The following is a 67,599-nucleotide window of genomic DNA, read 5'->3' on the forward strand; positions in this document are numbered from 1 at the left end:
AAGGTCACTCTAGCTCACAAAATGGAAGAGAATGGGGATTAGGGTTAGCACCGATGTTCTTAGGGTTTAGAGGCTGATGGGAGGTCAGCCTCAAGGCTCACAAGGAGATTATATAGGGTGCAAACCCTAAAATTAGGTTTTGTCTTAAGAGCACCTACTCGTCGAGTCGGACTTCCAACTCGTCAAGTAGGGTGTAAATCTCGTGTCTATGAGATGACTTCTAATCGACGAATTGGACTCCCAACTCGTCGAGTCCACCACCACAACCCTAGATCTTACATAAATTAAGTAATACCTGGAACAGGTGTTACAACAGTAGGGCTACGGCTGGGTAGTCCTGATATTTGATCACTTGGGAACCTGGTGGTTGGAACGGGTGCAAGACTAGTAATCTCAAGGATCGGCTAAGGATATCTATTTATTGGTCAGGTAAGGGATGTCGGAAGTTATGGTGCATTATGGATCTCGAGGTAGTTGCGGGGTATCGACTCGTTTCAAAAAGGATTTCGAATCGGGGTTCGTGCATGTGCAGTATAAGATTTTGTTTTAGTGAGATGAGATTTGGGAGCATAAGGATGCCAAGGGAATCAAATGCAAGATACCAAGGTAATGAATAGGTTTGGTTTGATGGTACCTTAAGCCATCATGATGTGTCTCGGGCTAGTTCCATCAGTAATAGGACCATGACATGTTGGAATCAGGAAACGACAGGATGAAGGAGAATGGGAATGACGAAAGACTATCGTATTCGGGTAGCGTACCCTATTGTATTAGATTTAATGGCGACAGTTTGTTGGGTTATGATGATTGGATGTGTCAGAAGGATTTACGGAGTCGTGAGTGGCGGTATGGCCGAGACAATTGTTATTAGACGAGGTCTCTTTCGGAGGTCGCGTGGGGAGAATGTGAGGTTGTTAGTCGATTCAGCAACCGGACGGGAGACTAATATTCTGAGCATAGGGGAATGGTATTTGGTTATGGAAGGTGAATCCAGTCAATTGATAACGCCAAATCGATTAGGATTAGAAAAATTCGGGTGCGGTTGAGTCCCGTTGTCTTAGTGGACGGTCATGGAATGCACGGGGTGACAACGGTGTCACTCGAGATGTTGGGTGTCGGTATTCATTGGGCTCAGAAAGGTTTTCCGATATTGGTAAGAGTTGGATACTAAAGCTTCATCATGGTTGAAGTGCTCTTAGGGATTCACTCTAACGGAGAGGCACCCGATACAGGAAGCAAGGCGAAATGTCAGGTATAGCGAGTCAGTCATGATTTGGCCCTGATAGGGCTAGGGGTGCATCATGAAAGACTGCGGAGGAAGCATTACCCAAACTTTTACGACAACATACTTCGAGGACAAAGTCTAGTTCAAGTGCGAGAGACTTGTAACACCTGTTCCAGGAATTTTTAATGGATGCAAGTTTTTCGGGTTTTGGTGCATGGACTCGGCAAATTGGGAGCCCCAACTCGACGAGTAGAGTTATTTAAAGGATCGCAGGATTTTGACCCAACTCAACGAGTTGGAAGGCCCCGACCCGACGAGTAGGTGTTGTAGAGGAAACCCTAAATTTTAGGGACTGGTACCCTATTTAAGGACTTATGTCTCATTTTCAGCCTCTCTTATTCCCCCCTTTGTCCAGAGAAACCCTAGTTCGTGCCCTTCCTCTCATTGAGTGTTTGGAGAGTGATTATTGGTGCTCTTTTGGAAGGAACTTGAAGCTTAAAGAGGTTGTATTGAGTAGAAAGCAGTAGATCCAGGATTTCCTCCAGTGTTGCAACTACTTTGAGGTATAAAGTCGAAACCTTGGCTTTTCATTGCTTAGATTTCCTTCTATGGAAGTTTATGGCCATTATTAGCATAGTTTGGGATCATTCTTGGATTTGAGCTTGTTATGAGTATATTGCTTTAGATCTGGATATCTCAAGACCTTTGGGGACTTAAAGTTGCCAACTTTATCAAGTCTTGGCCCCCTTCATGCTCTAAGTCCCTTGTCAAGCTTTTATTAAGTGTTTCTAGCCTTGGATGCTTTGCATACACGTAAAGTTTGCAACTTTACGGGATATCTACACCATAAGTGGTTGGATCTGTGATTTGAAGCTTTAGATTCCACTATAAAGGACTGAACACAAGAAGGACTGAAGGGACTCGACGATTTGCTTCGCCAACTTAACAAGTCGGAAAGGGTTGTCCTATTTGCGGTATCGTGAGGGTTTGCGGTTAAGGGTTTTCGGTTAGAGATTTTGGTTTAGATTTTTCGGGCATAGGACACAAAGGAGCTCGACGGGTTACTCTAATGACTCGACGAGTTGGCTGGTTATCCAGGAAACTCGACGAGTTGTTGTAAGCACTCGACGAGTTGAGGTTAACATGGACTATTGACCTTGACTTTGACCAGGGTTGACCCGAATGATGTTTATAGTTTTTTGGTATTGTGGCAACTTAATCACATGATGATTATAGGCAGTTGAGTTGGAGCAGTGTGTCGGGACTTACCGGGTCTTACCTTGTTAGTCCAGCAGCTAGAGTTATCTACGGGACTTCAGCAGTGTGAAGTGAGTCTTCTCACCATACCAATGGTTCTAAGGCACTAAGGCCGGCCCATTTTATGTTATGTGGTACACTAGCTATAGTAGGGATATGTAGTATGATATTTAGCTTTATGCTAAGGGGTATGCTAGTGATTATATGATTTGTGGTATGCTAGTTGTCTTTGTGATACTTGCATGGAAGACCATGTGGGGTAGCCCATGGCATAATGGTATAAGACCTTGGGGGAGCCCACGACATCCTTATAGATTTATGTACGTATTATGTGTAGATACTTCTGTGATACATGATATGCTATTTGATTATATCTGATATTGGCAGGGAAGACCCCAGGGGGGAGCCTGTGACATTGGATGTAAGACCATGTAACAACCCAATTTTCACGACCAAAAATTTCATTTTTGATTAAGTGATTTGCACAACATTTGTATCAAAATATCAATCGATCATATCATTTAATAAAAGCATGTCTCGTATCTGAAAACCGAATCGTAAAAACATAATAATGTCATAGTACAAATCCGAGAATAACTCATAATGCGGAAAATAAAGAGTGTGTGTATGATGTGCCGCTACCGCGCCAACTCCTTCCCCTTCGCTGAAGAGGTACCTGGAACCAAAACTGTAAACTGTAAGCACAAAGCTTAGTGAGTTCCCCCATCGTACCACATACTGCAATCACATAGCATACATACTGTCGGGCAATTCTGGGGTGCCCGACCTACCCAATACGACCATTCTGGGGTGCCGTCCTACCCATACGGCCATTCTGGGGTGCCATCCTACCCATGCCAAGCCATTCTGGGGTGCTGACCTACCCGTCGGTCCTAACAACCGACCCTCAGGGACTATTCCACCCCTTACTGCTACTATCACATATACCATAACATACACATACTATCAGACATTTCTGGGGTGTCCGAACTACCCTTCAGTCCTAACAACCGAACTTGGGGACTATTCCCCTTCTACTACCGCTATCACATATAACGTATCATGTCAGTATATAAACATATTAGCACATATTATCAGACATATTTGGGGTGTCTGACCTACCCTTCGGTCCTAACAACCGAACTCTACTACTATCACATATAACATATCATGCCAACATATAACATATCAGGTAGTAGCAAACCTAGATGATATCACAAAGACAATCATCTAATCATACAACTCCTACTGGTGGGCCAGCATTGTGGTTGTAGACCCACCGCTACTGGAAGGTAACTCACCTCGTAGAAGTTGCTGATCTGCGCGGGAATCCTCTGACTGCTGCCGCTGCTGCTCCAGAAATCCTCCGGTTATAATTCCCACAAAACACTTAGTCATACACTGCTAACTGTTTTAGGGTAAAATAACCATTTTACCCCTGGCCAAATCAAAGTCAAAGTTAACTTCTAGTTGACCTGACTCGCTGAGTTGGCTCGCCAACTCGCCAAATCCCTATCCTTCCATTTGTCCTTATACCCGTCTCTACTCATCGAGTTAGGCAATGACTTGACGAGTTTTCCTTCTAAAAGAACATCGACTGAATCCTCATCCGACTCGCCGAGTTGTATGAACAACTCATCGAGTTCATCTTCAACTGATACACAAGTCTTGTCCTTGACTCGTCGAGTTGTATGAACAACTTTTCGAGTTCATTTATATCCTTAAGAAGTTTTCCTTTGACTCGCCGAGTCTGCTCATGCACTCGCCGAGTCCCAGAACTTCCATAACAATGGTTTAGTCCAGAATGTTGGGTTACTCCCCGGGACCCCCCTAAAACCTTTCCACACTCAAATGGGTCCTTATGACCCTCAACTAATATGGGACAGAAACCTTGGACTCGCCGAGTCCAAGAATGGACTCGTCGAGCTGGTTACATCCTCTCACTAAATCTTCGATTTCTGATGTACAACCCTTGATCAAATGATAGATCTATGCTTCTACAATCGATCTAGCACGTAAAGTTACAACCTTTACGTGCTTGCATGGGACTTTGAGCTCAAAAGGTCCTAAAACAATCTCTTACAATGCATGGGGCCTTCTTTGAGTGCAAGATTCACTCCTTTCTGCCTCGTAACCCCTCTAAGGGCCTAGAACTGAAACATCAACCCCTAACCATGCTTGCAATCATGGTTGGTGACCAAAATGGCTTAGAAAAGCCCTAAAACTCTACAAAATGGGATCTATCAAAAGAACAATCAAGGTATAGACTTTATACCTTCTGAAGACTACAAATGATGCTCAAAACCGGATCCTTCTAGCCTCATCTTGATCCTTCAAGCTTTTCCTTCCTTCATTGGGTCACAAAAGCACCAAAATCACTTCAAATGCCTTAGATTGTTTCAATTTACGGCTAGGGTTTGCTATGGGGGTCTTCTGGGAACAAATGAGATGAAGGAGGCGGAGTTAAGGTGTGTAAATAGGGTGCAAACCCTTGGGTTAGGGTTTTTGTCCAGATAGGGCCTACTCGCCGAGTCTGGGACCCGACTCGTCGAGTTCACTGCTTAAACCCCGCATCTCATCTCGCTTTTACTCGGCGAGTTGGTCCTTCAACTCCCCGAGTCCAAGGCCAAAATGCAAAAATATTAATAAAAGAATACGTACCAAGAACCAGGTGCTACAGACCATGTGGCGTAGCCTATGGCACGAAGGTGTAAGACCCTGGGGGGAGCGCATGACATCCTTATAGGTTTATGTATACACGACTTATGTGATATAGGTAGCTTTTATAGCTAATAAGATATGTGATATGTGGGTTGTTTGTGTGGTATGCTCTGGGAAACTCACTAAGCTTCATGCTTACAAGTTTGTTTATGGTTTCAGGTATCATCGTTTTGGAAAGGAAGGGCACAGATTAATCGTAGTGCACACACCTATGAATTCCGCAACGAAGGATTTTGGGATGAACTCTGATAACTGTTTTACATAATGCTGAATTGAAATGTGGGATAAATGGTACGAATGTTTTAGCTAAACTAAAAATGAAATTTTTACCATTGATTTTTGAGTCGTTACAAGTTGGTATCAGAGCTTTGGTTTGAGGGATTCGGGGATACCTTCGAGTGTGTCTGAACTCAAACCGAGGATCTGTAAAGTTTTCAAAATTTTCAAAAGAAAATGTTTTCAAGGAAAATATTTTCTAAGACTAGAAAGGGTGTGGTGCATGCAATCAACCGATCTCAAGTAAGTTTCCCTAGAATACCCACATTTGTTATCTATTATGATTTAATTATGAATCTGTGAATTGCATGCTAGTTAGGCTAAGGAGATGCATGTATATGTTGTATGAGCTAGTAAACTTGCATGCTAGTGCTAAGTAGTCAGCAATAGGTTGGCCTGATATGTGGTTCTTGTAGCCATGAGGATATTGGATGTCTTGGTGGAATGAGAATGATAATTGGTATTTGTAACTGCAATGTGTATGTTATGCAAATTGTATAGGGTTAGGATCTTATAGCCTTAGAATAGCTGATTTGACCTTATTTCCTATGCTATTAGGGTAGAGTCTATTATTCGACAGTCTATTAGATCATGTTATGTGTATAATTTGCATGTATAAGGCAGCCGACGGTGGGGATGGATGGATGTGGACAGCTTGGGTTGTGGTATGTGGGCCGACACTGCCCCCTGCATCAACACTGCCCCCTCTGCATCAACACCGCCCCTAATCCAGAAATTGAAGCATCACAATAAACCACAAAATCATCGACACCCTCCGGCAGGGTCAAAATCGGTGCCTCACACAGCCGTTGTCTAAGAGTCTCAAAAGTTGTCTGCTTCTCAGGCCCCCAGCAAAATGTAACCATCTTCTTTGTCATTCGAGTCAAAGAAACAACTATCTTGGAGAAATCATGGATGAATCTTCGATAATAACCCACCAAACCAAGATAACTCCAAATCTTAGATGGAGACCTCAGAACCTCCCACTGCATCATGGCCTTAACCTTAATCAGATCGACCAGAATATCATCCTGGGTGACAAGGTGCCCCAGAAACTACACCTCCCGTAACCAGAACTGACACTCGGAGAATTTTGCGAAAAGTCTCTCCCTCCTCAATGACTCCATCACTTACCTCAAGTGCTCCCCTCGTACTGGCTTTTCAACTAGTACGCTAAGCGTACCAAGTGGTACGCCCCGCGTACTACTTCAGGGACTAAAATGCACAATTACAAAAATAAAAGGACCATAAGGTACATACCAGATAAGTGTTACATGCTATCATCATCACCAAACCACACACAATCTTGTTGCACCTTAATCCAACAACCAATTTTACCAAGGCAACAACCACTACGATTCTCAACCTTCCCCGGACACCCGACCACCACCTCGGTCACGTCCAAAGTCCTCCATACCTTTTGATTGTTTACAACACACGTAACATGGCATCCTTTTGGACACGTTCATTACCATCTCGACTTTTTTCTGGATTGACGACCTCTTCCTTGGCCACATCCAAAGCCACCCGATTTGAACTCTAACGCCACAATGTTCACACCGTGTTGTTTGTCCATTCCTTTATTGTCTTGACAACCATACCTTTTCCGATCAATCATATTCCGAGAGATTCTTCCATCGAACACCCTCGGTTTAACCTTCTCGCATATTTCGTGTACATCCATAATCAACTTGACTTTGATTCCCACACCGGATAATTCGTTGGAGTCAAAACCGGAACTTGATACGTCATCGAACCTCCTTATTTAACCATCGACATCCTATTCTCTCCTTTGAACACCCCGATCTATTTAATCAAGCTTGTTACGATAGCAATTTTCCACCGAACAACAAGACAAGGTCACAACCACCGTTATCGTCTTCCGCCACCCGCTAATGAACCAAATCAAAGCCACCCTCTTTAACGTCTTCTTGTCCGTTAATTCCGCACCTCCGGTTAGTCTCTCTCAACATTAGAACAATCCCAATCAAGAAAAATCAGGGTTGGTGTTGAGATGCTTCACCTCATGCCAAAAAATAATCCACACTCTCTTAAACTGAACTCGGTTCCCACTGTGTCTGTCCTGTGGCAAAAGGCTATAGTTTTCTTGAAACCGACTCTCAAACTGGCTGCCCTAGGCTCTGATACCAAGTGTAAGTGTACCACCTGATACTACCTTGATGCCCAAGGTATGAACTGAATAAAGAAGAAGAAAATAACAACAATGAGGAATTACTTGGTAAACTTTATTTCTGGAAAAAGTTAACATAAACATCCTAAACATTAACCTTATTTATACTAATAAAACTACACTCCTACTCTAACATAAAAATTGCATAAAATGAATGTTTCCTAAAATACCCCTAAAACTAAAATTATCCCAGATTTCCTCTTGTAATAAACGATTAATCCAACAGAATGCCGTAGAAATAGTACATGTGGTATCGTCGTATTAAAAGGGTTGAACAAAATAAATGTTTTTACCAAATCGAAGGATATATTTTTACATTTTTTTGCGGACATAACCAATTTTTGTAAACTAAAATGTCAGACACAATGAATGCTTTGTGTAAAAATTTCTACATGTCAAAAAGTTTAAAAAACATCTATTGAATTTAATAGCTTTTATATTGTATATAAGTGTTCGGTAAAATATCTGAAAGCTTTTAAATATGTAAAATTGACATAAATTGATATCTTTGTAAAATAAAATACTAGAAATATAATATAAAAAAATGGTATTTAAGTCAATTTGAAAAATAAAATACAAAATAGTTTTTTGTTAAATGTTATTTGAAGTAGCTTTTGGATTTAAAACTTTGTGTTTAATCTAAAAAACTAAAAGCTAACAAAATCGAAAAAAAAAACACTTTTCATCATGAGTTTATTCTAATAAAACAACAATGTAACATCTCAAAATAATGACATAAATTTTTTGTTTTTAGATTAATAAATCATTAATACTAACACTTCCATAAAACCTAGTTAATCGAGATTTATCAAAACATCATCAAATCAGAGTAAATCATAGAATGCGGAAACATATGGTGTGTGCTCTACAATCGTCCCAAGCTCTTCCAATAGATAACTGAACTACCTGAAACATAAACCGAAAACCTTAACCACAAAGATTAGTGAGTTTCCCAAGATATCGCATACCACACATATATAAATAAACACATAATAGGCCCCGCCGTGTCGTTGAGCCCCGCCCGACATCAGACCCCGTCTGACATTGGGCCCCGTCCGGCATCGATCCCCGCTCGATAAATAGATCGAGCCCCACCCGACATCCTATATCATATAGAATATATCAAGTAAACATATACCCATGCGATAATCACAATGATACATAGCATACAAAATAGTCATCGGGCCCTGGTAAGCATATAGGCACATAACATATACAAGTTTCAAACTTACAACTAGCATTCTAACATAGCATAATCATGGGTTGGCGTTGGTGCTTTCGACCCGCTAAGCCTAGTGAGGAAACTCACATCGTACTGTCGAATCCCATAGAAAGAATCTTTGGTTGCTAGCCCGCAAGAATCCTCGCGTTATCAATCACAAGTTAACCATCCATCAATAATCGGATCTGACTCACACTAAGTGTCTCAACTAGGGTAAAAGACCTTTTTACCATCTTCATAACTTGGCCCAAAACCAAGGCCCAAAATATCCTACGGTCAACCCTAGTCAAACTTCTGGTCAAAGTCAAATTCAACAATCCATGTTGACTAAACATGTCGTGTTGACTTGCCAACACGTCATGCTTCGCTATTACCCAAACAGCTGGTAAAAATCCCATCCAATACACTGTGTTGACTTGCAAACAAGTCGTGTTTTCCTGAATTCCAACGGCTTAATACATTAAGCTACTTTCTCCAATTCCAAGAGCTCCAAAGCTCAAATCTAGACCAAAATGAGACTTAGAAGGGTAAAGTTTCTATCTTTACCCATAGGGACTACCAAAAAGGGTCCAAAACCCAACCATAAGGCTTTATAGTGTAAAAGACATCTCACTGTTTCTATAAATAGATTCAATATAATAATAATATTTTTTTAAGACGTCCAAACTATTAAGCTAACAGTACAACTAACCATCAATAAAATAATATTATAATATAAATGTTATAAATAATAATGCAATGGGTACAAGTATTTGATCCACTATCAATACTTTTGAATTAGTATCCCTTGCTTTTAGGAATTGACTGTATCCTCTCTTTTCAGCAATTAAATTGCACTTTCAGCAATTGAATCGGTCAAAAGAAGATACACTTTATATAAATTTCATCCCTTCTGCCACCCGATTATCCGTCTTCTCCCTCCCCCCCCCCCCCCCTCCATAATCGCCAACGCCACGGTCAATCAACCATCTCTCACACAACCACCATTTCCTGTCACTGCCAAGACCTATACATGTTTGATAACATGAAATTTACCTAAAAGAATCCACATTGATCTCTTTATCACCCAATCAATTATTTTTTCAATTAAACATGTGTTATGCTGCTTTTTAGTTATAAGATAATTGATTGTGTTATTATTTTTGTCGTTGTGATGAAAATTTTGGAGCTCTGGAGAAGTCGGAGGGATGATTTATAGATTCAAGTGAGTCTGATATGTGTTTTAAAGCAAAGTAGGTTCACGAGTTCTGATTTCTTTTTCTTTTTTTGTTGTAGGTTACTAGGTAAAAGTTGAGTATTTTTTGAATGTTATTAGCAAAGCCCCTTTTTGTGTCGTATCACCTCGACCATTCCCGTCGTCTTCCTACTTGCTATATTGTCTGTTCCTATTAGGGCAGAACATGAAACGGGGAAGTAAAGAAATATCGAGAGATCGAGGATGAGGGGAGGAGGCGTAGAAGCAACGATAGAGTTTTGGTGCTTGATTTAGGTTTGTTAAGCAGCATCTATGATTTCTTCACTTACTCTAAATTATTCATTCCATATCTAAATTCTTTATATGTAGGTCCATCTCCTGTTTACAAGTCCGAGTGTCCGAAATCAGGGTAGATTTCTTTGTAGTATGCAAAGCAGGTGTTAAATGTTAGCAAATATCTAATTCCAAGTTGAAGTTTTGGAAAATGAGCAGACACAGCCGAGGTTTCTGATTCCATGTAGGTATTGTAAAACATTTCGGTTCAAATTAAAGTTATTCTGTAAACACTCGCTGATTTTGCTATTTTTAACCATTTTGTTGTTTGATTTTTGAATCCCACTACGGTTTAGAGACCTAAAAATTCACTCGCTCTTCTACATTTTCAGTTACAACTGAGTTTGAACTCCTTTTCTAGGTTTTATTTAGATTTTTAAGCGACCATCCTTTGTTATGTTCTTTATTACATGAATGTTTTAATTTTGAAGGGTTTATTTGCATAGAGAAATAGAATATGAATATTGATGTTCGAAGCAGATGGTTATCTTTGCTTATAATGTAGTCAAGCTAGGAAATAGCAGCCAAAAATGAGATTTATGGTCGAGTCTTTAAAGGTCATCCTTCAATTTGGGTCAAAGTGAAACAGATCATAGTAGTGAATGGAAGTTGTTGATGGGCAAAATTGGCAGAAGCAAGTATGGAAGCGGGCTTTTGACATACATTTTTCCTAATTTTCTCGTGTTCTGTGCTTGGATTTAACCCTCTTTCTTATGTTTGGTTATTATTGTCAAGAAAATATACATGAACTTGAGGGTGTACTCTGGATAGTGTTTTTGCTACTCATGAAAGTGTATTTTTGACATACATTTTTTCTAATATTCCTATGTTTTGTTTATACATATGGTTGGATATCACAAATTAGTTATTTGATGTTTTCATCCCTTTGGAAGTAAAATATCAATATTTGTTAAGTTGTATGATTATTGTTGTAGTTTTCTTATTTCCATCGTTAATGATTAATACACTTGAAATCTTGAATCTTGATAGGCTACATGTAAGAATCTAATTATATCTTCAGATATGCATGTTTTTGTGTCCATTTTTTTATTGAGTTATTCACTTCCTTTTTTTATCTTTGATGTTATTTGCATGCGTTTTAAAGTATGTATGATTTTTCTTCAATTAGATTTGATCCAAATAATAAACATGAAACCTTAATGTATGAAATATGGACTAAAACTGAAATAAAAAACAATCATTTTTAACCTAAACAATATAAAATGACATACGACACACGAGAATTTGTAATTACTTTTACAATATAAATAAATAATAAATGGAGAACTTAATTAAAGTAAAAATTAAATAAATATATGGGTTATCAGTATTACATTGTGGTTTATATGCAAATTAAATATAGTTTGAACACTATATAAGAATACAAAGTTGTTCTATGTGCATCGCTTCCCAGTAGAGATGAATCTATAAATGATATTTAATACATTGTGTGGTTATTTTAAGATGATATGTTTCCAAATATAAATTAATCGTTGAAACAAAAATAATTGTCGAAAAAAAACTATTTAACGAAAGAAACTAATTGTCGAATGAAACTATTTGTTGTCGCCGCTTTGCGCGAGTAAACGGCTAGTGTGTGTATGTATATATATATATATATATATATATATATATATATATATATATATATATATATATATATATATATATATATAATTTCAATTCGTATGTATTATCAAATTCCAAAATATATATAATATTAAATTTTAATAATTAGTTAAAGAGTAATTCACATTTCACCAAACCACGAAATATATTCCATGCATAGATTCTGATATTTGTTTAATCAAAATTAACAAAAATTTGATCTACATATTTAATACATGACCTTTACGCAAAGCAAAAAAATACAATATTATAAGTACATGACCTTTGCCACATATTTACTTTATTAAATTTATTTTCGGGTAATACCCGAATTATCCAAACCCGACCAACTACTTGAATTACCCAAACCCAAATTTAACTCCGGTCGGATAACATATATTTTTTTACATGAAAACCCGATTACCCGAAACCCAAAAAAATTATTTGATCAACACTCCTACTTTATGACCGGTTGGTGTAGGTTTTAGCTAGTCATAAGGATGTAATGTGAACAATCCAGATAAATTCAATGGTAATATAGACAAAAAAAACATAAGGGACCAAAGGTGAACAAAACCAAAAGTATGTTGCTCTTATAAGTCATTAACTCTTTATACAATAGTTTTTTTTTTTTTTTTTGGGAAAGAGGCCACAGTCCCGACAACAATAGTTTATTTACAACACTAGAGAAATGGTTTGGTCTTTTGGGGATCGATCTCACTGTTTGATGCGCATGTGTAGTATTAGGTGGTTAGTCAGATAAATGTTGACCAAGCCAATGATGCTTAAATGAAACTATGGTGAGTAATCGGTTCGAATCGGATTGAACCCAATTTACAACTGGAACCAATTTAGACCCATAGTGAAAACTGATAATCAAATAGGTTAGACTACAACAATTTTGGTGTCAGTCCCAGTTTTTGGTTAAATACTCTCTTGGAATCAACATATGTGCTTATGCATTTAGTACAACTAGTTAATGATTTGAGCCAAAATGATTAGAATAATACAAAATCAACCAACAAAACTAAACCCAATATATAAAGAAATAAGGTGTTTATATAGTCTAAAATGAAGTACAAACAGTAAACTCAACGTTGAAATAACATAAATTCAGCTTTGATATCATATGTTTTGGGACCTGTAACGCAATCAACATGTAATCAAATAAAATGTTGATTTTGTCTAAAATGAAGTACACACAACAAACTATGTGTTGAAAAACATCATGGCATTATGACTTCAAACAAAGAAGTTATGACAGTTTAAAGAAGATGAAAGATTGAGTATGATCGATCTCAAACAAAAACACCTCTCATACGGGATATTAGAAATACGTTTTTATGTTAATATAAAAGGTCGGAGTTCATAGGTCATAGCTTATAAGGATGTAATGTCAACAGTCCAAACAAGTTCACAAAGATGTAATGTGAACTATCCAAACAAGTTTATTAGTAATATGTAGACAAAAAAAAACTTAAGAGACTAAATGTGAACAAAACCTAAACTATGACCTTCAAGTCACAATCTCAATCCTCACTGGATACGAACTTAAGATAAGTTCTTTTATTACTACAATGGAACGATATGTCATATTCTAATGACCTATCATCGTATGTTGCAATGCTTAGACTAATGTCTCTTAGAGTCTTCCAGAACAGACTATACTTTCCTTCATGTTCTAATCGCATCTTAAAGGTAGCATTTCTAGCTACAAGCAACTATCGCGATACCTCTACCGATCGCTTTGATTATCTTTTATTTCAATCTTTCGGCTTAAGTCAGATGCTACATCAAACTTGGTTCTCTGAACCACGTAACATACTCATCGTGGTCGGACTCAATTCGATATGACCACTCGGGTCGGAATAACAACAATCTTCTTAGTCATTACCGAAACAATGGTAACGACATACTTGAATAAAATGAAATCAATTACTAGCTTCTTGGTAACCTTATGACTTTCCTTGATCCAAGCGTGAGTCCTGTGCTTCCGGTAGTATAGGCCTCTACTACCATTCACACCTACTCATACTCGTCCTAAGTATTGTTTCGCAGTTTTCCAAGTTATTATCACAAAAACAATTTTAACACATACAAATGTGTCCAAACAATCATAGAATTTTCCTTAGACTCTACTAGTACTTCTTCCATGCGTATCTTCAATCATCAATTCCACTTCAACTCGGTTGGTGATGGAAATGTTAGACGATGGGATACTTCATGGATTAAACAAAAAATCTTTCTTTCTACTAATGAAAGTGTACTTCGCCTGTACTAGACATGTTATTTATTAGACGCATTCTAAAGGCAAGATATCACTCTTATGATATCTTCTGATAGGTACTATTCAATATCGTAAGCCTTCTCATTTCCTCTATTTACTCAATTCACTACGAGTCTTCACCATGATGTTCTGCACACCAGAGCAGTCGTTTGGTGTATTGAGACGAGAATAAAGATGGAGGAGGTTTTAGATGCATATTCCTCCTTATTACTTAAAAAAATTACATGCCAGTTCTAATATCATAATTAAACGTTCATAAATCTGAACACATAAAATTTCCAGATCCGGTCGGCAACAGTTAGATCCGATCAAACGATAGCATAAAGCATCACAAATTATTAAGCACATAAAAACATGTTAGGCATCTTCCCTAAATAAGCTACTGCTTGTGTCTATTCAGTTGTACTACCTAAAATATATTAGACACACTCCTCACGATCATCGCTTAGCATTCTAAGTTTAAGTCTAGAAATAAATCTATATTCCTAGTTTGCTTAAACTAAGGCGCTAATACCAACTGTGGCATCCCCATCTTCACGACCAAAAAAGATCGATTTTGTTTATGCTTTATAAAAATCAGAGTACCTCTTTTAATAAAAATGTTGCGAAATTTGTTCCCAGTAAAACATGATAAATACGTTATCAAAGCATTTCCGAAGAAAAGTATTTTTATTCATTTTAAAACATTTGGGATGTCATCGTCAATACAGAAACATAAGCATAAATAGAACTTACATTCATTATCACTAGTGATTTATATCTCCTTAATCTCTCAGTGTAATGTGACTTCATATCAACACATGTGATATAAATAAACTGAGTCGGTCAGGTTGGGAAACCTGGTAAGTACATAGGGTTTTCAACCCACAATAATATAATTATTATGTTTAAACATCTAACAATCAACCCAATTACACATCCCCATTATCTTATTTACTCTTAAGGATTTACCCTAACAATCAGCTATTCCTCGTTCATTTATTCCTAAGGATCATCCTAAGGAATCGGCATGAAGTCCATCGTTGTCACGGTTTACACAATAGGCACTAAGTATGTATAGTTGCCATGGATTAGGCACCAAGTCTGCATGGTCACCAGGGTTTAGGCATCAAGTCTGCATGATCGCCAAGGTTTAGGCACTAAGTCTGCATAGTCACCAGGGTTTAGGCATCAAGTCTGCCTGATCGCCAAGATTTAGGCACTAAGTCTGCATAGTCACCAGGGTTTAGGCATCAAGTCTGCATGATCGCCAAGGTTTAGAGTACACTGGGTGAACACATCGTTCACAACACGTACAGGTTGCGAGCCTGCTAGTGTTAGGGGTGGGAATCGGTTCAGTTTTGTGGTTTTTCGGTTTCCTCGAATCGGTTTACTCGGTTTGAAAATTTTTTTGGTCCAATTCGAAAACCGAACAAAATTGAATTCAATTTCTCTTGATCAAACTGAAAACCGAATTCTAATTTGGTTTGGTTTGGTTTGAAAACCGAGGAAACCAAATGTAAACTTAAAAAAATTTCAAACATAAATTAAAATGTTTTTAAAATGGAAACCTGAAGTTGCAATCAGAAATATCTAAAGTTTCATTACAAAATGATCCAAAGAGTAAATGAATTAAAATGATTTTTACTTTATTATTTATACTTTTATTTAATATAAAATATAAAATATATTTTTAATTAATTTATTTATGAAATTCAGTTTTTTCGGTTCGGTTTGGTTTAAACATCATGAGACCGAAAATCGAACCAAAAACCAAATTCACAATTCGATTTGGTCTTGAACCAAATCGAAAACCAAATTCGAATATAGTTCGGTTTGAAATCGATTTCGGTTCGATTTGGTTTTTGGGTTTTTTGGATCCGGACCAAATAATTCCCACCCCTAGCTAGTGTTCCACTGGACTGTCTAGAATAGTCTGTGGTTGTCATCCATACTCTGCTAGATGAGGGGGACAGCATTCGGGAACAAGGCTTCTCTATCGTCCACCTCTCACCCTTACATCATGGTTTGTATCACCTCTCAACTCATCATCCAACTCATATTTCATCTACCCATGTTTTACCCAACATATTATGTAGATATAAAAACATATACAGTTTCAATCATATAAAACTTGTATAAAATCGTTCATCCAACATAGATAGCAATTATACAGATAATATGCACACATAACACGTAGTTCATATACAATACTTCATATCTATGTGTAAGATGAAATGAACCATGCACTCACTTGATAAGGTGGTGATTCGGTACTCGGACAGCGCTTTGTTTACTTTAAAATAATTTCCTTCGACGAAACCTAGTATTATTACCACTAGATTTTAGTCTAATATTTACCGTGACTAATTATTAGTCTTATTATTATTATATAAGCGTTTAAAAAACACTTTCCAATCACTATGTACAGACATGGTTCAGACATAAAACACCGGAGGGCATGACCATTTTGGCATACAACACTTCTGAAATCCAACAACCATATGCGGCCCTTTAAACCAGACTCCCCGTACCGCGAGCAGTTAAAAAGATATTATAACGACACTTATATAATAATAGCTCAAATATTTATTATAAGTTCATAATAACAATACTAATTTTAAATATAAGTTATATTAAAATAGTGTAAACATAACTTACTTACAAGGGAGTTTTAGCTAGGAGTCGGACCATACAGGGGCAGAACTTCGTCGCAGAATCTTTCTAAGAAAGATTCGTGCAGTGCTTCAGCGCTCACCTTAGTATACTAAAACTACAGAAAGAGAAGTCGAATCACGAGGGACCAAAATGCTCGGGGGATAAGAAGAGAAAGACCCTTGAATCAAGAGAATGGTGCAAGAAATTTGAGAGCCCAAACCTCTTATTTATAGTAATTGAATTTACAAAAACTATCTTCCATAATTACTTAATGACCTTATAGTTATATAAACGACTAAACACTCATTCATAATACTACTTTAAATAGATTTAACGATAATTGTACTAAACTAATGTCGAAAGTACTCAACACTAGTCTTATAATAACCGCATCGTCGATACCTTTCTAATGATATATACATTTGTATATATATGTGTAAGTATATATAATTTATACTTTATTTTAATGCATAAATATGCTATTATAATTTGTAACTCGTTCATACGAACGCCATTTTTGACGTTCTTTATATCCACACGTTGGTATTTACGAGCACTACAACTTTCATTTAGACGCCGCCAGCTAATTCTCATTCTATCTCAGATTTACAAAACTGTATCGAATTTATCGCGCTCAAAGAGTAGAGACCAAGTTTCGTATATATGTTTAACATACGAGCTCTACTCTCGACATTCTTTATATCCGCGCATAGGTAAAAACAAGATCTAAAACTTTCATTTAGACTCCATCGGCTAATTCTCGACCGAACTTAAATTTACAGTATGAGGAGATTATACTGTTAAATGTCCACGTAAAATTCATAACTTCTACATATTGACTCCGTTTTCGTCTGTCTTTTTATCGTTGATTTCGTATTAATGAGATCTTCAAATCTCATTTAGATTGTGTAGGCCAAAAATCGCTCGAACTAAAATTTGAGTTACGGACCGTGCACTGCTATGCCCAATGTATACGAAGTCAGATTTGGGCGTTCTTTTTATGGATGCTCTTAGTTTTACATATTCTACGAATTTTTTAGAATTACTAAGACTAAAAAGTCCTCTATCGTAAATTCACTATTTACGTCTCCCGGTGTCGTGCCGGTTTTGCCGAAAAACTTCGATGGGTCATAACTTCTTCGTTATAACTTGGATTTCGGCGTTCTTTATATGTACTGAACCCTTGTAACATATACTACAACTTAGTTAAGATTAATCCTTCTAAATAATCTTCCATCAAAAACTCATTTTTGATGCTTATTATTTCTAAATTGACTAGCCCGGATCTGCGGGCGTTACATGATGGTGACGGTAGGTTAGTGATTGTGGTAGTGGTGTTGGATGGGTGGATGTGTGTGTGTGTTTGTGGGGGTGGGTGGGTGTGGGTGTGAGTTTGTGGTTCTGTGTGTGTGTATTTGCGGGGGTGTGGGTGGGCGTGGGTGTGTGTTTGTGGGGGTGTAGGTGGGGGTTTGTGGGGGTGTGTATGTGTATGTGTTTGTGGGGGTGGTGTGTGTGTGTGTGTGTTTGTGGGGGGTGTATGTTTGTGTTTGTGGGTGTGTATGTGTGTGTATGTGTGTGTTTGTGGGTGGATGTGGGTGTGTGTGCGTGCTTATGGGGGTTTGTGTGTGTGTATGTGTGTTTGTCGGGGTTTGTGTGTCTGTATGTGTGTGGGTGGGGGGGCTTGAGAGTGAGTGTGGGTAGGTAGGGTTGTGGTGGGTTGGAGGTGTTAAGGTCATGTTAGGTAGAGGTGGATAGGATGTTTTAGAAAAAAATTAGAATTAAAAAAATGTGGAAAACAAAAATTATCAGTTTTCCAAAAAAATTGAACTTATTTGTAATTTTAGAAAACGGAAAATTTTCATTTTCTATGAAAAATTTAGAAAAATAGACGAACTAAACGCGTTTTAAAAATTCTCATTTTTCTCTGAAATTTTTTTCCGGAAACGGCTCATTTTTCCGCAATTAAACGCACCCTTAAAACCCTCGATAATTAGAAATGCTAGTCGCCGTTCCAATAATAATAATAATAATAATAATAATAATAATAATAATAACTAGAAAGGTGACCACCGCTACGCGGGGGTCAGAAGGAGTGGATGCTGTTTTCAAAATGATGTGTATATAAATTTATTTGTTTAAGTTTGTATTGTTATGTTTTTTCAGCAGATAAATATATGAAGAGAGGAGTTAACATGACATTAGATTAGAAAACAGTAAGAACTTATGGTTACATTCCATTGGATTACAAAAAAGTACTACTCATTACATGGCATTTGATTACAAAATAGTAGGAGTGATATTGGATGCTCGCTATGACATATGATTTTCGTAGATCATGGTGTTGGGTGGGAAAACTACTATTTTGCCAAATAAACACCACTTAAATCTTTATCAATATACCACCCGAGACTTGGCAACTTTCCTGAAGATGAAACGTCCATGCGCATTATCATTGTTGGAGTGTTTTCAGATGAAGAAGATTCATCTTGTGTGCCTCCTAAAGGTTGTGGAAGTTTCAGAGTTTTGGCCCATGTAGTTAACCCAGGAGAAGACAACTTTGATGGTGAATCTTGTGCATAATCATTTGTAGGTTCGACTGCTAAGCAAAAGTATGAATTCTTTATTTTGCAATTTTGAATAATTCTTCTACTGTTCTGTAACTAACTCATCGATTTCCCTTAATACCCTCCATGGTAAATGTCTTTCCTGTCTCTGTTTCACCATAGTATCCATCGAAAAGTAAAGCCACCAATGGTGAAGCATTGTCTGTCTGATGATGAATCAAAATTTTTAAAAAAAAAATAGTATTTATAGAAAGTTAGAAACTTTATATGTTTGTTTAAGAAAAAGAAAAAGTTTGCACACCTTTTATATCCTCGAATTGATTATGAAGCTTTCTTCCCTTGATTTGTTCTTTGTTGTATTTGACTTTAAGATGCTCACACTGTGCAACTAAAAGTAATGATAGAAAATGTTAAAACTTACAATAGGGTGAAAATTTAACCATGAATTTACTAATTTACCCACCCATTGCATGAACTGCAGAAACCATGTTATTGAGATCAAGAAGGAACTGAGTCAGCACAATGATGTGCTTGAAGAGAGAGCTGAGAGTGGTATGGTTTCAATACCTACTTCCTTGACCGCAGCCACCCAAACTTTCTTGTCATGTTCATATCTACCTGATATGCCCCTCAATTCTTCAGATTGTTTCTCCATTTTTTGGTTTAAAAATAAACATAATTAAGAATTTGTAACATCTATAGCAAAATTAATATTGATATCTGCAAATGAAAACAGGATAACAAAACGATAACCCTAATTACATAAGGAAAAAAGTCACAAACATGCATACACAAAAACTCATTTAAAACTATAGCGCTGTTTTGTTTGCATTAAGTAGAAAAAACAATAATAATAGAGAGACTAATGTGACATCCCCAAAATCACGGCCAGAAAAGACCGATTTTCATTTATGCTTTTTAAAATAATTTCAGAGTAAATCCTTTTGATTTGAAAGAGTTGCGGAATTTGTTCCCAAAAACAAAACATGATAAAACAATGTTTACCAAAGCATTTCATAAAAGAAATGTATTTTCATTATATAATCAAAACTCGGGGTGTCATGTTCCGATACAGAACAATAAGCATAAACGATAACATTACAAGTCATTCAACACATATATACATATGCAGACTTGTAAACAAAACAACTTGATGGTTCATCCATCTTACGCCCTTGCGCCACTTCCTGTAATACAAATAAAACTGAGTGGGTCAGGCTTGGGAGCCTGGTGAGCATATAGGGTTTTCAACCCACAATAAATAAATTATATTTAATTTCACCAACCAATCACTATCTCGATTACCCATTCCCGTTATCCTCACTTTACGTCCCTAAAACAACATCTATCTCAAGGGACCTAATCTAGGATTTTCATCGGGACGGACATTACTGCTAAGGGTTTCCTCAACAATAGACAACCATGAGGGGGATAGAGTACACCGGTGAACACATCGTTCACAACACCTACAGGTTATGAACCTGCTAGCGTTCCACGAGACTATCTAGAAGGAGTCTGTGGTCGTTATCCATACTCCGCTGAATAATTAGGTCAACAACAACAACATTGAGGCCTCTCATCTGTTTATTACACACCAACTATCTACCCATGTTCTACCCAACATATTAGTAGATAAAAATATATATTTATATACATAGTTTAAAACCTGTATAGCATTTTCATCCAATACATACTTCACATAACAGATGAGGCACACCCACATAACACGTATTTCATAGAAAACAAATCAGATCTATGAAATTGAAGAGAGTGAATATACATTCACGCACAAAACAACAAAATTATACACATAACACGTATTTCGTATAAAATACTTCATAATTATGCGTTAGAAGAAAGTAACTACATACTCACACATATAAACAACAATATACTTAGTACACTCAAATCATACTTGAATTATTATTGTGTTTATGAAAGGTAGTATACACTCACTTGATCAGAAGATGATCGGACAGCACTACGGCTTGCAGAAGTAGTAATCCTCAGCAGATCTGGAAGATCTCTACAAAAGTCGAACTTCTCGCGGGGAGAGCTTCGGCTCGGAAACCGCACTTCTCGGGATCTCGGGACTTGATTTGGGACTCAGGGATATTACCGGGGCTTCGGGGTACTTCTGGCACGCAAATCGATGTAAAACGGGGGAGAGAAGAGAGAAAATAGCAACCCTAAACGGCTGGCCCTTCAAATCTATTTATAGGGCAAATTTGGCCCTTGCCACGTCGTGGCAACCTTTTTCCACGTCGTGGGCTTGGTCGTCACTGCATGCGTCATCCTAAGTTGCATATGGGGGCCTCCCAGAGGTGTCAGGACACTTGGCACGTCGTGGCACTGCTTGCCACGTCGTGGTCTCTGACAGTTTAGGGGTTTCGCGCCCCGGACTTTAGAAATTCATAACTTTCGCATACGAACTCCGTTTTCGACGTTCTTTATATCGTCGCGAAGGTGAGATTATTCTCTACAACTCTCGTTTAGACTCCATTGGCTAATTTTGAATTTATTTTTAATATATTATAAGTATATTACTTATATATTATTTTTAGTAGGCCGGGACAGGAAAACTCCGTTCGAAATTCATAACTCCTTCATCTGAACTCCGATTCCGTTCGTCTTTCCGTCGTTGCACTACTATCTATGAGATCTTCAATTCTCATTTAGATCAATAAGGATAGATATATATCTACCTTAAATTCACTATTTACGTCGCGTTGGGTCGTGTCGGTTCTGTCGCGAAATTTCGACAGATCATAACTTCTTCGTTATAACTTGGATTTCAGCATTCTTTATATATTCGGAAACCTCGTTTCAACTACTACAACATTATCCATAAATATAGGATTTATCTAACATTTCATTTTGAAGCTTATTTTTATTCTTAATTAAATTAAGACACACGATTTAGCTCATAACACATAATACTCAAATAATACACTTCCATTATTTCAAAATGGGTTACAAAGGTTAACCTAGACTATTATACCAACATTAATGACAAGCCCAGAAACACAGGCGTTACAATTCTCTCCACCTTAGAATGATTCCGTCCCTGGAATCACACATCAACAAACAAATGCGGATAGCGACCCATCATGTCACTCTCCATCTCCCAGGTGAGATTCGGCCCATTCGTGTGTTTCCATCGGACAAGCACTAACTCGACCATCTTGCGTCGCAACTTCTTAGTCTTTCGGTCAACAATTGTCTCTGGTTCTTCAATCAACCTTTTGTTCTCATCGATTCTCAACTCCGAAAGTGGAATCATGTCGGGAACTTCTCCCGTGAACATCCTCAAATAACACACATGGAAAGTGTTATGAATTCCATTCAGTTCTTCTGGTAGTTCGAGCTTGTAAGCTTGGTTCCCAATTCTCTGAAGAACTTTAAACGGTCCAATAAACCTTGGACTTATCTTTCCCCCTTTTCCAAATCTTATAAGTCCCTTCCACGGCGAGACTTTAAGCAAAACCGAATCTCCAACTTCGAAAGTCATCGGTCTTCGCTTGTTGTCAGCATAGCTCTTTTGACGATCCTGAGCTGCTAACATTCTTTCCCTAATTATTTTCAACTTTTCAGCAGTTTGATGAACCATCTACGGTCCCATAAACTGCTTTTCCCCAGCCTCAAGCCAACAAGACGGCGTACAGCACTTTTTCCATACAAAGCTTGGTAAGGTGCCATCTTAATGCTCGAGTGAAAACTATTGTTATAGGAAAATTCTACCAATGGTAAATGTTCATCCCAATTACCTAGGAATTCCAAGGTACATGCTCTCAACATATCTTCAAGTGTTTGTATCGTTTTTTCACTCTGACCATCAGTCTGCGGATGGTAAGTTGTACTTAAACATAACTTGGTACCCATTTCCTCTTGTAGACTTTTCCAAAATCTTGAGGTGAAACGACTATCACGATCCGACACAATTGTTAGCGGAACACCGTGAAGTCTCACAATTTCCTTCACATAAGAATTCGCAAGCTTTTCCATAGACCATTTCTCCCTGGATGCTATGAAATACGCACTCTTAGTGAATCGATCGACGACCATCCAAATCATGTCGTGGCCATTCTTTGTTCTGGGCAGTTTAGTGACAAAATCCATAGCAATGTCTTCTCACTTACCCATAGGCACAGGAAATGCTTCTAAACTCCCATACGGTTTCTGGTGTTGTGTCTTGACTCTCGCACAAGTCACACACTCAGCCACATACTTCGCAACATCAAGCTTCATCGTCGGCCACCAGTAGTAGGGTTCCAGGTCCCTATACATTTTAGTGCTACCGGGATGAATAGAGTACATGGTCTTGTGAGCTTCTTCCATCAGAAGATCTCCGACTCCTCCTATCTTAGGTATCCAAATCCGATCTTGGAACACCTTCAGTCCATGACTGTTTACACCGAACACCAACATTTTGCCCAAACGTTCCTCCTTTCGGTTATTCTTCTCAGAAGCTTCCTCTTGAGCTTTCTTTATACTTTCCACAATGGTCGAGACAACTTCAATTCTCAACACTCTTGGCCTTTTTCTTTCAAGATTGACTTTCCGACTGAGAGCATCAGCAACAACATTTGCTTTACCAAGGTGGTAAAGTATCTCACAGTCATAGTCCTTAAGCAATTCTAGCCAGCGTCGTTGCCTCATATTTAACTCTTTCTGATTGAAGAGATATTGGAGACTCTTATGATCAGTGAAAAGTTTGCACTTCGTGCCATAGAGGTAATGCCTCCATATCTTCAGAGCGAAAACTACCGCTACCAACTCCAAATCATGAGTCGGGTAGTTCTTTTCATGCTCTTTCAGTTGTCGAGACGCATATGCTATCACCTTTTCTCTTTGGGTCAAAACACAACCCAATCCAACCCCAGACGCATCGCTATAAACAGCGAAGTCTTCAACTCCATCGGGTAGAGAAAGTATCGGTGCCTCGCATAGTTTCTTCTTTAGCTTCTCGAATGCTTCTTTATGCTTCTCACTCCAAGCATAAGTAGCTCCTTTGTGGGTCAAAGTTGTCAACGGAGTAGCGATCGAAGAAAAACCTTGGATAAACCTTCAGTAATATCCAACTAATCCCAAAAAGCTTCGAATCTCCGTGGGACTTTTCGGTTGTTCGCACTTCATCACAGCTTCGATCTTCGCTGGATCAACCATTATCCCTTCTTGGTTGACCACGTGACCCAAAAATTGGACTTCACGAATCCAAAAATCACATTTGGATAACTTAGCATACAGTTTCTCCTTCTTCAAGACTTCTAACACTTCTCGCAAGTGTCTGCCATGCTCCTCCTGGCTTTTCGAGTAAATCAGAATGTCATCTATGAACACTATCATAGATTTATCAAGGAACGGATTAAAAACCCTATTCATTAAATCCATGAATGCTTCCGGAGCATTGGTTAGTCCAAACGACATAACCAAGAACTCGTAGTGTCCATATCTAGTTCTGAAGGCAGTCTTCTCTATATCCTGCTCTCTTACTTTCAGCTGATGATATCCTGACCTTAGGTCGATCTTCGAGAAATAGCTCGAACCTTGTAGTTGATCAAATAGGTCATCAATCCTCGACAACGGATATCTATTCTTTATTTTTGCCTTATTCAGCTCTCGGTAATCAATGCACATTCTCATACTTCCATCTTTCTTCTTCATGAATAACACCGGAGCTCCCCAGGGTGATGAACTAGGTCTAATGAAACATTTGTCCAATAACTCCTGAAGTTGCATCATCAACTCATTCATCTCCGTCGGTGCTAATCGATAAGGTGCTTTTGCAATTGGCGTTGTTCCTGGTAACAAGTCTATTATGAACTCTACTTGTCTATCAGGTGGTAATCCAGGAAGATCTTCGGGAAATACTTCCGGATAATCACACAACACTGGAATACTCTGCATCACCTTCTTTTCCTTCTTAGCATCAATCACGAATGCTAAATATGATATACATCCCTTGGTCAAACACTTTCTGGCTTTCATTAGGGAAATGATTCCAGAATTCACTCGGCATTTGTCCCCATAAACCATAAACGATTCCTTCCCTGGCGGGTTCACTTTCACTATCATCTTCTTGCACAAAATCTCGATGTCATTGGCGCTAAGCCAATCCATTCCCAAAACGATGTCGAAACCGTTAAGTTCGATAGGCAATAATTCCTCGTGGAACTTATTCCCATTCAGATTGATTAAGATGTTTTTCATACGATGGATAACAGGTACAAACTTGCCACTAGCAACTTCGATTAATAAAGCATTATCTAGTCTATCAACAGGCAAAGCTAGTTTTCTACCAAATTCATGCGATATAAAGGAGTAGTTGGCTCCAGAATCAAATAAAATTTGGGCAGGCAATTTGTTTACGAGAAAGGTACCTGAAGCGACATCAGCTTCATCTTTAGCGGCTTCCAGTGTCATCTGGAATGCTCTCGCCTTTGGCTTTGGCGGAATGTTGGGTCTTGCTGCCTCCTTCTTCTTCGGGCAGTCCCTCGACATGTGTCCTTCCTCACCACAACCATAAAAAACTTTCTTAGTGAGGGTGCATTCATTGGCATAGTGACCTGGCTTCCCACACTTGTAGCATGTGGCCACTACCTCACATTTTCCATGATGCTTCTGTTGGGTTTTGAGCATTCTAACACTCCTAAGTGTACATGCAACCCTAAATACCTTGGATCTATGTTTTCTCTTTTATACATGCAAATAAGAACATCCACGGTATTATCCTAATCTAGCATACAAAACAATGAGTGCAACAAGATAGAATACATACCTCTTTGATGTAGAAAGTCTTCATGAAGCTTGAGTGCCTAGCCCCAATAGTGTGGAAGCCTCAAATGGAATCACAATCATCAAAACACTTAGAATAACTTGAGAGAGTTCTACACTTCATGAAATCGGCTAGCCCTCTTCTTCACTTTCTAATGTGATTCTAGTGGCTGATTTTTGTCAAGAATAAGATCTTTATATAGTGTTACAATTAGGGTAAATCCTTAATTGTCATGGCTTTCCATTTCCTTGGATCCATGGGTTCAAATACACCATGGAGCATCCATGGACCATCCTATGGGTTTTAGCCCAACTTGATTATCCATGGAGCATTAGCCCACTATATAAGTATGGATGATTTACACAATCAACCCATATATTTAATTAGTCTTCTTTTGATCACTTAATTAATCCTAGATTAATTCTTGATCAATACTAATTAAATAATCTTATTATTCTTATTATTAATATACTAGAACTTATAATATATTAATAACCATAAGTGTCTTATTTCTCTCATTATAGTCTATCCAAGTGCATGATGGTATGTAACCCAAATGGACCATGCCGGGTCGGGTCAAGTCTTACCAATTATAGTTATGGACTTAGACATTAATCCAACAGTCTCCCACTTGGATAAGTCTAAAACTATTTATTGCGTATGACTTCAGGAACCAACTGGCAATCGTAGCTCTCAAAAGCTTCTGTCGAACTCTAACCTTGTAGATGAACTCTGATCTTGTCAATGACTTGTCCATTAGATAAGGGATCATATAATCCTCTGTTCTCATGATATCAGCCGGACAAATACATGGAACAATGTCGTACTTATTGTCCAGCAGTTTGTTTCCCGATTTTCGATTCGTTTGACAAAGAACTTAATCGAACACATCAATTCAGTTCTGACCGGCCGGTACATAGGTCACAACAAAATCATCGAGGGGCCCAGATATCGCTTCTATTTCTAGAAGGAACAGATAAACTTCGACTCATATGCTTGTTCTACTACTTGTTGAATTGTACACAAAGGCACGTTTTATAACATCAAGTTACTGATGTGTTTACGTGCAATCAATGCACAACCAACTCATAGGTAACAACTCATATCTCTAGGTTTAAAAATTTATATGATATTACCGTCTCACGATCACTCGAGATAAATTCTATGAAGTGATACAAGTGAGCGTGGGTTTATTCCAATACTCATAACTTATGAGCACTCATGAATGTTGTAGCAACCATTGCCATGACTAAACCCATTTAGCCATCTACAAACCTGATTCATGACAGTCTTGATTCATACCCACTTCCAACATATGAACAACTGTGGAGTGTTTAAATAACTTAGTCATTCGAAAAGAATAACCTAGCTATTTTGGAAGTCAAAACATGCGAAGTGAAACACAATAATAATCGAATCTAATATGGTCTCAGAACCCTTCTGAATATAAATAAAACCAGTTTTTATTTATCACCATATTGATAACACATTATTCAATGTTTCAAATAATCAACTTAAGACTTGAATAAAAACAACAGTCGTCCCATGCTCCTAGCATGTACACTTTGTTTTTCTAAACAATAGTTATGCCATACCCCAAGTATGCACACTATGTTTGTCTATGATCCTTACATTGTGATGTAGATCAATTGAATATGATTCCAATGATACTCATTTCACAATCCCAAATCCTTATTGTAAATGTGAGAATCCCCGATTCCTATCATTTACCAAAAAAAACTGTTAGAATTTAAACTTTTATGCAATGTTCCTCTTGTAATGATTATTCACAAAGTCACCAAAACCTTGTCACTAGTCATTACAGAGTATTCCAAAGAAGGTAAACTTCTATGGAACGAAAGTCTCATATTCAAAGTACATTGCTTTGAACATCCTTCTTGCATTAAGGTTTTCTAATCTTACACAGATTGAATAATTTCTAACTTTGAAACATTTCCAGATCCCATTTTGACTATCACTTCTGAACAAGAGTTGCATCCTTACAGATTATGTCAATATGGTCCTTCCAGAATTATCACTATACTTCCAATTGTCCTTGAGAAACCAATCCTTAGTAAACCTTAGATTGTCCTCGATAATTGTTTAATCACTTTAGTCATATCAAGTTCTAGACTTTTCCCTTCTAAATGCCTTAAGCATTTGGAAAATTTAGAAAGGATGAATATTATAGCACGTGAAATCGATCCTATATCCGAAGCATATGGGACACGATTCATGATGTTTGACATAAAGACATGATACTAGACCAGTCTTTTGCTACAATATTTTTTATTTGCCATGTTTTCAAAATTTAACTATGAAGAGGGATGCCGTAATCATAATCGAATTTTGAAAATGCAATATATATAGAATTTCTTCAAGTTGAACCATTCCAACACAAAATTCATATATATTCTTGACTAAAGATGATTAAAATCTCAATCTAAGCTTTAGAATTGAAATGAAGTATAATTTCCTCTCCCTTAATTATAGCAAAACAACTTTTCAACCCCTGCAACTTCACGAATTGAAACTTTGTTTTCTATAATTAACATTGCTAGCTTTCAATACTAATCATAATTATCATGCTCCCACTAACATGATGATTATCAGCATAACACTTATGCTCCCACTAGCTCTGACATATTTTCATAAATCTGTCGGACTTCTGAAATTTAGATTCATACATCCTTTCTTAGATAGCTCACATGTGTGTCTAAACAATTTTCAGAACTATGAAAAGGGATGCCGTAATCATAGTCTCAATTTCTTAGGCATTTTCCATTTCTCACAAGTCCATGTTAGTGTGCCGATTAACCACACGCGCTCCACTAATGACTTTTGAAAATGCAAATAACACAATTGATATCTACGTAAAATCTGCTTAGTGAAAGCGTTTCCTCACCATCATTTTCATGAATCGGAGAGAAACCTTATGACACTTAGATTTTATAGTGTATGAGTTCCTATCCATGTGAATTTGTCAAAACCATAATCACAAGATAAGGTTAGTGACAAATTCAAACTCATATGGATTGAACTTTTTCAATCTTAATTTCTTGTCACCTTGGTAGCACAAGGCCCACCAATGCTTCCAAGTTGAACTCTGATAACTCACATGCAAACCCAACTTATTTGAAGTAGGTACATAAATAAAAATTATGTCAACACGATAGGTTGCAAACCTTAAGTCGTGTGCTAGTGATAAATTACAGGTTTTACTCTTGATTAAATCTTGAAACTCTTTCAAGATCTTTAAGGCTCCCACTGTCCCCTTGACATATAAGTTTCCCTAGTAAAGAACCATTCCTTGACAAAACAAATATTCAAGGGATAGTGCGGATTCTTATCAAGACTAACACCTCACACAATTGGTCTTAGTTGGTCTTTGTCTCATCCAAGACATCACAACTAATTAATCTCAAATGTACAAGAGTAGAAACATTTCACACTACATTTGATAAGTGTTTTAAACCTTACTTTATGTCACTCAATGTTACAATCTTGGAGTATGACTCTAATAATTGTTTTGGAACGAAGTATGAGTCGTCTCCTTGATCTTAACCAATCCAACAATTCATGACCTCTCTTCTTAGCCATAACAATGCACTAAGACGTCCTTAGAGTATGAATTTGTGATATGGTTTCTATATCATTAAGATGATCATAAAACTGATACTAAAGTACTCTCCCATCTTTTCAGATTTGAGAAACTTTTATCCTTCTGCCTAATTTGATTCTTCTTATTCGCTCTGCCATAGATTGGAACCTTTCCAATGTTACAGAATTATACTTAACCTTATAAGTATAATCATATTTACTAATCTTTAGTAAATCATGACAAATCAATCTTTGTGGTGGACCTTGACCAGCGCACACCCAGTGTACCTAATTCCTTAGTCCTTCAATTGACTCACATATACATGTGACCAAAGAATTAGTCTTAACTTTCAAAGATGAAAATTCCCATTCATCATACAATGCAACTTGTATGATTCCAAGTTTCTGTCCAATTGAACCTTGGGTGATGAAACACTTTCTTCATTTGGTAAATTCAGACACTACCACAAATGAAAGAATCAAATCCACTTTCCAATATTGCTATTACTGGAAACATATAAGCAATAATTTTCCACAGATGCCATTGTAAGGATATTTTTAAAATAAATAAAATTAAAACCCTTTTTTTTCTTTTATTTTAAAACTTTGCGGAAAACTTATCCTTACAATCCACATGAAAACCTTGTTGTTATCTATTCACAAGTAATATATTATAACTCCTAAGAAGTAGCTCAAGAATCCGATCTTCAAACTACGCGATAGAAATCCATCTACGCGATCAGATTCAACATATTCTTTCTTTAAGTTTCTTCACTTTTTCTTTGATTCTTAAAACATCACCATGTGACCCAGTCATATCATGTATCAAGAATCTCAGAATAGAAACTTAGCAGAGTTAGATAGTGGACTTTACCTGAAGTAGAGTCAAACTTATCGACTTTAACATCCTTAGGTAAATTATGGCAGCTTTGGAACCAATGCCCCTTTCTTTGGCAATATAAACATATGGACCCTTTGATAATGGTACACGGGACTATCACAGACTTAGTTTTTTCTCTTTACCATTTGGTCAACCGAGTTGACTATGGCCGGTCCCTTTCCATTGGGAAGACAATGTTTTTCTGGATTTCCTGTGTCACTATTGTCAATGTCCATCAAGTTTTGAGGAAGTTGATCTTAAGAAATAGATAAAATCATTAAGGGTCTTGTCATAGTCTTTTTCATAGGTGTTCCAAAAGAACTCACTATGTGACTTAGAAAGTGATTGAACCACCAACTTTCTCAAGACTTTGACACCCAACTCTCCCGGCTTGTCAATATGTGACTACATCTCCAAGATGTGACCACACCAAGACCTTTACTTGCCAATAGGGCTCGAGTGACTTTAAACTTTTCAAGAACTTGTGGGTGAGGGAGAATAATTGGAGGAGATAGAGGAAGTGAAGCATGATGTTGAGGAACATCATCTTCAAGAGTTTTAGGAAGATCATAAATGTCTAAACCAGACATGTTTTGCGAGATATTCAAGATAGTTGATTTAAAGTCCTTAATATGACACCCAATATGAAATATTAAGGCTAGGACCCAACACAATATTTTATAATATGGAAGAGGGATGCCGTAATCCAAGCTATAAAATATTTGAAGGTAGGCGAATGACGATTCACCAATTTCCACCATGAAAAACGAAATAATTTATTACGTTTTAATTGGATTTGAAATTCCTAGATTTTTTGAGATTCATTGAACTTTTCAATGGCATGTTTCAATCTCGAGTGTGCCCTCTCAAATTTTGTGACTGGGATGTCGAGGATCCCAAAACAAGGTGTGAATAACCATACCAATTCACTTGGTACCCTTAATATTATCACCTAATCAATGTGTCGGTTAACCACAGACGCTCCATTGATCTATGACAAACATTAAGTCACCTTTCGTGGTCCTTACTAGTCCAAGTTAGTGTGCCGGTTAACCACACACGCTCCACCAACGACTTGGTAAGGTACAAAGTGTGAATTCCATGGGCTAGCACCAAATTCACATTTTTCCTAAAGTAACTAAGATTGGGAATTATTAAGATTTTAGTTACTTAGTATTTATCATTAATACTTTTAATGAAGGGAGAATTTAAAGTCATTGTCCTACCCGTTCGGCTAACGACCCTCCACCGATCAAGCAAGCGGTGGGTGAGAGTATACACCCATTAAGTCGTCATTTTATAGGCAACAACCTTATACCCACCTTATAGACCGGCTTCGTGAATGAGGCCTACTAATGGTAAAACGACTTGTTCTTATACATATATATAATAATTAACCATTAATGTATAAATAGTATAAGTGTTGAATTTTAACTCTTTTAAAATTCTAAGGGCTAATTTGGAATTAAAGTATTCATAAGAGAAAACTTTTCAAATTCCAAAACTTGAGGGCAAGTTTTGAAACTATTCAAAACTAATTAATTCCATAACTTATGTGTTTAAAGTAGTTTTAATCCAAAAAACTCTTCAAGTTCCATAACTTATGGAGGACTTTAAACTAATAAGAGAATTAACTTTTCTTTATTTTTATAACTTATGGAATTAATTAAGGTTACACTTTATTTATTTATTTATTTATTTATTTATTAATGAAGTGACTCTTGAACTTCCATAACTTGAGGACAAGTTATGGACTCATAAAAAAAAATTCAATGACACAAGACTCTTCATTTTGTAACCATTACCAACTTTTATGACTTTTATGAGTCTTTAATGTGACTCTTCATGTAACTTGAGGACAAGTTACACAAACACATTTTATACTCAACTCTTAGATTAAAATGGATTGAAAGCAACTATTTCAATTAACTTTTATATTAATCTAAGCAACTCATAAGAACAAGATAATTCAAATCAAACTTTCTCATGTAATTAGTCTAAACCTTAAACTAATACAAAACATGAATCTATTGACAATTATCTTTGAAAATGGATTAGCATGAACATTACCACATTAAAAAAACAAGTTTATAAGTTCAAAAACAACTTAGGGTAATGTTCCTAGACCATTTCTAGCCAAAAACCTCGAAAATATGTTGTCTGGGGTCCAACTCGTCGAGTGCATGAACAAAACTCGACGAGTTGGATGCATTTTGCCTTGGACTCGTCGAGTCCCTTCATGGACTCGGCGAGTCTGCTAGGCTGACAGCATCAAAACTCGATTTTTCAGCTCCATTTGCAAGTATAACAAGAAAACAAGCCTAGGCTCTGATACCACTGTTGGGTTTTGAGCATTCTAACACTCCTAAGTGTACATGCAACCCTAAATACCTTGGATCTATGTTTTCTCTATTATACATGCAAATAAGAACATCCACGGTATTATCCTAATCTAGCATACAAAACAATGAGTGCAACAAGATAGAATACATACCTCTTTGATGTAGAAAGTCTTCATGAAGCTTGAGTGCCTAGCCCCAATAGTGTGGAAGCCTCAAATGGAATCACAATCATCAAAACACTTGAATAACTTGAGAGAGTTCTACACTTCATGAAATCGGCTAGCCCTCTTCTTCACTTTCTAATGTGATTCTAGTGGCCGATTTTTGTCAAGAATAAGATCTTTATATAGTGTTACAATTAGGGTAAATCCTTAATTGTCATGGCTTTCCATTTCCTTGGATCCATGGGTTCAAATACACCATGGAGCATCCATGGACCATCCTATGGGTTTTAGCCCAACTTGATTATCCATGGAGCATTAGCCCACTATATAAGTATGGATGATTTACACAATCAACCCATATATTTAATTAGTCTTCTTTTGATCACTTAATTAATCCTAGATTAATTCTTGATCAATACTAATTAAATAATCTTATTATTCTTATTATTAATATACTAGAACTTATAATATATTAATAACCATAAGTGTCTTATTTCTCTCATTATAGTCTATCCAAGTGCATGATGGTATGCAACCCAAATGGACCATGCCGGGTCGGGTCAAGTCTTACCAATTATAGTTATGGACTTAGACATTAATCCAACAGTCTCCCACTTGGATAAGTCTAAAACTATTTATTGTGTATGACTTCAGGAACCAACTGGCAAGCGTAGCTCTCAAAAGCTTCTGTCGAACTCTAACCTTGTAGATGAACTCTGATCTTGTCAATGACTTGTCCATTAGATAAGGGATCATATAATACTCTGTTCTCATGATATCAGCCGGAAAAATACATGGAACAACGTCGTACTTATTGTCAGCAGTTTGTTTCCCGATTTTCGATTCGTTTGACAAAGAACTTAATCGAACACATCAATTCAGTTCTGACCGGCCGGTACATAGGTCACAACAAAATCATCGAGGGGCCCAGATATCGCTTTTATTTCTAGAAGGAACAGATAAACTTCGACTCATATGCTTGTTCTACTACTTTTTGAATTGTACACAAAGCCACGTTTTATAACATCAAGTTACTGATGCGTTTACGTGCAATCAATGCACTACCAACTCATATCTCTAGGTTTGAAAATTTATATGATATTACCGTCTCACGATCACTCGAGATAAATTCCATGAAGTGATACAAGTGAGCGTGGGTTTATTCCAATACTCATAACTTATGAGCACTCATGAATGTTGTAGCAACCATTGCCATGACTAAACCCATTTAGCCATCTACAAACCCGATTCATGACAGTCTTGATTCATACCTACTTCCAACATATGAACGACTGTGGAGTGTTTAAATATGCTTCTTCTTACATTTGTCGCACCATTTCGCTTCGCCTCCACTTCCCCTCGAACCAGACTTCGAGAACTTGTTTTTCTTATTGGACCCTGAAGTTCCATCGCACTTCCTCTTTTCACCAACTTCTATCCTTTCCAAAAACTTTTCCTTCTGCTGGGCCTCCACATTCTTAGCTGTGCGAACAGCCGTTTTCAGAGTAGTTGCCATCTTGACTGTCGGACCAAAGTCGGCAGGCAGTCCATTAGCAAACCTCTCAATCTTGGAGAGTTCCGTTGGCACTAGGTACGGAAATAATTTCATTTTCTCAGTGAATGCCGTAGCATAGTCGTCTACGCTCATCCTCCCCTTCTTCAAGTTTTGGAACTCATTGTTCAGATCTATCTCTGAACAATATTGCACCCTTAACTGTTCCAAGAACTCCTCCCATGACATTTTCAAAGCTTCTCCTCGTGGCATAGTATCTGCCAACAACTTCCACCAACTTAATACTCCAGTCTTCACTTGTCTGACTGCAAAGACAGTCTTCTGTTTGTTGCTACAGTCGCAACTTTCAAATACCATCTCCATTTCGGAGATCCAATCCATTATTTCAACAGGATTTGGGCTCCCAGAAAGACTTGGAGGCTTGGCGCCCAAGAAATTCTTGTACATTCGCCCATTGTTGTTGTTTCTCCTTTCCGGATTGTTCCATCGTTCTTCTTGAGTCCCAATTTGACTCATAATGCGACTATTGTTCCCTTCCTCCGATTGCTCGGGAATCAATTCAGGTTCCTCAATAGGTATGACAGGTCCGTCCCTATTATTATGCAACATTTGTCGTATCTCATCCCTTTGTTCGGCTAACATAGCCCGAATCATGGCTTGCACTCCAGCCATGGTGATCTGTTCTGGTGCTGCTGCTACAACAAGTGCTTGCTCAATCACTGGCGGTTGATTTCTGTCTTCATCCGCGTTTCCAACGCCACTCCTTGTTCTCACCATTTTTGATCTACACACCGAATAAGGTGAAATTTAGATCTTCGTTCATGATAGATTTCAAATCATCCTTTTCACTCTGAAACGATTACATGCTAGTTCTACTATCGTATACATACGCTTAGAATCCTAAACACATAAACCTTCAGATACGGTTGGCAACAAACCGTAGATCCGAACAAATAATATCATATATGGCAACATATAACATTTAACACATAAAGCATTTTAGACAACTTTCCTAAAATAAACTAGTGCTCGTGTCTAAAATGTAACAGACACACATCTCAAAATTTCACTTAGCATTCTAAGTTTAAGTCTAGAAATCCTAAAAATTCCTAGTTCGCTTAAACTAATGCTCTGATACCAACTGTGACATCCCCAAAATCACGGCCAGAAAAGACCGATTTTCATTTATGCTTTTTAAAATAATTTCAGAGTAAATCCTTTTGATTTGAAAGAGTTGCGGAATTTGTTCCCAAAAACAAAACATGATAAAACAATGTTTACCAAAGCATTTCATAAAAGAAATGTATTTTCATTATATAATCAAAACTCGGGGTGTCATGTTCCGATACAGACCAATAAGCATAAACGATAACATTACAAGTCATTCAACACATATATACATATGCAGACTTGTAAACAAAACAACTTGATGGTTCATCCATCTTACGCCCTTGCGCCACTTCCTGTAATACAAATAAAACTGAGTGGGTCAGGCTTGGGAGCCTGGTGAGCATATAGGGTTTTCAACCCACAATAAATAAATTATATTTAATTTCACCAACCAATCACTATCCCGATTACCCATTCCCGTTATCCTCACTTTACGTACCTAAAACAACATCTATCTCAAGGGACCTAATCTAGGATTTTCATCGGGACGAACATTACTGCTAAGGGGTTTCCTCAACAATAGACATCCTAAAGGCAACCATGAGGGGGATAGAGTACACCGGTGAACACATCGTTCACAACACCTACAGGTTATGAACCAGCTAGCGTTCCACGAGACTGTCTAGAAGGAGTTTGTGGTCGTTATCCATACTACGCTGAATAACTAGGTCAACAACAACAACATCAAGGCCTATCATCTGTTTATTACACACCAACTATCTACCCATGTTCTACCCAACATATTAGTAGATAAAAAATATATATTTATATACATAGTTTAAAACCTGTATAGCATTTTCATCCAATACATACTTCACATAACAAATAAGGCATACCTACATAACACGTATTTCATAGAAAACAAATCAGATCTATGAGATTGAAGAGAGTGAATATACATTCACGCACATAACAACAAAATTATACACATAACACGTATTTAGTATAAAATACTTCATAATTATGTGTTAGAAGAAAGTAACTACACACTCACACATATAAACAACAATATACTTAGTAAACTCAAATCATACTTGTATTATTATCATGTTTATGGAAGGTAGTATACACTCACTTGATCAGAAGATGATCAGACAGCACTACGGCTTGCAGAAGTAGTAATCCTCAGCAGATCTGGAAGATCTCTACAAAAGTCGAACTTCTTGCGGGCAGAGCTTCGGCTCGAAAACCGCACTTCTCGGGATCTTCGGGATCTCGGGACTTGCTTCGGGACTCGGGGATATTACCGGGGCTTCGGGGTAATTCTGGCACACAAATCGAGGTAAAACGGGAGAGAGAAGAGAGAAAATAGCAACCCTAAACGGCTGGACCTTCAAATCTATTTATAGGGCAAATTTGGCCCTTGCCACGTCGTGGCAACCTTTTTCCACGTCGTGGGCTTGGTCGTCACTGCATGCGTCATCCCAAGTTGCATCCGGGGGCCTTCCGGAGGTGTCAGGACACTTGCCACGTCGTGGTCTCTGATAGTTTTGGGGTTTCGCGCCCCGAACTTCAGAAATTCATAACTTTCGCATACGAACTCTGTTTTCGACGTTCTTTATATCGCCGCGAAGGTGAGATTATGCTCTACAACTATCGTTTAAACTCCATTGGCTAATTTTGACTTTATTTTTAATATATTATAAGAATATTACTTGTATATTATTTTTAGTAGGCCGAAACAGGAAAACTCCGTTCGAAATTCATAACTCCTTCATCTGAACTCCGATTCCGTTCGTCTTTCCGTCATTGCACTACTATCGATGAGATCTTCAATTCTCATTTAGATCACTAAGGATAGATATCTATCTACCTTAAATTCACTATTTACGTCGCGCTGGGTCGTGCCGGTTTTGTCGCGAAACTTCGACAGGTCATAACTTCTTCGTTATAACTCGGATTTCGGCATTCTTTATATATTCGGAAACCTCGTTTCAACTACTACAACATTATCCATAAATATAGGCTTTATCTAACATTTCATTTTGACGCTTATTTTTATTCTTAATTAAATTAAGACACACAATTTAGCACATAACACATAATACTCAAATAATACACTTCTATTATTTCAAAACGGGTTACAAAGGTTAACCTAGACTATTATACCAACATTAATGACAATCCCATAAACACAGGCGTTACAACTAACCTGGAGTTGGTGTTCACATCTTTTAAGTTTGTCACTATATTCTCACATATTAAGAAAATATTTATGAAGCTGCAAGAAAAAAAGAAATTTTACAACATGAATACAAAAAAAGAAAAATAAATTATAGGAAGTACCTTGATCAATTTTTCCTTGCGATTTGAAGTGAGTTTTTTAGCAATTGCAAGTGCATCCTTCAATGAAAAACTTATGAAGGGTAGGATTGTAATTTGGTGTAAAAGAAGAGATTGATCATACAATTCACCAAGTACAAACACAATCTTGACCAGATTTTTCGTTGAGGATTTTTGTCAAGTAGATGGTGTTCAAAACTTAAAAAGAACAAAGAACAAAATGAATAAGAGTTACAAACATTAAAACTGTGAAATTCAAATACAAATGGTGGAATCAACCTGCTCCTACACTCTTCCATGTCTTCCCTCGCCTTTCGTCTCCCCCAAACCAACTTACCTGATGTCAATTGTGTTTGTTCACAAACACGATTCAAAACATTCCATAATTCAATGTCCAGAAACATAGGGGCATAAAAGTAAATTTAGTTGGGACTTCTAATAGCTACAATAGATACCTCATTCATTTAAAATGGTTAATCAAACAATTATAATCAACTAATGAATTAGGTAAACTAACCTGGAATTAATATCTTAATCGGATCAGGCATTTCATCGAACGCCTTATAGGCATGTTTCTCATCCAAAAGTAGTAACCTTGTTGATTCTTTCCACTTCCCAAAACTATACTCAACGTCTCCAACTAACCCATTCAAATCCTCCTGCCTTTGCAGTTGTAAAATTGATCTACAAACAAAATTAACCCAAAAAAGAAAACAAATAATTGAACCTCTAATTTGTAAATTAAAAAAGTTACCAGTGTCCTCGTTGTGTTGTTGCGACAGAGTGGAAAGTGCAGAGGACAAAGGTAGAAGGGAAGTAGAAGATATGTCAGGATAAGAAGCGGAGACGACGAAAGGGGATCGACATTCTAGGTCCTTATGATATCGGTTGTAACGTTTGTTTTTGTAGTAATATTGATGCAAATGGGAACTGCATAATCTGATATTAGTTTCACTTGAGCATTTTCACAAACAATTTGCATGCATTAGAAACAAATCAGAATAAAGAAGCAAAGAAAATGAGAAATACCTGGTAACAGAATCCAAACACGCGAAATCAAAACCTAAAAACCGGTTTTTGCTCGGATTGGTGTTGTCATTGCTTTTGATTCAGAAAAAATAGCATCAACCTAAAAGTGTGAAAGACCATCTACAATAAAAAAAACGAAATAAACATAAGAAATTGCAGAAATCTAAAGACTTTAAGGTACAAAGTTTGTGGTTTGTCGGCTTTCTCTTGAAAAGCTATAAGAACTTATCTTCGTATATGATACGTTTTCCTGTGGTGTTGCAAATTCGCATAATGGTATCTGTTAGATTCGAAAATTGAAAGTAGGAAGGCAGCAAGCAAGATTGAAATTAGTGTTGAGGAATCTATTAAATTAATAACAAAGAACCTTTTGATAAAAAAGAAGAAGCAGGAGATTGAAAATGGAATCCAAACAATCTCTTGTATCGCATTATTGTGGAAGAAGAAAGAAGTTTACCTTTTACAGAGTAGATTGGAAGGAGAAACGACATTTGATGGACTAGCTGTGTCAAGAAGACCTTTTACCACATTGTTGTGTCCGACTCTAGCAGAGATCATTAGAGGTGTGACATCATCTTGCTAATAGTAAGAAACGACAACAGGTGAACCGATTAGGGTTTTCACTTCTTATTCAAGAGCGTAAACGAACCACCATGGTTTTCCTCAAAGGCTCTTATTATTGGGCCTAGAGGTGGTGTAAACTGCATTACCAAACGTCGAGTCCAAAAGATTACAGATAGAGATATATTAGAAGTTCTGTCGACTGACCTGCCCTGCATCGGCTCCACATCGGCACGCCCACATGGCCGATTCGGTGAAGAAATCAATAGAAAGAAGGGATGAAGAGGTGGGATGAATCGATCGGTCGAAGACCTGGAAGAAGCAGAGAAGAAGACGTCACTGAAGGTATTAGTTTCTATACTTGCTCGGTTGATAAAGCGATGGCAAAGATGAGTACACGAAGGTTTGCTAGGTTACTTCGATGCTAATGGAAATCGAAGTACATGGAGAAGAAGCAGTCGACAGGAGGAGGGGCGAGGAAAGACGTCTGAAGGTTTTCAGATCATATGGATTTGTTCTGTCAAGAGAATCGACTCTGTGATCGAAGGTAGATTATTTGAGGCGGAGAAAGCGATAAACTGGTTCGGTGATGGCGGAGGGAACAGAGAGCATAAGAAGCTTCAACGTCTTCATCTGAGGCGGTGAGTTTGCCCACAAATTGTTATGATATTAAACCGAGAGAAGGCGGTGGAAACAACTGTGTAAGCATCCGATCGGATAGCAAAGGTGGTGGAATCAAAGGAAAGACATTTGAGGCGGTGCAAAGTCCAGGGACCAAAATAGACAACTTTGGGGATAGTTTACTGTTAAAAGTTTTCATAACTTATATATATATATATATATATATATATATATATATATATATATATATATATATATATATATATATATATATATATATATATATATATATATATATATATATAGGGTTAGGTTCATGTGAGACGACCTAATTTTGTGAGACCGTGAGACGCATTTTTTTATTTTTTTTATTTTTAAAAATTTTTTTTTAATTTTTTTAGTTAATTCAAGTTCCGAAAATAATATTTAAAAAAAGAATTTTTTGATTTTTCCATTTATTTTGCATTTTAAAATTATTTTTAGAATATGTATAGTGTAATATTCTATTTAGAATATTTCACGTCTTTTTCAAAAAAATAGAAATTTATTTTATTTTTTATTTTATTTTATTTTTATTTTTTTTAGTTAACTCAAGTTCCGAAAATTATATTGAAAAAAAAGAATTTTTAGATTTTTCCATTTATTTTGTATTTTAAAATTATTTTTTAGAATATGTCAATGTAATATTCTATTTAGAATATTTCATTTACTTTTAAAAAAAATGGGATTTTTTTTTATTTTTTTATTTTTATTTTTTTTAGTTAATTCAAGTTCCGAAAATAATATTTAAAAAAAGAAGTTTTGGATTTTTCCATTCATTTTGCATTTTAAAATTATTTTTAAATTTGATCGGTCTCACAAAATTAGAGTGCTCTCAAATGAACCTGAACCTATATATATATATATATATATATATATATATATATATATATATATATATATATATATATATATATATATATATATATATATATATATATATATATATATATATATATAAATGATAGTTATCTTCTAGTGATTATAATAATTTACAGAAATAATCGATTGAACCATTCCATGTTCCATATCTACAATATACAAAGTTGCTATTTAAATATATGACCGCAAGCTTTTGAAATTTTCTTGATCATTTATTAATCAATTATTTCTTTTATATTTTAGCAAACAACTTATAGGGGTGTACGTAACCAAAATCAGAAACATCAATATAAATAATCTTACACCCAACTGTAATTTTGTTATTTTAATTCAAAGTCGAAAGAGTACAAATCCTTCCATACCAATCATCCCAATTACGAAATTAATAATTTATAAACTAATTTGATTTTTATTTTGGACACAGAACTTTATTTTATTGATTTATCTCAACAAGAAGGCCCCATAATTTGACATTCGCCCTATCAACATCTTTGATCATACGACTTTGATCAAAAGCTTTCTATAGGTGTTGAACACTTAAACAACTTTTTTTTTCTTATGGTTCTTCCCCAAAATAGTGTCTCCCTTCATATATTGGGTACAAAACTTTCTTCCATTACACCTTGGTCATTCATTTTTTAAGGATAGTTAGCAACAATGTTGTCATTATAAGTTTCACCTTTTAGACAGGTGTAATGTGGTTTAATGATGAACACTTGATATTTAAATAATTCAAAATGAAATGGGTCTCAGGTTTGATACTCATGAACTTTACCCTTGACTTGACCTGATATTAGAAAAAAAAAAAATTATGGTTGTAGATGAATATCCCAAACTTTTCCTATTTGATATTTTGCTTGTTGGCATTGAGAGTGTTTTGTATCCGCTATATGTTCAATACATATATAAATCTTTAGAATTAAATGGGATTCAAATATATATAGTTTTTAAAAGTTCTATGTATCTTGTTAACAATCATTATTATTAATTATTGGTGTGCGCATAAAATCCTAAAAGCTGGATTACTATTACTTTACTATCATGTACTAAAAAGATTCTTTTGATGCCAAAATAGAAAGGTTTGCAGGGTATTGGCTCAAGTATATGAATGATAGTTATATGACGTGTTTGGTTTATAAGCTGAAAGAATAGACATGAGAATGAGATTCTACTTTTTCATTTTCATTTTGTTTCAACCCGATTTGCCGTTTCTTGAGCCAAACCAACGGAAAGCTTGGTGACTCACTAATCAACCAACCACATAAATAAACAAATTAATTTAGGTTTGATGCGGAAGAATCTCATTATTTAAAAAAAACATTTAACAGTTTTCCTTTTTAATTGAAAAGTTTTATTATTTTGAGAAAATCACATAATGAATCATTTTTTGTTCAAATATAAAAAATGATTTTTTCGTTAATTTGAATAAAATGTTAAATAATTATAACTTTTCAGTTTTAAAAAATAAAAACTTCTAGAACTTTATTAATTTTTTTTTCTAAAATAATGAAAATTTTCTAATATTAATTTCAAATTAATTCGGTCTAAAATAAGGTCCACATAATCGAATTAGTTGTATAAACAAGGAGAATCTCCATTAAAATTTTATTATTTTACCATAATCTTCAAATATGTCTAAAACTAAAATTTATTTACAAAAAAACATGAATTACCGATAAAAATAACGATTTTGTCTTTTTTTTTCTTGGTTTACTGGTTTCATTGCTGACTTGAACGTATTAAAATATTATTATTTTACATTAATTTACAAATAAATCTCAAAATAAAAATTGTTTACGAAAAACATATATTTGCAGTAAAAGTGATGATTTGATATTTTCTCCCTTTAATACACATTTTATGAGTTTCGTAGCCGACATGGACGCAGTGGTGGAACCAGAAATTTTGATATGGGGGTACAAACATTGTCAATATATATTATATGTAGTAATCCAATATCGGAAATTAAAAAACATGTTATAATCTCTTTAGTTGTGGGTACAATAACATGAAAAATGTTTATGAATAATATTATATATATATATATATATATATATATATATATATATATATATATAATAATAATAATAATAATAATAATAATAATAATAATAATAATAATTTTTTGGGGTACTGTAGTACCCCCAACGTCTCATCTAGCTCCGCCACTGTATGGACGTCTAGTCATTAAATGAATTAAGGAGATAGATATGACGGATTATGTAATGTTACGCTTACCGTAAAACTTGATATTCATCTCATCGGCTCATTTAATAACTAAACGTCCAAGTCAGCAATGAAACCGGTACAATATGTGTCATCGGAAAAAAAAATGTGGGAAATAAGTTGATGAGATTGATAGGTTAGGTTACATAAAATATAATTAGACAATTTGAAATTTTTTATAAACTTAAACATGATGAAGTTATTGATGGTTTATGTAATTATTATAATATTCAATGGATGAATTTCATATTCCAAAAAATATACAATGTAAAAGGATATCAAGTTTTATAGATGTAGCATTATATTATCCAAAGTTCTAAATAACGTAAAGCGTGACTTGACGGCAATGTCAAGCCTCAAGTTTTTCCGAACCGTGACGAGTCACGTCGTTTGTAAGGCGTGACTTAATGCGGCAATTTTGTATATAATTCATATTTTTATATATACTTTCAACTATTATTTATTTTTATACACATATATGAGTCAAGGAGACATTTTGGTAAAGTTTAGCGTCACATACAAGCCTTGGAGCCATGACGCACCATTACGGAGCTATGACGAGCTTTTTAAAACCTTATTATTACTCAACATATCCATCTTACTCAGCTCATTTAATGACTAAGCGTCCAGATCAACAATACAACCAATAAAATGTGTGTTATACGGAAAAAAAAAAAAAAAAAAAAAAAGGCAACAATATCACTTTTACCGATAATTCATGTTTTTTTGTAAACAAAATTTAATGTAAGACTTATTCGTAAATTAAGGTAAAATAACGAGACTGTAAAACGTTTGGGGTCTATAATAAAAACAATAAACCGAGAAAAAAGTTGGTCAAACCTTATTCTTACCGATAATTCATGTTTCTTTATAAATAAATTTTAAGTTATGATTTATTTGTAAATTAAGATAAATAACGAAACATTAAAAGGGTGTTACATCTTGTTCTATTGTTTTGACATTAATTAAACTTTGTGTAATTTAAAAATAAAGATATTATAAATACAACAACCTTAAACCTGTATTATTAGTAGATATTTGAGTATTTTAAATTTAATAATTGACTGTATTATACATTAGTAAAACTCATAAAAATATAGATAATTTTAAAGAATATGCTATTTAATTATTAAACTATCGGATGTATATATGTTTTGGTGTGATTTTTAGTTTACGGTTGGAGCTGAAAATATATTTGGTGTTAAAAAATCACCATTTTAATGGTTTTTTTTTTTTTTTTTTTTTTTTTGTTATGTTTGGAGTAGCTCTAAACAAAACTTTTAACATTTTCTTTAAATATTAATAAAATAATATTTACATGTTGTAAATTATTATGTTATATAATATATATAATACTTAAAATAGAAGTCGAATCACATAAGGACTTCAATTTTATTGACAACCAAAGAACAAATTTGGACTTCTAATCTTAAACAATATGGTGACTATATTTAAATTTAACGTGAAAATTGATGTCTTATAAGTTTGGGGTCCAATTTTATTGACGACCAAAGAACAAATTTGGACTTCTAATCTTAAACAATATGGTGACTAGATTTAAATTTAACGTGAAAATTGATATGTCTTATAAGTTTGGGGTCATTTGTCTAAAATTCAAAACTTGTGGGCAGATAAGACAAATTACAAAGGGTAATATAGTAATGTCGATGAGAATCCACCCCTATTTGCCACACGCCCACACTTGCCTTCCTTCGGTTCTGTGGGTTTTTTACCGTTTTTTCCCTCGTTATGTTTTTGGGCCATATTTTTTTTCTTCGTAAAAATATCTATTTTCTTAAAATTTAATTTTTTACAAAACAAATATCATCACGAAAAAATTGAAAAATATTTTTTATTATTGTAAAAAAATATAATAAAAGAGTCTCCAAAAGGCATAAAGATTTAAAGGATCATTCTACACTATATTAATAAGTTTGTAAAAAAAAAAAATTCTAAATAAGTTTTATTTCTTTTTATTTTTAAGTAGAAAACACCCATCAAATTAACCAAAAAATATTTATAATCAAAAAATGTTATGAACAAAAAATATTTTATGATTCAAAATTTTATGAACCAAATTTATCATGAATCAAAATTTATTATAATCTAAAAATATTATGAACCAAATTTGTTATGAATCAAAACTTATTTAAATCCAAAAATATTATAAATCATATGATTCAAAACTTAATATGATTCAAAATTATTATAAAAAATTCAGACATGTTATGAATCAAAACCTTATATAATAAATTTTAATATCTATGATCCAAAAATGATATTACTCAAAACTTATTATAGTCTAAAATGTTATCATTCTTAAACGTAAAATAAAACTGAAAAATTGGTAAAAAAAATTAGGAATATGATCTAAAAAGTTTTCAACTTGCATTGAAGATTCAAAATTAAAAAATACTTATGGTTTTGATCCCTAAAAAATTTAGATGACTATTTTTCCATTTTAGTTTTTTTAATACTTTTTTAATTATTAAAAAAAAAAAAAAAAAAAAAAAAAAAAAAAAATGTTCTCAACCTTAAGCTGACTGTCCCCCCCCCCCCCCCCCCCTTCTCCCTCCCTCTCTCTCTCTCTCAACTAATAACTGCAAGTCAAGAACAATTTCATAAATTTACACCAACACAATTTAAATCACCTATTTTTCCTTCAATTTTTTTATGAACCAACATGAACAATCAGGTCCGTTTTCTGATATAAAAAAGAAAGCCAAAGGTATTTTCACTTTACAGTTGATCTTCCACTATTCTCGTAAACATATTGTGGATCAAAATGTGAATCGTCAAAAATTTGCATTAGTAAGACCCAATTACCAAAATGGAATATTTAAGATGTAAGATTTTATACAAGTAAAACCTCAATTCATAATCCTCTATTTTATCATTTATGTAAGATTTATCAACATGACTAGATTTTCAAAAGGAAAAGTTTGTACATTTAGAATAATAAAGGATCTAATCAGAGCACCCAAATAGATTGTACATAGAAAGAAAAAAAAAAAAAAAAAGACCAGTTGTATCAAAACAACCTTAATTAGGATCCCTCTAAAATTCATTTTGGAAATCATTTAATTCCAACTTTTCACCTAATAGTTAGTACACAGAAAATACAGAGGCTTTGATGCTATTTTTGAGTTCGTGGTGATGACAATTCAATGCTCCAAACCAATAATATGTAATTCACCATAATCAAATGGGATTATGTTTCATGAATTCTCATAGGCATATAGAGCATATATGTTCATTCGAAAGCTCCAGACATATTAATCTTTGGAAAAGAGTATGTGGAAGGTGAAACATGGAAGCTTCAGATTCGTTCGTTAGTGGAGAGAAGGCGGTGGCAAGAGAACTTTGTCACTAGAAAGACTGATGAATGTATATAGAACCTTTTTCCAATGGGGCTGTAGAGGTCCGATGACACTCTGGTTTGTGTAGTGCCTTTTTCGACAAAGTTGGTCAAGTCCATTGAAGGTATAAACTATGTCGATGATATAAAAAGAATATGTGTGTTTCTTGTGTGTATATGTGTGTTTGTGTGTGTGTGAAGGGGGTATTATGGGTGTGGATGGGAGGGGTAGGATGGCTTTTTATTTTTTAATTGTAAAAATATTAAAATAAATATAAAATTTTAAAAAATAACAAATTATATAGGTATTGTAGTCTTTTTATGTTTGATAGTGATAAAATCCATATAAAATATCTAATTTTGAACTTTCCATGTAAGTTGAAACATTTTGGATTATATCCATAATTTTTGAAAACCATAAGAACCACTTGTATAGATTAATCTCAGTCTAATGATCCAAACCTTGTTGTGTACAAAACCTCGTTATGATCCAATATCCAAAACTTATGATTCTTAAGCCTAAGAATTCTAAACGATATAAAAAAATGACAAAAACGAGTTTTAAATGAAAAATAAAATGAAAAAAAAAACTAAAAACCAAGTTTATTAAAAGCAAATAAAAAGTAATAAAAACTCGGATTAATTGTGTTGTATGAAAGATGTGTAACATGTAATTATATCATCGAATCCGCATTACGTTATGCGATCATGTCAAATCTAATACTTGCATTTGACGTTATTGCTCTTGACAAAATGGATTAATGAGAATTGTCCTCAGGTATTCACCAAAATTGAAGTACTCATTGGAATCGAACCCAACTAAAATAAATAAAGCTAACAAATATTATAGGGTTTAGTTTGATATATATTTTTCTATTATGGGACTTAAATGTAAATTGTCTTTGGAAATTGATTGTTAACATATCAGTCCTTTTCATTTCATTTGCAAGAACAAAACATTCCTGCATACCAAAAGGGCTCGATAAGCGTTTTCCGATCCTTACTCTAAACACATCAACACAGCAATGGAGAAATTGGTGATGATGAGATCTCTCTACCGTTCGATCGCACGGAGATCTGTAGTTTTAGTCTCCCCCACCTCCGTGAACAGCAACAACCAATGCCTCCGCCGTGGAATCTGCTACCTTCAGCACCCTTCATCTTCACTGCCTTACAGTAACGTTCTTTTCCTTCGTTTTATTTGTTTCTATCTATCTATTGTTCTTCCTCGAGAAGAATAATTTGAATTTGTTAATTTGCTATCTCATCACGACATCATACGATTTTAGGGCTAATAATGTCTATCAGGAATTCAGGATTTTTTTTAAACACTATTTCCCTGAAGTATCCTCTCTACGTTTTAGTAGTTTGATTTAGAAACAGTCGCCTATGAAGCATGATTCGTTAGATGAAGAAAGAAAACCTATTCACACTATGCCAATTGTTCGTATTTCACATCAGATTTTCTCTGGTTTTGCTCTTCAATCGAGTTTCTGACAAACTGATTCTGGTATTCTCTATGTATAGAAAGTCTTTCTCCATTTGCAATGGGAATTGGAAGCACACGATGCTTGACTGATGGTGGGTTGACACACTTACCAGACATTAAAGATGGTGATATTAAGGTTGCCTTCAAGGAGCTCATGGCTGTAAACTGGGCTGAACTTCCAGACAGTGTTGTCAACAAAGCAAGTCGAGCATTATCTAAGAACACTGAAGACAAGGCTAGCCAAGAGGCATTAGCCAACCTTCTACGTGCTGCAGAAGCAGTTGATGAGTTTACTGGCTTCCTTGTGACTTTGAAAATGGAAATTGATGATAGTGTTGGACTGAGTGGCGAGGTAACATTAATTTCATGGAAGCTTTATATGTCTTTTTTTTTTTCATGAAATGTTATCTGAATGGTGAAATTATGTTGCAGGATGTGAAACCTTTATCGGGTGATGTTGCTGATGCTTTAACTGTAGCCTTTGAACGCTACTATGCATACTTGAACTCTTTTGGAGCAGATGAGGGGTATTTGCGGAAAAAGGTCGAGAATGAGCTGGGAATGAAACTTATTCATCTCAAAATGAGATGCAGTGGTCTTGGTGGTGATTGGGGAAGGGTATTGCATCTCTCTCTCTTTCTCTTCTTCTCTTTAACAAAACATTATTGTAGTATTTGGTATGATGGAATAAGGGAAGAAATGGAATGGTCCATTCCCATTCCATTGGGAAATGGTTATTGAAACTATGGTATTCTGTAATTGCAGGTGACAGTTCTGGGAACATCTGGACTTTCTGGTTCATATATCGAGCACAGAGCATAAATTATGGTTCATAGCTCACCTTTTTAATCCTTGCTATTGTTGTTTTCACAAATGCTGTTTTGGTTGGATTTTGTTATCTACCCATCAACTAAATAATAATGGAGGAATCATTGTGTTAGAACTAGTTTTTCCTTTATTTATTTATTTATATGAACTTGTAGTTTTTTGTGAAAGAAAAATAACAGCACTCGTAGGTAGTGTTTGGTATAATGCAATCGTGAATAGAATGGAATGGTTAATTCCATTAGAATGAAAATCGATTGTTTTGTATGATGAAATGGAATGGTTGAAGGAATGTTTGTCATTTATTTTGCCCTTCCAATTCTTTTCCCATGCATGTGGTTATGTTTCTCATAATTTCATTTTTCCTTAAACGTCATTTATTCATACAAATTGTTGTATAAGATACATGGCTTTGTTATTAAAGGTTACACATGATTGAATCAAACAATCTTCAACCTTGGGATAACCAGCTTTTTACCTAAACACAATGATTTAGTGATTTACTAAAACCACAAGGGACAAATTTATCGTAAAGTAGTTTTCTTGCATTTTATCTATTATATACAATTAGAAAAAGGAGAGAAAAAAAAACATAATGGGAAACTGGAGGTTGAATATATTTAAGAATTTGAGAACATAACATATATGCAACTTGAGTAAAAAATTTCACTAAAACTACAAGAAAGCAAATGAAAATCAGGAGGGAGATTTTTGAAGACGTTGAGCTGTGAGAGTAATAAGAGACTGAAGCTTAGCAACCACTGCAGGCTTAGTGGGTGGGCAGTTTGAAAGAGCCAAGTTCAAGGACTGAAAAGCCTCCTCAAGATCACCTGCAGCCAAATATGCAAGTCCTTCTTTATAAGCTTCATCTGCTCTTCTGACATCATATACAGAAGAGGAATTAGGGTTTTCATCATCAATTCTCTTCTTATCCTTTGAAAAAGGAACTGAAGAATTCAAAAGCTTCGTGGCCTTGGCATACTCTAGAGAAGAAATACCCGAATTGATTGCTGCCATTAGAGATTCGGGCTTTGAAGGTATCATCTTCACATTATCAAAGACACTCCAATGAGGAATTCCATCACCAGAACCCATCTTCGTTGTTTTTCCTAGATTGTTCATGGAAAGTTATTTAATGCTTCACAATTCACTAATTCATGGAGGACATTTATTAAATTAAATTAGGTTGGTATAACATAACGTCTTTATAGTTCGAAATATAGAAAGACTCCGAGTTTTAGAGATAAGTTTGCGATCAGAAACATCTTTGTTTGGGCTAAAATTAGTCTCGTATATAACAACATCTGTGTTTTGATGCTTAATTTAGTAACCATATTATGTATTCCTTATGCTAAATCAGTCATGTTCAATGTACCCATTCACAACATCTAAAAGCATGTACACAGATTGATGTAGGATCGGCAATTGAGTTTGAATTATGTAATGTGGCGATCATAAGCGATTGAAATCGATTTATAACAACATTCATAACGAAAAACTTCAATCAGTGCGCATGAACCCTTATTCGATTACATAAACTAAGAATTCATATCGTCTCCCTCCAAATGGTATCATAAACAACATGTAAACCAATACAGAGTTGTCGAAAGCAACTTACTAGGAAATCAGACGTCAATTTTGGCAAAATCAAGCTGTACCATAGCACCAACAGTTACGCGTTCGGTGGTTAAAACTAAAATCTGCAAATCGAGGAAAATTAAGCCAATTGTAGCTTATACGATCGGTATAGAATGAATATGTGGTGCCGATGGAGCTTGAAGATACTAGAAAAATGGAGGAATGAAGCGAATTGAAGGGTGGTGGAGGCGGCGTGGCGAAGGGAGGAACCGTGTGTTCTGAACCACCCACTAAAAGCAAAAGGCAAAAGCTGTTGGGTTTTGTGTGAAGTTGCTTGAATTTCCTGCTGCGACAATAACCGAATCAACTTTAGTACTTTGCTCTCGATAAACGATAATTTTTAAAATAATAATCAAAAGGCTAGAAGATAAGTCAAAGAATTTAAAACCTTTTTAGAAAACTAAAAAATATTTAAACGAACTTTTAATCTAATAATTTCAAATAGTAACATTTATTCAAAAAATATTCCATATTTGACATATATGTTTTAAATACCATTTTTTTCAATTATCAAAAATAGTAAATGCAAACGAAGTCCAAGATAGTTTGGTGGATGCACTGGGTTTAATAATCATGCGGGGTGGAAGTGACAAGTTCAATCCTTGTAGTCCCTAAAAAGTATCACATGCAGTTTCTATTGAATTGTTTTCACTTTTCAAAAAAAAATCAAGAATAATAAATGAGGTATACATTTCATCTATCAAACTTAACTCCGCAAATGTAAACTGATTTGTGAAAGAACATCCTTGTAGTCTTCAAAAAGTATCACATGTGGTGAAAATTTTCCTGTAAAACCCTATAAGGCTAGGTTTACCTTATAAAAAAGCTCATATTAGGAGTAGGCTTCTATTGAATTGTTTTCCCTTCTCATAAAAAAAAAAAAAAATCAAGAATAGTAAATAAGGTGTACATTTTATCTATCAAACTTAACTTTATGAGTGTAAATTGATTTGTGAAAGAACATTCATGTAGTCCTCAAAAAGTGTCACATCCGATGAAAATTTACTTGTAAAAACCTATGAGGTTGGGTTTGCCCTATAAAAAAGCTCAAACTCGACAACTAGAAATGCTTGTTGAAATATTACGAGTAGGTTTTTACTAAATTGTTTTTCTTTTCAAAAACAAAAAATCAAGAATAGTAAATTAGATGTACATTTTATCTATCAAACTTAACTCCAAGAGTGTAAATTGATTTGTATCATGCCTTGCGAGTCATTCGAACACCATTATTTTTCCAACGACCTCAATTGCACCCTCACAAATAATGGCTGTGAAAGCGGAAGCCATAAATTCTTGCAAATGTTTGCCAAAGTATGCAAGCTTTTCATTAGTTTCTTTATAAACATGAATTCATCTAAAGATTATGTATGACATTATGAACAGAAAATTTGTTATTGTTGTTCCGATCTAAACTCATTTCCTGATGAGAATAATCAGCTAAAGATTGAACAAGAATCTGAAACAGAATCAAACTGGCTACTTTGTCTGGATAAAAGAATATAGCACATAAAAGTTCATTTTCTTGACTTGGACTTTATCTGTTAAGTGGCTAAAATTCTCTTATATAGCTTAAAACTCACATATATAGCTCATGAGTTTAAATCTTCAAAACAACTACATATTACACAGAGACAAGATGGAAGGAATAGCTTAAACAATTTTCGCAACCAGATCAAATCTTGAAAGAAACTTCTTATGATTACAATCAAGCATTTCACTCAAACTGCAAGAAACGTTCTTCTGTTTCAAAAGCTTCTCACGTCTCTCAAGTCTCTTCTTCAAACCATGCTGAAAAAACTCGGGATAATCCACAGCTTCTTCAATTCCCCTATCCATCACCTCCACCAAAAACCTAATCCTCGGTTCCAACGAGTTCTTAACACTCTTAATCAAAATCGGTGGATATCTCCCCACTAAACCCGCTATCTGCCCCGAATCAAACCCACGGCTTTTCAAATAATCAAGATTCGGCTTCAAAATCTTATCCACATCTCTACACATAACTTCCGGGAAATTAATCGCTACCTTTTGTAGATCAGACTTCGTCAACCCTAACGAAAGTAAAAACTCGGTTGTGGGTCGTAATCGCTTCTCAACATTGTACCCCATAATCGATGGGTTTTTAACCAAGATTTTCCCAATCATTCCGTCTTTGGTCAAACCGATGTTTACAAGAAAGTCAACTACCCCCGAAAGCTTCGAATCGATGCTGTAGCTTATGATTCTAGGGTTATGGAGGATTAATTTACCGAGTTGAGTTCCTGACACACCCAGTGACTCGAAGAAACCGAGGAGTGGGCAAAGTTTTTCTTCGATGCTGTGGGTTAAAATGTGGGGGAATTTGGTTATGGCGGAAGGGACTTCTTCGGGTTTTGTTGACAGAGTTGTGAGGCATTGGATCATTGGGATGAGTTTTTGGTTTAGATCGAGGGTCATGATTTTGGGACATTTTGTGATGATTGATGGAAGCTTTCGTTCTTGGATTCCGATGGATTTTAAGTAATCCCAGTTTTCAGATAGGTTTTGTTTTTGGACAGATTCGAGGCGTTTGCATTTTCTCAAGATTTCGTTAATGCCTTTGTCATCGAAACCTTTGTGCTTGAAGAACCATAAGATGTGGTTGTTGTGGCTGTTGCTGATGTCCATTTCACCTGAAATATTGGGAAAACAAAACACAATCAGATATCTACAACATTGCACTTGAAGAATCTAAACAACAAGAACCAATAGAAAGAGTATAAGCATTAAGCAACTTAATACTCTCTACTACCTTAATTTTAAGAGAATTTTATGTTTCCACCACCAAAATACTTGAAGTCATCTAGCAAATCACAAATCCCGAGGCATAATCTTCAATTACGACATCATTTAAACTACTTTAGGATATGCTGCATAAAAGGGAACAAAATTGCTCATTCAAAATGGCTAAGAATTCATATTTACTTTTAATTCTACTAAATTTACGGAATACTTGTGTGGATTAACGAAAACATACAGATGAAACGCACTTACCGGAGATGAGAGAGCCGCCAAAAATGGATATCTCCGGGAGCGGCACAACGTCGTTTCTAGAGTCTCCTTATCTACTCATCTTCCGCTGCTTTTCTACTTCTTTGGCTCTGCAGTGGTAAAGTGTTCTGTTTTATATCCTTGACTAAGTTACAACTGTGGTCCTTGTCTTTAGGTAGTCTTTTTAGATAAGTCCAAAAAAATGTTTTTTTTTTCAGTTTTAATCCATATGGGAAGGTTTTATAACAAAAGTTTCAATTTCAATCCATATCGGAAGGTTTTATAACAGTTTTGGTGCCTGCCATGTGTTAAATGAGTAAATAACGACCTTCCCCTTCATCAAATTTATAATTTTAGATGTTTGTTTTTTAAATGTAAAATGTATGTAGTTTGTCGATCATATCTGCAAAATAAGATATAAACCAAATATAACAGTCTACAACAAGAAGATTGTTTGATTTCTAACATCTAAATGTTGTTAAAATAAACTATTTTTTTAAACTTAAAAGATTTTTTCAACACTTTAACTTAAATAATTTAAGTTTTACAACATTAAAATATAATTTATCCAACAACAACAACAATTTTCATTTTAAAATTATTCATTTCTATAATTTGAAACTGTTGGAGATAAGGATAAAACCATAAATTCAAACGAAAATATACAACATGAAAGGTGATGCTAAACACAATCTTTTATTAATATATATCACAAATCATATATCATATTTGGTTTTACCTGCGCTTATATATAGGGAGTACGTGAACTATCGTGACTATTCATTCACACCGGTTCGAAAGAGGCATGTTAACTACCATTAACTTCCATTAATTATCACCATTTACTGACTAACATAATCCTAATACTAATAACAATATCTAACTCTAGTTTAATATCTGTTATCCCCCCCCCCCCCCCCCCTCCCCCTCTTAAACTAGACTTGAATAATACTTTAGTTTAACTTCAAATCCTGACCTTCAACCATCAATCTTTCATATCCGTCTATTCTTCAAAATTGCTATGGATAGCATTGTCCACAGCCACAATCAAATATGTTGGTGATTTTGTATCATCAATGTGTATTTAAGTGTAATGGATTGACTTGTTAACTAAAAATCAATCTTGTTGAATATTAAACAAGTAAGGAAGATGTGGGAGTGCACACTTGTTTAAGTTCATTCAAGATTCTAAGTAGATTGTCATTTAGGGGTGAAGCCTCTAAATGAACGAGGGTCCAGGGGCAGCACCCCTGGGAGTGGGGTCCAAGGGGCAGAGCCCCTGGCTGGGGTCGGAAATTTTTATATGAGTTATATTGATATATAAAAAAAGGCTTAAAAATCTGAATTTTTTGTAAATGAACCCGATTTTTTACTTAATTTTGACCCTTATTAATGATCCGGTTTTAGTGACAGTTTATGACTGTTATAAATTGGTTTTGACAATTGGAGTAGTTTTTGGACAAAGAAAACTGTCTTGACAGTTTTCAGACAAATGAAGCACTTAATCATTTTGGTTATCATTTTTCCTAGTACAACAACAATCACGAAAATCATAACTTCATATTCTCTGCTTTTTAAACTCTTTCGAGTCTTATCCGATTAAAGATGGGGAGTACCACCTAAATACTTTAATCAGAAAGTGTACACACGATTCTCAGAATTGCCAAGCCTTTTATTACCTCAAGTTTCTAACAAAGATTAAAGTATTTTGTGATCATGGAAAGTGGTGATTTTGTGAAGGATATGACAAACAAGTTTGACAAATTGAACAAGTTTGAAGGGCAAGAATTTCGTAGATGGCAGAAGAAGATGCACTTTATCCTTACCACTCCGAAAGAAGTGTATGTTCTGAGTACACCCATGTCAGTCTTACAAGAATCTGTTGAAGATGAACCTTTGGAGGCAAGAAGAAGGAGATCAAAGTGGGAAAATGATGATTACATATGTCGTGGTCATATTCTCAATGGTATATCTGACTCTCTTTTTGATATCTATCAAAATTCCGAATCTGCAAAAGAACTGTGGGATTCTCTTGAATCTAAATACATAGTTGAAGATGCTTCTAGCAAGAAGTTTCTTGTTAGTAACTTTATGGGTTACAAGATGATTGACTCCAAGCCTTTTATGGAACAATTTCATGAGATGTTAAGGATTATGGGACAATTTGCTCAACACAATCTGAAAATGGATGAAGCCATTTATGTGCCTTAGATCATTAACAAACTGCCCCCTTCCTGGAAAGATTTTAAATATAATATGAAACATAACAAAGGGGAATTAACTATGACTCAACATGGAAGCCATTTACGGATTGAAGAGTCCTTAAGGACTCAATAACTTGATAACAATCCTAAAGGAAAGAACCAAGTTGGTTCCTCTTCTGTGAACATGGTGGAAGGAGGAAGTTCAAAGAAACTCAAGAAGTCTAATGGAAAAGGAAAGTTTAAAGGAAAGGATGACAAGTCTTCCAATAAGAAGGCTAAGTTGGTTTGTTGGAATTGTAACAAACCGGGTCACTTCAAGAAAGATTTTCGTCTTCGCAAAATGAATAAGGTTGGTGTTGGACCAAGTGGATCCAAGGATCCAGAAAAGCAACAAGTTCAGATTTCTATTTCCGTAAAGAATTGTAAATATGTTCAGAATTATATTTTTGTGATTTCTGAAGCATTTTATGTGCAGGATGATGATGTTGCATGGTGTGTTGATTCGGGAGCAACAAGCCATTTATGTAAAGATCTTTGTTGGTTCAAGGAATGTCAACCAATTGAAGATGGATATGTGGTGAAAATAAGAAATGTTGCAACTGAACCAATCAAGGGTTTAAGATATGTTTTACTTTACTTTACTTATGGAAAGAGTTTATGTATGAACAATGTTTTATATGTACCGGGGAGTCGAAAGAATCTTGTGTCTGAAATTGTTTTAAATAATTGTGGTTACAAACAAGTATTAGAAAGTGACAAGTATATCTTTTCAAGACATGGTTCTTTTATGGGATCTGGATATCTATGCAATGAACTGATTAGACTTAATATTATTTATCCTTTTATTGATAATTCTATTTGCATTGATTCTACTAGTACTAGCAATAATTTTAATAAATATGAATTATGGCATGCTAGACTTCTATGCATGAACTTAAAAAGAGTACTAGAGCTAGAAACGCTAAATCTTTTGTATCAGATTTTCAACTATATTTAGTTCAAGGAACAAGGGATACGACTGTGTCTCAACATCAATATTGCTTTACTATTGAGGAGGATCCAAAGACTTTCAGTGAAGCTATGGCTTCTAGGGATGTTCATTTTTGGAAAGAGACAATTCAAGATGAGATTGATTCTATCATGCATAACAATACTTGGGTATTGTCTGATTTACCTCCTGGTTGCAAGGCATTAAGATGTAAATGGATCCTCAAAAGAAAAATGAAGGTGGATGGCACAATTGATAAGTATAAAGCCAGATTGGTTATCCAAGGCTTTAGACAAAAAGAAGGCATTGGTTTATTTGATATTATGCTCCTGTTGCCAGACTTTCTACTATGCAGTTATACATAATCTTGTGATTCCTCAAATGGATGTGAAAACCGCATTCTTGAATGGTGACTTGGATGAGGAAATATACATGAAACAACCTGAAGGGTTTGTGATTCCTGGAAAAGAACAAAAAGTGTGCAAGTGAAAGAAATCATTATATGGTTTGAAACAAGCACCAAAACAATGGCATCAAAAGTTTGGTGATGTTGTCTTGTCTAATGGTTTTGCATTAAACCAAGCTGACAAGTGTGTATATAGCAAATTCGATACTTTTGGTAAAGGAGTCATGATTTGTTTATATGTGGATGATATGTTGCTTTTTGGTACTAATTTAGAAGAAATTGATAAAACCAAGAAATTCTTATCATCTAGTTTTGAAATGAAGGACCTGGGGGAGGATGAGGTAATTCTTGGTATAAGAATAAAACAAGGAAACAATGGGATTTCAATTTCTCATTCTCATTACATTGAGATGACATTGAAAAAGTTTAATTTTGAGAATTGTTCTCCTGTTAGGACTCCTATATATCCTAGTCTTAAGCTTCTACCTAATAAAGGATCTATAGTATTTCAACTTGAAATACTCAAGGGCTATTGGATGTCTAATGTATGCCATGACGAGTACTAGGCCTGATATAGCATATTTTGAGGGAAGGCTTAATAGATATTCTCGTAATCCTAGTACACATCATTGGCAAGCTGTGAGTAGAGTATTCAAGTATTTGAAAGGACCATGAATTATGGTTTAACTCATAGTGGTTATTCTTCTGTTTTGGAAGGTTATTCAGATGCCAAATGGATTAACAACTTAGAGGATCACTCATCTACTAGTGGTTGGGTGTTTCTTCTTGGAGGAGGTGCCATTTCTTGGGCATCCAAGAAACAGACTTGTATTACTAATGTATGCCATGACTAGTACTCAAGGGCTATTGGATGTCTAATGTATGCCATGACTAGTACTAGGCCTGATATAGCATATATTTAGGGAAGGCTTAATAGATATTCTCGTAATCCTAGTACACATCATTGGCAAGCTGTGAGTAGAGTATTAAAGTATTTGAAAGGACCATGAATTATGGTTTAACTCATAGTGGTTATTCTTCTGTTTTGGAAGGTTATTCAGATTCCAGATGGATTAACAACTTACAGGATCACTCATCTACTAGTGGTTGGGTGTTTCTTCTTGGAGGAGGTGCCATTTCTTGGGCATCCAAGAAACAGACTTGTATTACTAACTCAACCATGGAATCTGAGTTTGTTGCATTGTATTCTGTTGGTAAAGAAGATGAGTGGCTAAGGAATTTGATTTATGAAATTACAGTATGGACCAAATCAATATCTACCATTTATATCAAATGTGATAGTGTTGCAACCTTGGCTAAGACTTATAGTTAAGTGTACAATGGAAAGTCTAGACATTTAGGTGCTAGACATAGCATGATTCGTGAGCTCATGATGACTGGTGTGATATCTGTGGAGTTTGTAAGAACGCATTTGAATTTAGTCGATCATGTAACCAAAGGGTTAGCAAGAGATCTTGTGCACACGGTGGTTGTAGGGATGGGGTTAAAGTCCACTTAAAATCTTTTATATTGAGATACCTAATTCCCATCTAATGTAATATTAGATGCTGAATTCAATGTGGAAAGCTTGGTATTTGAAGGTTGGAACACATTATTATCATCATCCCAAGGCATGTGTTCAGTACTGCAAGTTAAGGAGGTTGAATTTATATTCTTATTAGTTCTTTTGAAAAAATGCATTTGCACGTGCAAAATTAAAAGGACTACCTATATAAGCATGAAGTTCAGCTGCTTCAAGAAGTTAGGACTTGGATTTGATATGCTTATTGAAGGATGGGACACAAACTAGTAAAATATAGTGTCAAGTTAGAACTTATGTGAATATAAACTGTTGTGTGTATTATTTTCATGTATTCACTATGAATAGAAAGGGTTCAATCCTTAGTGGCACCCTGATATTCAAATATTTAGATCGAATAATATACTAATGTGAAATTCAATCGTCACGACATTTCATTTATGCATCAATTTGTTCTTGTTATGTTTTGTTTTAAGTTAATCAAGATTACACTTAAATGGGGGAGGTTTGTTGGTGATTTTGTATCATCAATGTGTATTTATGTGTAATGGATTGACTTGTTGACAAAAAATCAATCTTGATGAATATTAAACAAGTAAGGAAGTTGCAGAGTGCACACTTGTTTAAGTTCATTCAAGATTCAAAGTAGACTTTCATTTAAGGGTGTACCCCCAAACGAACATGGGTCCGGGGGCAACGCCCCTGGGAGCAGGGTTCAAGGGGCGGCAGCCCCTGGCTGGGGCTGAAATTTTTTTTATGTGAGTTATATTGCTATATAAAAAATGCCATAGAAATTTGAATTTTCTATAAATGAACCCGATTTTTGACTTAATTTTGATCCTTATTAATGATCCGATTTTAGTGACAGTTTATGACTGTTATAAACTGGTTTTGATAGTTGGAGTAGTTTTTGGACAAATAAAACTACCTTGATAGTTTTCATACATGTAACGACCCAATTTTCAAAAGAAAATTTTCATTTTCGACTAATCAAATTACATTCCCATAAACCACAAAATCCAGTTACGATTATTTTTAAAACTCATATCAATTACAACTTTATTTCAAAATGTCAGAGTGTCCCATAAAATATTATAGTCTAAAATCATGTACATACTGTATGTTTTAAAACTTTCACCGAATACAAAAAAACTGAAAAATTAAAAACTACTAGCTTTGATATATCGACTTTGGGGGACTGTAAGTCAATGAATATAAAACTGAAAATGACAAATTTATAGTCTAAAATCATGTACAACTCTAAACTACATGTAGGAAAAAACCGTATGTCAATCGGAGTTGAAACGAATGAGATATGCATCTTTAAAACGTTTCAAAAAAAAAAAACAGTTTCGGGCCTAAAAGTGGTTCCGGTTCCAAAAATCGGTTCCGGTTTTTAGACTCGGTTTACCCGGACCCAATGGACCCAAACCCAAATTACCCAGAACCCGGATAAAGCCAATTTTTAAACCGGGAACCGGAACCAATTCTATATATTCCGTTTCTAACGGATCCGGTTCCGGTCTGATTCTGGTTCCGGTCCGGTTTTCCGTTTCTAAATCCCATCCCTATTTTATGTGATATCTTGTAACGCCCTGTTCCGAATCGCTTTCCTAATTTGGGATTGTGGCATGAAGATAGATTATCATAAGGCTTAAGTGTGACATCCCCAAAATCTCGGCCAGAAAAGTCCGATTTCATTTATGCTTTTTAAAATAATTTTCAGAGTAAATCCTTTTAATTTTAAAAGAAATGCGGAATTTGTTCCCAAAAACAAAACATGATAAAATAGATATTTATCAAAACATTTCATAAAGAAATATGATTTCATTTCACAATCAAAAGTCGGGATGTCATGTTCCGATACAGATCATAAAGCATAAACGATAGCATTACAAGTCATTCAACAAATATATACATATACAGACTTGTAAACAAAACAACTTGATGTTCGCCCATCTTAAGCTCTTGCGCCACTTCCTGTAAAATAAATCAACTGAGTGGGTCAGGCTTGGGAGCCTAGTGAGCATATAGGGTTTTCAACCCACAATAATTATATTTAATTTCAACAATCAACAATAAACCCGATTACCCATTCCCGTTATCCTCACCTTACGTTCCTAAAAATAACGTCTATTATAAGGAACCTATTTCAGGATTTTTCATCGGGACGGACATCACTGCAGAGGGGCTTCCTCAACAATAAGTGTCCTAAAGGCAACCATGTGGGGGATAGAGTACACCGGTGAACACGTCGTTCACAACACCTACAGGTAATGAGCCTGCTAGTGTTCCACAGGACAGTCTAGAATAGTCCGTGGTCGTCATCCATACTCTGCTGAATGACTAGAATAACACCAATAACACTGAGGCCTCTCATCTGTTTATTACACACCAATTATCTACCCATGTTCTACCCAACATATTAGTAGATAAAAATATACATTTTTATACATAGTTTAAAAACCTGTAAAACATGTTTTAATCAATACATATTCCACATAACAGATGAGGCATACACACATAACACGTATTTCATAGAGAATACATCAGATCTATAAGATAGAAGAGAGTGAATATACACTCACACGTATAACAACCAAGTATATACACATAACACGTATTTTATAGGAAATACTTCATAATATTATCGGGGCTTTGGGGTATAAACAACACGCAAAACGAGGCAAAACTTTGAGAGAGAGAAGAGTTTGAACAAGAGAAAATGGCTGAATTCGAGTTCTATTTATAGGCTGCTGGGTCTGGGATTACGCGGGGCGTACTCAAATTACGCAGGACGTACTCATTACGCGGGGTGTACTCGGGTTACGCGGGGCGTACTTTGACGTCACTGCGTGCGTCGACTGGTGGCACTCGAGTATTGGTCAGATAAGTTGCATCCGACTGAGTACGCGGGGCGTACTCAAATTACGCGGGGCGTAATTGACTTGTCAAACTTCTAAATTGCGTAACTTTCACATACGAGCTCCGTTTTCGACGTTCTTTATATCCACGCGAAGGTCAGACCATACTCTACAACTTTCATTTAGATTCCGACGGCTAATTTTGACTTTTATTTTTATTATTTATTTTTAGAAGGCCGGGACAGAAAAATTTCGTTATAAATTCATAACTTCTTCGTCTGACGTCCGTTCTCGCCTAACTTTTCATTGCTTCGCTACTAACAACAAGATCTTCGATTCTCATTTAGATTGTTTCGGCTAAAAACCGCTCGATCTCAAATCGAGTATTCGGGTTGTATACTGCTAAGTCGAAACTTCATAAAATCATAACTTCCTCATACGAAGTCAGATTTGGGCGTTCCTTTTATGCATGCTCTCAGTTTAACGAAATCTACGACTTTCGTTTAGATCGCTAAGGCTAAATATCGCTCTATCTTAAATTCATATTTTACGTCACTCGGCGTCGTGTCGGTTCTGTCGCGAAACTTCGACAGGTCATAACTTCTTCGTTATAACTCGGATTTTGGCATTCCTTATATCTCCGGAATCCTTGTTTCGACCACTACAACTTTATGCAAAGATGTCGGGCTTATCTCACACTTAAATTTTGACGCTTATTTTATTCTTAATTCATTAAATTATAAAAATTAAGAAAATACACACATAAATCACATAATTCAAATAATTCACAAATAATACATTCTTATTATTTCAAGTTGAGTTACAAGGTTAACCTAGACTATTACATTGCTAAAAATGGCAAGCCTAGAAACACGGGCGTTACAATTCTCTCCACCTTAGAATGATTCCGTCCCCGGAATCACACACCAGCAAACAAATGCGGATAGCGACTCATCATGTCACTCTCCGTCTCCCAGGTGAGATTTGGCCCATTCGTGTGTTTCCATCGGAGAAGCACTAACTCCACCATCTTACGTCGCAATTTCTTAGTCTTTCGGTCAACAATTGCCTCCGGTTCCTCAATCAACCTTTTGTTCTCATCGATCCTCAACTCTGAAAGTGGAATTATGTCGGAAACTTCTCCCGTGAACTTCCTCAAATAACACACATGGAAAGTGTTATGAATTCCATTCAGTTCTTCGGGTAGTTCGAGCTTGTAAGCTTGGTTCCCAATCCTCTGAAGAACTTTAAACGGTCCAATAAACCTTGGACTTAACTTTCCCCTTTTTCCAAATCTTATAAGTCCCTTCCACGGCGAGACTTTAAGCAAAACCGAATCTCCAACTTCAAAAGTCATCGGTCTTCGCTTTTTGTCAGCATAACTCTTTTGACGATCCTGAGCTGCTAACATTCTCTCCCTAATTATTTTCAACTTTTCAGCAGTTTGATGGACTATCTCCGGCCCCATAAACAGCTTTTCCCCAGCCTCAAGCCAACAAGACGGCGTACGACACTTCTGTCCATACAAGGCTTGATAAGGTGCCATCTTTATGCTCGAGTGAAAACTATTATTATAGGAAAATTCTACCAAAGGTAAATGTTCATCCCAATTACCTAGGAATTCCAAGGTACACGCTCTCAACATATCTTCAAGTGTTTGTATCGTCCGTTCGCTCTGACCATCAGTCTGCGTATGGTAAGCTGTACTTAAACACAACTTGGTACCCAATTCCTCTTGTAGACTTTTCCAAAATCTTGAGGTGAAACGACTATCACGATCCGACACAATTGTTAGCGGAACACCGTGAAGTCTCACAATTTCCTTCACATAAGAATTCGCAAGCTTTTCCATAGACCATTTCTCATTGGCTGCTATGAAATGCGCACTCTTAGTGAATCGATCGACGACCACCCAAATCATGTCGTGACCATTCTTTGTTCTGGGCAGTTTAGTGACAAAATCCATAGTAATGTCTTCCCACTTACCCATAGGCACAGGCAATGGTTCTAAACTCCCGTACGGTTTCTGATGTTGTGCCTTGACTCTTGCACAAGTCACACACTCGGCCACATACTTCGCAATGTCGAGCTTCATCGTCGGCCACCAATAATAGGGTTTCAGGTCCCTATACATTTTAGTGCTACCGGGATGAATTGAGTACATGGTCTTGTGAGCTTCTTCCATCAGAAGATCTCTGACTCCTCCTGTCTTAGGTATCCAAATCCGATCTTGGAACACCTTCAGTCCGTGACTGTTTACACCGAACACCAACGTTTTGCCCAAACGTTCTTCCTTCCGGTCATTCTTCTCCGAAGCTTCCTCTTGAGCTTTCTTTATACTTTCTAAAATGGTTGAGACAACTTCAATTCTCAACGCTCTTGGCCTTCTCTTTTCAAGATTGACTTTCCGACTGAGAGCATCAGCGACAACATTGGCTTTACCGGGGTGGTAAAGTATCTCACAGTCGTAGTCTTTAAGTAGTTCCAGCCAGCGTCATTGCCTCATATTCAATTCTTTCTGACTAAAGAGATATTGGAGACTCTTATGATCAGTGAAAAGTTTGCACTTCGTGCCATAGAGGTAATGCCTCCATATTTTCAGAGCGAAAACTACCGCTGCCAACTCCAAATCATGAGTCGGGTAGTTCTTTTCATGCTCTTTCAGCTGTCGAGATGCATACGTGATCACCTTATCTCTTTGGGTCAAAACACAACCCAATCCAACACCAGACGCATCGCTATAAACAGCGAAGTCTTCAACTCCATCGGGTAGAGAAAGTATCGGTGCCTCGCATAGTTTCTTCTTTAGCTTCTCGAATGCTTCATTATGCTTATCACTCCAAGCATAAGTAGCTCCTTTGTGGGTCAAAGCTGTTAATGGACTACCAATCGAAGAAAAGCCTTGGATAAACCTTCGGTAATATCCGACTAATCCTAAAAAGCTTCGAATCTCCGTGGGACTTTTTGGTTGTTCCCACTTCATTACAGCTTCAATCTTTGCTGGATCAACCATTATACCTTCTTGGTTGACCACGTGACCCAAGAATTGGACTTCTCGAATCCAAAAATCACATTTAGAGAACTTCGCATACAGCTTCTCCTTCTTCAAGACTTCCAAAACTTCTCGTAAGTGTCTGCCATGCTCCTCTTGGCTTTTTGAATAAATCAGAATGTCATCAATGAACACTATCACAGATTTATCAAGGAACGGATTACAAACTCTGTTCATTAAATCCATGAATGCTGCGGGAGCATTGGTTAGTCCAAACGACATAACCAAAAACTCATAGTGTCCATATCGGGTTCTGAATGCAGTCTTCTCTATATCCTGCTCTCTTACTTTTAGCTGATGATATCCTGACCTCAAGTCGATCTTTGAGAAATAACTTGAACCTTGTAGCTGATCGAATAGGTCTTCAATCCTCGGCAACGGATATCTATTCTTTATTGTTGCCTTATTCAGCTCTCGGTAATCAATGCACATCCTCATGCTTCCATCTTTCTTCTTTACGAATAACACCGGAGCTCCCCAGGGTGATGAACTAGGTCTAATGAAACCTTTGTCCAATAACTCCTGAAGTTGCATCATTAGCTCCTTCATCTCCGTCGGTGCTAATCGATAAGGTGTTTTTGCAATTGGCGTTGTTCCGGGCAACAAGTCAATACGAAATTCTACTTGTCGATCGGGCGGTAATCCAGGAAGATCTTCGGGAAATACTTCCGGATAATCACACACAACAGGAATATTTTGCATCACCTTCTTTTCCTTCTTAGCATCGATCACGAATGCTAAATATGATGTACATCCCTTGGTCAAACATTTTCTGGCTTTCATTAGAGAAATGATTCCAAAATTTACTCTGCGTTTATCTCCATACACCATAAACGATTCCTTTCCAGGCGGATTCACTTTCACTATTTTCTTCTTGCATAAAATTTCGGCATCATTGGCACTAAGCCAATCCATTCCCAAAACGATGTCGAAACCATTAAGTTCTATAGGTAATAATTCCTCGTGGAACTTATTCCCATTCAAATCAATTAAAATGTTTTTCATACGATGGCTAACAGGTACAATCTTGCCACTAGCAACTTCGACTAATAAAGCATTATCTAGTCTCATAATAGGCAAAGCTAGTTTTCTACCAAATTCATGCGATATAAAGGAGTAGTTGGCTCCAGAATCAAATAAAATTTGGGCAGGCAATTTGTTAACGAGAAAGGTACCTGAAGCGACATCAGCTTCATCTTTAGCAGCTTCCAGTGTCATCTGGAATGCTCTCGCCTTTGGCTTTGGCGGAATGTTGGGTCTTGCTGCCTCCTTCTTCTTCGGACAATCCCTTGAGATGTGCCCCTCCTCACCGCAACCATAACAAACATTCTTGGTGAAGGTGCATTCGTTGGCATAATGCCCTGGCTTTCCACATTTGTAGCATGTGGTTTCCCCGCCACACTTCCCATGATGCTTCTTCTTGCACTTGTCGCACCATTTCGCCTCTACCTTTCCTCCACTTCCTCTCGAACTAGACTTCGAGAATTTACTTTTCTTGCTGGACCCTGAAAATCCATCGATTTTCCTTTTCTCACCAACCTCTGACCTTTCTAGACCTTTTTCCCTGATCTGGGTCTCAACATTTCTAGCAACCCAGATGGCGGCTTTCAATGTGGTTGCTTGCTTAACCATTAGACCATAGTCCGATGGTAGTCCAAGGGCAAACTTGTTGACCTTAGAGAGTTCTGTAGGCACCAAATATGGGGTAAACTTCATCTTTTCCATGAAACTTGTAGCGTATTCAGTAACGCTCAATTTCCCTTTCTTCAAATTCTGAAACTCATTACTGATTTCCAGAAGGTCCTGCTCGGAGAAGTATTGCAGTTTTAGTTGTTCCAGAAAGTCTTCCCAAGACATTTTGCTTGCTTCTCCCTTGGGCATAGAGTTAGCTAAAAGCTTCCACCAACTCAACACGCCAGATTTTAGCATAGGGATCGCAAGAGCGGTCTTCTGCCTGTTGCTGCATTCGCAACTTTCAAACATAGTCTCCATTTCAGAGACCCAGTCCATAACTTGTACCGGCGTCGGGCTTCCGGATAGGCATGGTGGTTTGGATGCCATGAAACCCTTATACTTGCACCCACGACCATCATTTCCTCCATACTGGTTATTGCGTCTAACCACTGGTTGTTCGTCTTGACCAATGATCCCACTAAAGTTTTCTCCTTCAGACTGCCCTCCATTCTCCTCGGGCTCTTCCGCTTGAATTGACGGTTCTTCACGATTCTGCCTAAGCAGGCGTCTTGTTTCTTCCATCTGACGATCCAACATCATTTGAATCATCATTTGTACACCAACCATTGTTACCGGCTCAGGTGCAGCAGCTACGACAGGTACTTGCTCGATTACAGGCGGTTGATTCCTGTTTTCATTAGCATTTCCAACTCCGCTTCTTGTTCTCACCATTTTGATCTATACACCGAATAATTTCACCTTATTACTCCAAACGATTACATGCTAGTTCTAATATCGTATACATACGCTTAGAATCCTAAACACATAAACCTTCAGATCCGGTTGGCAACAAACCATAGATCCGAACAAATAATATCATATATGGCAACATATAACATTTAGCACATAAAAGCATTTTAGGCAACTTTCCTAAAATAAACTAGTGCTTGT

The 67,599-nt window shown here is 36.0% G+C and overlaps 3 protein-coding genes and 3 long non-coding RNA genes across 8 annotated transcripts; 1 reads left to right on the forward strand and 5 right to left on the reverse strand.

The window, feature by feature from the left end:
* Window positions 1-19,179: 19,179 nt before the first annotated feature.
* On the reverse strand, window positions 19,180-20,198 carry LOC145048440 (uncharacterized). The gene is made up of 3 exons (XR_013682870.1): window positions 19,980-20,198; window positions 19,818-19,904; window positions 19,180-19,718 (listed from the first exon to the last, which is right to left on the reverse strand). It is a non-coding gene; the product is annotated as an uncharacterized LOC145048440 (long non-coding RNA).
* Window positions 20,199-38,112: 17,914 nt separating this feature from the next.
* Window positions 38,113-39,291, reverse strand: LOC145048448 (uncharacterized). Of its 3 annotated transcripts, none has more exons than XR_013682873.1 (5): window positions 39,273-39,291; window positions 38,761-39,173; window positions 38,523-38,580; window positions 38,247-38,441; window positions 38,113-38,181 (listed from the first exon to the last, which is right to left on the reverse strand). It is a non-coding gene; the product is annotated as an uncharacterized LOC145048448 (long non-coding RNA). The 3 variants fall into 3 exon arrangements; XR_013682875.1 differs by having other exon boundaries at window positions 38,761-38,927; window positions 38,998-39,285; XR_013682872.1 differs by having other exon boundaries at window positions 38,761-39,285.
* Window positions 39,292-39,319: 28 nt separating this feature from the next.
* LOC145048460 (uncharacterized) lies at window positions 39,320-40,529 on the reverse strand. The gene is made up of 3 exons (XR_013682876.1): window positions 40,041-40,529; window positions 39,730-39,851; window positions 39,320-39,616 (listed from the first exon to the last, which is right to left on the reverse strand). It is a non-coding gene; the product is annotated as an uncharacterized LOC145048460 (long non-coding RNA).
* Window positions 40,530-47,885: 7,356 nt separating this feature from the next.
* Window positions 47,886-49,391, forward strand: SDH5 (succinate dehydrogenase 5). Its single transcript, XM_078976742.1, has 4 exons — window positions 47,886-48,135; window positions 48,487-48,800; window positions 48,881-49,066; window positions 49,214-49,391. The coding sequence occupies exons 1-4, from the start codon at window positions 47,985-47,987 to the stop codon at window positions 49,268-49,270; spliced, it is 708 nt and encodes a 235-aa protein (XP_078832868.1). The 5' UTR covers window positions 47,886-47,984; the 3' UTR covers window positions 49,271-49,391.
* A 475-nt stretch (window positions 49,392-49,866) lies between these two features.
* Window positions 49,867-51,214, reverse strand: LOC145022895 (uncharacterized). Its single transcript, XM_078976743.1, has 2 exons — window positions 50,892-51,214; window positions 49,867-50,382 (listed from the first exon to the last, which is right to left on the reverse strand). Exon 2 carries the CDS (start codon window positions 50,366-50,368, stop codon window positions 49,970-49,972), a length of 399 nt encoding a protein of 132 aa, XP_078832869.1. The 5' UTR covers window positions 50,369-50,382; window positions 50,892-51,214; the 3' UTR covers window positions 49,867-49,969.
* Window positions 51,215-52,444: 1,230 nt separating this feature from the next.
* On the reverse strand, window positions 52,445-54,029 carry LOC145023061 (transcription termination factor MTERF6, chloroplastic/mitochondrial-like). Its single transcript, XM_078976744.1, has 3 exons — window positions 53,924-54,029; window positions 53,682-53,799; window positions 52,445-53,562 (listed from the first exon to the last, which is right to left on the reverse strand). The coding sequence occupies exon 3, from the start codon at window positions 53,555-53,557 to the stop codon at window positions 52,562-52,564; it is 996 nt and encodes a 331-aa protein (XP_078832870.1). The 5' UTR covers window positions 53,558-53,562; window positions 53,682-53,799; window positions 53,924-54,029; the 3' UTR covers window positions 52,445-52,561.
* Between the last annotated feature and the right edge of the window lie 13,570 nt (window positions 54,030-67,599).

Source organism: Lactuca saligna, chromosome 1 (assembly GCF_052625555.1).
Source record: "Lactuca saligna cultivar CGN05327 chromosome 1, ASM5262555v1, whole genome shotgun sequence".
Lineage (NCBI taxonomy): Eukaryota > Viridiplantae > Streptophyta > Magnoliopsida > Asterales > Asteraceae > Lactuca > Lactuca saligna.

Coding starts and splice junctions, on each gene's coding strand:
- LOC145023061 (XM_078976744.1), bottom strand. CDS start 53,557: ATGGACATCAGCAACAGCCACAACAACCACATCTTATGGTTCTTCAAG.
- LOC145022895 (XM_078976743.1), bottom strand. CDS start 50,368: ATGGGTTCTGGTGATGGAATTCCTCATTGGAGTGTCTTTGATAATGTG.
- SDH5 (XM_078976742.1), top strand. CDS start 47,985: ATGGAGAAATTGGTGATGATGAGATCTCTCTACCGTTCGATCGCACGG. Junction 48,136..48,486: donor TTCATCTTCACTGCCTTACA/GTAACGTTCTTT, acceptor CTCTATGTATAG/AAAGTCTTTCTCCATTTGCA. Junction 49,067..49,213: donor TTGGTGGTGATTGGGGAAGG/GTATTGCATCTC, acceptor CTGTAATTGCAG/GTGACAGTTCTGGGAACATC.